This window comes from Colius striatus, chromosome 1 (genome assembly GCF_028858725.1).
Source record: "Colius striatus isolate bColStr4 chromosome 1, bColStr4.1.hap1, whole genome shotgun sequence".
Taxonomy (NCBI): domain Eukaryota; kingdom Metazoa; phylum Chordata; class Aves; order Coliiformes; family Coliidae; genus Colius; species Colius striatus.
The window spans coordinates 28,856,908-28,928,308 of record NC_084759.1 but is presented as its reverse complement, the minus strand read 5'-3'; the positions used below and the strand labels follow the sequence as shown (position 1 = coordinate 28,928,308).

The following is a 71,401-nucleotide window of genomic DNA, read 5'->3' as shown; positions in this document are numbered from 1 at the left end:
AACCTGTCTCATTTATAAGTGTGGCACTACAGTTGAGTCACATTTTTTGGCTGAAGAGGGTTATCAGTATTAAAAAAAGCACAGATGGCTGTAATTCTATATGGCTACTGAGATGTGATAAAATTTTTAATTTTCAGTTTGGTGTAACTAAATGCTTGAATTGGTAGGGAATGAAATCACAGTAGACCAAGATATATACACACCCAGTGCATTTCTATTTTTCTAGAATCTGTAAACAAATTGAGTCTTTTCCAGCTGTAATCATTAGGACATCAGCAATTAAATTTAGGATATAACTTTAAAGAAATCACTAATTAGCTCCTTTTCTCTTCAGTGTTCTTTAAAAACAGTTTTTGTCTGTTTCCTTTAGATACACCCTTTGTACAAAATATCCTGAGATCTTTCATTGAATAAAAACATAAGAACAATACTGAAAGATTAAAATTGTCTAAAATTATAAATTGACTTGTCAGTTCTTAAAGGAACTTAGATTGAAGGGTTTAAAGCTCTTTCTTACTCTACATATACGTTTTCTTAAATGGAGATGGCTGTGATTAGAAGCAGACAGTGATAGGAGGTGTAAGGATGCTACTGATGATCACAAGCCTCCCACTTAGAATTTAACTTACTAACTATGCACAGTTTCCCTTAGGACAGATATTCTTTCCCTGAAGTGAAGAAAGAAGACAATGTTATAAAAGCAGTTTTGAAATGGGAAATATCACTGAAAATTCCTTTACTACTGTATCCTTGTAGAAAGCAATTTTTTGATCAAAAGCAGATGTTTTCTTCCTGAAAGCAGCTTTCTGTACACTTTCTGTTCAGCTCTCAACAAAGAAGCTGTAGGATGAGTTGACAGATGTTTTGCTCTTCTGTCCCAAATAATAAAAATGTAAGATTAAAATGATTTAGTGCAATTTTGAATTTTAGAAAGCATCTAGCTCCTGATGGGAAAAGAGAGGTAAATGTAAAATGGTTTGTCATGCAATAAATACTTTGTTACTGTTAACAGTTTTATTAATTTTATCTGTTGCATATATCCAGGTAGTTCATGAAATAAAGACACAAACAGTACCTCCATTTATCAGGGATTCTGTAGCCTTTTTAAGTGGACTGATTACATGATTACAGTGCATTACTGCAATCAGCTGTCAGCAGTCCCTAACTTAAATATGAACTAATATGAAGTTACATTTGTTTTGTATGTATCACGCCCTTGTGCTTTCTTTTTCCCCCAGAAACTTTGGTTCTCAGCAGTTTTCAACAGCTGAGTCTCGGTCATTTCAACTAAGCATTGTTGAAACAGCTAACAACTAAACAGTTTAAGCTTCATGGATTGCTAAATTACTTGTAATAGACAGAATTCATCTAAAGTGGCATTATAGTTACCCACCATTGAGAAAAATATTCCTGAGCAGTATATAGTTTGGAGCACTGATGTAAAGAAACTGATGAGGATGCAGCTTATACCCAGAGTCTGATTTTCCGCTGAGCAAACAGTGGGCAGAGCTGTCTTACCTGCTTCTTAGATGTAACACGTTGGCCTCATTTTGTCCTTTACCAGACCAGCAAACAACGCAGAAAGCAAAGCAGCCATTGCTTCTGTTCACTCTTATTTATGTCTGGAAACAATCACCTCTCCCTGCAATATTTCAGTTAGTGAATCACAGGATGCAGCCGTGTAAGAGTTTTGGGTGAACTGTACGTTGCACTTTCTGTGACTACTACTTTGTATTTCATTCCGAGAAAACAATAGCCTTACAAATGAGAAGACAAAGAGTACTGAGCTGTGGCTGTGTCATAAAACATATTGATAGGGAGTGTTTAGGGAAGAAAATGGTAATTTCATAGTAGAAAGCATGAAGAAGCTTCATTTTTTCAGTATTGTTTATGATTCTGATAACACATGTTTAGTAAAAAAATTGTGGGCTAAAAAAGGGGTAGGCAAGGTTAACTAGGATGACATGGCAGGTGTACTGGGATTAACATGAATGAAAGAGGAAATACAGTTCTCTGCTATGATGTGGGAGGGTGAACACCAAAGAGGAAGAGATGATGCTGAATAAAGCTTAATACATATGTATAACTTCAGACTGCAAAATACAGGAGAAATTTTTGAGAACACTGAAAATACTCTCAAAAGGAACAGCTAAGACTAAACCAAATTCCCTGTTTCTCAAACAAAAAACCCCATGGCCCCATATTATGAAATTGAACCTGACCACGTCCTTTTCATTCTGCATCACGATGAGGTTTGTACATATGTTGGTCATATGTGGCAGCATTATTGACAGCAGTGTTTGAAAGAGTGTCTGAGCAAATGAGGAAGCACCCGATTTACCAGGGATCTACAAAATGGAGAACTGGAGAGAATTGTCATCTGTGCTTCAGGAAACCTCATTGCAGGGCAGAAAATTTTAACTACCATGAGCTACAGTTCACAATAGTTTTCTGATTTGATCAGAGGGTTACTTAAGAGAAAAGTAGCTGTCATAAAATGACTCCTTCAGCAAAACAGAACAAAGAAAGGGAAGCCACAGCAAGTGCCTTAAAGGAATGTTGTAGCTGAGGCAGGAAGTGCAACTGCTGAAGTAAATAAATTAGCAGGTTCAAAGAACACAAGAATTTACAGATCACAAGAATAAAAACCAAATCTCTAAGCACTTCAAGCTGAAAGGAGCTGAACCTGCAGCACACCCTAAAGCACGTCATATCCAGGGTCTCAGGATGTTTAACTGAAGTATTGGTGAAGCCCTGCCAATGGGTCTGCCCACCTGTTTGTGTACCTGATAAAGCTCAGCTGAAAAGAAAATATTTTCAGTTCCTAGCTCCTCAGCTTCTAATACTGACTTGGCATTTTGAACAGGGGAAAATGGAGTACAAGCTTCTCAAAATCAGAATTCAACCACTTAGTGAGATAAAATGTGCAGAGTATTGAAGATACAAAATAACTTACACGAGATTTAAGTTTGCAAAATGAAACAAACTTACATCAAAGCTGAATTTATTTATGACAAATCATTATATATTACAATAATTACAAAGTTTTTACAGCTTATTGCCCTACTTTTGTTCTTGGCACACAGATGATCAAGAACATGGATTTAGGCAGTAACAAAGAAGGTATTAAAATTACAAATTTCATGTCTCATTTCTGTGCCATAGAAAAGGCTATCACCAAAAGAGTAAAGTTACTAACAAACATACAAGGAGATTCTCCTTACAACTTTTTTCCCAGGAACTTTTGTCATCTATAGTAAATATATTTATACACAGACACAGACACACACACACACACACACACAGGGGCCTCTTGCAAACATACACATTCACACGTCTACATAACCACTGGAAATTCATCGTCTCTCCTCCAACAGAAAGCTCCCAGTCATTTTAACAAAAAATGGAAAAAAAAAATCTAAAATCCATGGTTTTAACTTAGTCACCCTATTTCTGAGCCAGCTGTTATCTTCTCCCTACACAGGGCCACCACTGTAACAGAGGTATTGCAGTTTGTGATGAACAGCATCCAACCTACCTTCACCACAGGAAAGGTCTACTAGGGATACTGTCCCTCTTGTACCTAGTCTGAGTCACTGCTGCTGCTTGAGGAGTCTGTTGACATAACTTCCACATCATCTTCATTCTCTTTATTGTGTCCTGGAGGCTCCAACATGAAGTCATTACTATGATTAGGAGGTAGCATGTTCATTGACATATCACTTGACTGCCAAGGGTACTGCGGAGCGAGCACATCTGGAAAGAAGGAGCATACTCACTGAACTATCAGGCTTTCTATATTGACAAATTCAACATGACAGCTCAACCAGAACTCCAATTTAAAATGAACACAAATCTTAAAATCCTTCCTGAATGTCAGACAGATGAAACCCTCTGCTAACAGCTAGGAAACATCTCACGGTGGAGCCACTCTATCACTGCAAAAGCCTACTCTGCCAGAGAGGCCCATTCATGTGGTTCTTGATCTCTCATCACTCCAACACAGAATATATTGATACAGAGCTTTTTCACTTTCAAAGCTGAAAGTGAACTGACTTGGCATTCACAACCACTGGCACTAATGAAAATGCTCACGCTCTGTCAGTCTGTAAAAGTAGATGAAAATAAGATTTAAAGAAAGGAAAAACATTAAGGCAGACCAGAGAAATTCAGAATGGAATGTTTTATCCAAATTGGGCTGAAGCACTTCAGTTATCATTTTTCTCATGGCAAATATGGTGCATGAAGTGCAAAGAAGAGTGTTCTACTACAAAACCAGCACCACAGAGATACTTGAGAGGTGGTATTGCCCCAGTGTGCCAGCCAGACTGGCCTCTGTTGCCTCTTGACTTCTCTCAGCTCTCACTGTTTCTTCTCTTTTACTTCCAAAGCCATCCCATACTGCGTTCCCTGCCAACCTACCCTCCCACCCACAACACCTCCTAATCCCTCCCTTCCTTGCCCCGAAAATGGCTCCCATTTCAAAGCTACAGTACGCATGTATATGCAATTTCTGCTCCCTTCCTCTTCATTTATACTCCTACTGTTGTGCGTCAGTTGTTCTCCACTTATTACCAGGCACTGTAGCTAAGTCTTTCCCACATGAAACCAGCTATCTCCCACATACAGTGAGCATTAAATACAATTAGTCAGAGTCAGAAGTGAACAAAGAGTGAGATTTTTGAGTACAGAAAGAGAGGGCACTGTCTAAGCAGGGGATAATATATGGTAGACTTTCACTCGGGCACTGCCTACCTCAGAAAGGCAGACTCCACACACGTAGTAGCTTCTGATGTTTAACTCTACAGACACCTGAGACCTCACATATGAGGTAAAGCCACAGTCCCCTAATAACAGATGCACTATCTAGCTGTACAAACCAAACCCACCAGCAGATGTGAGGACATAAGGCAACCTTTATGCTGATTTTGTGCCAACTTTAGGAAGATCAACAGTAGTATCAGGTGGTCACATCCCAGACGTGAAGTTAACCAACTTTATTTGAACCACCTAAGAATGTAACCCAGTGTTGTACTTACATCCTGTGCCATGCTTCAATGCTACAACTATTCCACTATTAAACCTGCATGAATGTGTGTGCTAAGCAGCCCAGTGGCTGGCTTGCAGACTCAGAAACTGGACGTCACACTGTATAAGTCTCTAAAAGGACTAGATTCCACAGTTAGAATTCCCGGGACATGCCTCCACACACCAACAGATTCAGGATCCCTACATAAATGCCAGGACAGACCTCTGCTTTCTTTTAATGAAGTTTTGATGTTTCCCTCTTACCTGGCTATCTAGCGATTAGAGGATTTCCCCTAACATAGGAGACTCAGATTCAATTAACAACTTTACTTAAGTTACAATCACATATTTTTCAGCTTCTCAAGAGTCCTAAGAGTGGGCTTTCAGTCCTTCAAAGACAGCACTCAGAAGAAGCAAGTCTGAGTCCCCTAAACAGAGGAGACAGCCAGAATGGGCTCTACCAAAACTCAGGCAAATAAATACTCAGACCCCATGAGGAAGATAACACCTTAACATCTCTCTCCTTCAACCATACTTCAAAGGAATAGAAAAGATCCTCATCATCCTCATAATTTCCCCAACCCATTTCATCCAAGGCCAGAGATTTAGAAAGCAAGATGATGCAGAATTTCAAGTCACTTTCTGAAAGGTGACAATAGGATTAGACAAATGATTAGACACAAAATCCAAGTTTACTATTTTGCCACTGGAGTCATGATACAGGGGTGGGTTTAATATATCCCGTATCTGAAAAAAGAGCTTTCCATAACACCTGCAAGTGGCTTATCAGACAGGTTACAGATCTCCTATGAATCCAAACTAAGAATTTTTCCACAGTTTAGTCTAGCCATGGTAGCTCAATGCTGCACTGGTACAGAACTACTGAATTCTTGATTCAGTCACTGAACTTCACTGCTAAATTCTATTTTAGCATGAATGAAGGAATCCCACTGAAGTCTATGGAAGCATCCATTTCACTTAGCAATTAAAGGATTAAAGCTCAATTCCTACACCTCACCAGCTGTCCTTTCCAATATTGCTTCAATCCAAAATTTCTAAGCAAACAGTCTTGCTATATAGAGCATAGGTTTAAAGTAGGGAATTACAATCAACTTCTTCTCTTTCAAATACAGCTTTCACAATTTCATACTTTATGTCATTACTGTTAAGAAAAGTTTGCTTTCAAAATGCTTCTATTTGATTCATTTAATTTACAGCAATTTCAATAAGTGAATTGAACGGTAACTAAGTGAGTTTTGCTTATATTGACTTAGTTGTTGTGTCTGCAGTATGATTTAGCAGGAAATAAAATTAAACTATGCAGTTTTGTTTACTTACTACATTTTCATTGCTAGGGACTGACATTTACCCATCATTTTCATTATTTTAACTCTGATTTGCCTTTGCTAAGTGAAATGATAATAGCTATGACTGTACAAGGAATAAAGAAAAGCAAAGCACAAAGTTTCTCTTACCTGGCAGCCTGCCTGCTGCAAGTGCATCACCTGGTAAGTGTCCATTAACTCCATTGGTGGACGGGTTATTCATCTGGCCCAAGAGACCACTCCTCATTTCCAGATCTGTAGGATATGGCCTACGTGGGTCCCCTGTAAGAAAAAACAGCAAAGGAATGTTTTAAATATTTAATCATTATCTTGCAAATATTAACCTTTTCTTTAGTGCCTAGTTTCTCAACAACAGCAACAATAAAATCGTACTCAATTGCTTGGATCTGCCATGAGCATCACACATGTTTTGTTAAAATCCATGTCCATATCTTTCACTTACTTTGTTCATTCAAACTTGTCAGAAAAAGCACATAAAACACCAAAACTAAACTCTCAACGTGTTTAGAAGATCTCTTTGCTCTCTCTGCTACTTCAGAGCTAAACAGTAAGGATAGGAATTGGGAAAAAAGCCAAACAAAACAGAACCCAAGACACATCCTCATTTTGGACAAGGAGGATAGTTCCCAAAATTGAAACCCAACATAACAAAAGTATTGCTTCTGACTCCACTAATTACTAACATCCTCTGAAAAAAATATTCTAAGGGCCAGGAGGGAACACAACCAAGTTCATGGAAAAGTCTTTAACATACTTAGTTCTAACATAATTAGAGTCAACATTGAGGGGGGAAAAAAGCAAATAAAGCAGAGCAGAGGAGGCCAGCAAGTTAATGGAAGCATACAGTTTCACAGCATTTTGAAAAGGGTTTTGGATATGCATTTTTGTTGAAAATATTAGCTATTAACAGTTGAATCTATTAAACCTCACTGTACTAAAAGCATTATACGACTAGATACTGAGCATGCTTTGTAATAATAATAAACACATCTATTGTCATAACCATGTTACCTGGTACCCACGTCAGAGGGGCACAAACAGCATTGCTAGCACTGATCCTATGGGCGTACTTAATAATTTCTTCAGAGGAAATGGCACCTAGAAGAATGGAAAAGAAATTACTCATAGTGTTTTCAAGAGACTGCATCCTCAATTATTTCACAATATTGGACACTAGTATCTCAAACGTTAGGAATGTAATTTTGTCAAACATTTAAGAGTATTAAGAGCATGCTACAAATGCAATGACCGCTTAGACTATGCAAGGCTAAGCTTTGCAATGAACTGATTTTATGGCCACAAGTTCAGTACACATTCAGTGTTAACAGTTCTTCAACTTTGTGAAAGAAAAACAAACTCCAACCTCTTTAAGCAGTGTACTTGACAAGCACAGTTTGCAAGAAAACTTCAGCACCTGCTTTATTATTTCTTTGTTTATTAATTGTAAGGCATACATGTAGCAGTCCTTCTAAGTACATGTCTGTACTACAGTAATAAAAACTTTATGGAATTCCTTGATGCTTTGGATGAGAGGTATGAGAGATATAAAATGATAAGACACTGTAAAAAAAAAAAACACTAAGAAAATGCCTCCCACAAAAAAAAGTACCTCAGTTTAGCCTGGTAAGTGCCACAGAGTGGCAGGAATTGCTACAACTCCATACCACTATAACCAGCTACTAATTCTTTTAAATACAATGCACATGAACACAAACATTCTCCCCTTCCTCAGTACAGCTACTAAGGCAATTAGCCAAGACATTTAGGTAATCAGTTATGTTACTATCTGTCCAAGCAGAGTGCTGACACACTTGAATTAAAGTTTAATATGATGGTGTGTTTATAACTAAAATAATTAATTCCTGCCTTTATTCTGAGGGAATGATTATAGGTTCATAATGAAATCAAAATTAGGTTTTGCACAAAGCATCCAAAATCTGTGATAGTAGAATTAAAATAAATACAATAACCCTAACCTGAGCTTACTAACAACTTTCTTTACAACTGCATTTACGTAGCATGTACAATTGTGGATACTCACCTTTTCTTGCCTTTTCAATTGATTTCAGCTTTTCCTTTGCTTGATAAACAGCTGTTGCCTAGATGTAAAAAAACAAACTGAATCAAACCTTCAATGCATCTTTAATTTATAAACTTCCACATGAAGTTGGCTCTGTGAATAAACCCTTGCATTTTACAGAATGATAGGGGTGTAAAGGGATCTCTAAAGATCATGCAAGTCCAACTCCCCTGCTAAAGCAGGTTCACCTAGATCAGGTCACTCCTGGACGTGTCCAGGCAGGTTTTGAAAACCTCCAGAGAAGAAGACTCCACACCCTCCCTGGGCAGACTGTGCCAGGGCTCCCTCACAGGAAAGAAGTTTTTCCTTAAGTTTAAGTGGAACTTTTTGTGCTCCAGCTTTTGTCCATTACCCTAGTTTAATTGCATTTTGAAAGATAAACAATTCAGTGAATATTTTCAAAATATACAGAAATAAAGTATGGAAGAAAGTTAACATTATAGACCAAAAATGAATATCATGGCAACTCAACAGTATTTGACTGCCAAAAAAACACCCAAACCTCTAAGCTCTTGCAAAGTTTTAAATATTTTAAATCTTCTCAAACTAACACAGCACTACTTATCTCCAGAACCACCTTTTTTCACAAGTAGATGCTCAAAGCAAACACACCATTATGAACTCACCAGTATGTGCTCTGCTTCTTTTAGTTGTTTCTGCAGCTGCTGAATATCATTATCTCTCTTTTCTACTACTTTTTCTAAAAGCTGCATTTCATGATGGATTTTCCCCTGATCAATTGCCAACTTCATTAGCTCTTGAAACTCTCCATCTCTCTGAATCAGCAGTTCCAGGATCTATTGAACAAGAGTTTTGTAAAACTTTTAATTTACCTAGAGTAACAATAAAACCTCTATCATGCTACAAAGAAGAGCACCTGACATCCACAGGAGTGTTCCTGCTTGTATGAAAAATAAACCAAAATTTCTTCCTCTGTTTGCAGAAACAGCCTATGAAGCATGCAACAAGTTAACAAACAAACAACCAACATTAGGGCCAAGAATGCCTTTGTAGTGAGGCCAAAACCTCTTCATCACCATTAGCCTCAGTGTAGGCAAGGACAAAAAAATTAGAAGTAAAGCACAGCACTTACCCAAAGAAATACAGCTTAGAATGTCAGCTTACCTGGCTCTCCTCTCCCGGTTGTGGAAGCTTCTGGTTTCTTGAAATTGCCAAAATTTCAATTAATTCCCTGAAAGGAAAAACTCTGTTTGCCCAATTTTCTAGGGCATTATTTGTAAATCACATCAAATCATCCCAAAATTGCCAGAGTACTGATACCTTTATAAAAATACGAATGGATTTGAGTATTTTTTAGTTCTATAGTACAGAGTTGGCAGCGATTTCTCAACTAAGAGTAATTCTGTGAACAGTCTCATGACTGGAGCAGGTTTCCCTCTTTTGTTCTTTAGGCTCATGAAGTGCTCATGTGTGTTTGTACTCATGAAATGTGCCATGTTCTTGCCAAAATGCATCAGACATAAGCAGAACATGAGAGAATAAACAGCATAATAAAACACACTCATACTCTATATGTCTACCACCTTTGCTTGCAAGAGGGCATGAAAGCTGTCTTCACTATTTTACTTGTCCTTTTTTTTTCCCCCAACAGAGCAAGTTTCACGCTTGGGTTTAGAACAATTAAGTCTACACTTTCAAACACTTGAGTTTGTTATGAAGGTACTTTTACAAGTATTTCCACAATGGTATAGTAGTGGCATATCAAACAGAAAAATACCAAAAAACTAACGACATTCAGGTGCTAAGTTAGAAGTGCTTTTCAAACAAACCTCTTGATCAGGCATCCAGGTACTCATTTATTTTGCCACCATTCTGAAAAGTCATAGTGAACCTTAGAAGGGACTCTCTAAGCAAAAAGACCATGATGCAAAAAAGCATTTTCTGTAAATTCAGTAAACATTTTTGGCTTCCAAGGCCATGGAGGGCAGTTCAATACTATGCATGAGTGTCTTCTATCTGAAGACACTCTCCTTGAAACAATGACAAGGATGTGGGCTTTTTTCCAAAAACACATGTTCTCCAGCAAGTCATACGTCACAATAAAATCCAAGACTGAAAATAAGAGCTTACCAGAAACTACAAGAGCAACTGTCCAATATATTTTCCTTGTCCTACCAGTGGTAATTTATTATAGGTTGAGACACCATCAAACATAATGTGGGCTATTGCTTTAAAAGAGTTTTCCTAAGCTCCTGCTGTCTTTGAGAGGAGAAAAATAATTAGAAAACAGTTTAAGTCCACTGACAGCTGTGCCTCTACAACACAGCAGACAGCTTGGACGAGGGTTATCAGTCCAGCCTCCAGAGCGCAGACTAGCTCTCTGAGCATTTATATCACTCCGAAAACAAGCTCTGTAGCTACTCCGAGTGAGTTTAACATTCCACAGGCAACAGCCATATAGCCACCTACAGATTTCCGACTTCAGCATAATTTTTAGTGACTATTAAAAAGCCTAAAATCGGTGTCTGTGTATTTCACAGGAAATGTAGATGTCCACCAAGAAAGGTAAGTGGATGAATAAAGAAGGTCTCCTGTTGTGAAAATTGGAAATAAAGCGCCGATAACGCTTTCCTAGGCGGGTGTGGGCTGAGGAGCAGCGGGCAGGGCCGTACCACGCCCCCAGGACAGCAGCAGCCCTTCTCCCGCAGGAGCCGGCCCGGGGACTGCAGGAGAGCGGGAGAACGCGTGTAGCCGGGCCGGGCCCTCCTCCCACGCCGCAGCCCAGCGAGGGGCAGGGTCGGGTCCGGCAGCCCAACACCCCGCGAACCGCTTCTCCCGCCTCCCCCGTCGACAGCTCCGTGTAGGGACAGCGCCGACCGCACTCGCTCCGCCTCCGGCGCGCCTCCGCCGCCCGAGGCCGAGGCCGTCCCGTCCGGGAAAGAGCACGCTACCTAGCCAAGAGCTCGAGATCCTCCAGCGCCGCCAGAAGCCGGTCCCGGGTGCTACTCCGCTCCCCACCTCCCCCGGCCGCGGTCGCCGTGGCCGCCGCCATCACGATCCCGAGAGCGGACCCGAGCGAGAACCGGCTCTCGGCGGCGGCGCCAGGCCCGCGCGGGCAGCCGACAGCGCCCCCGGCGGCGGAGGTGCGACGGACGGGCGCCGGTGGGTGGGCGCATGCGCAGGGCGGCCCGGCAGCCCGCTCCCCCCCGCCCCTCGAGCGCCGCCTGCGGCCGGCGGGAAGGGGCTGAGGGGTAACGGCCCCGAGCGCCGCGTGCGGCCGGCGGGAAGGGGCTGAGGGGTAACGGCCCCGAGCGCCGCGTGCGGCCGGCGGGAAGGGGCTGAGGAGTAACGGCCCCCGAGCGCCGCGTGCGGCCGGCGGGAAGGGGCTGAGGGGTAACGGCCCCGAGAGGCGCGTGCGGCCGGCGGGAAGGGGCTGAGGGGTAACGGCCCCGAGAGGCGCGTGCGGCCGGCGGGAAGGGGCTGAGGGGTAACGGCCCCCGAGCGCCGCGTGCGGCCGGCGGGAAGGGGCTGAGGGGTAACGGCCCCGAGCGCCGCGTGCGGCCGGCGGGAAGGGGCTGAGGGGTAACGGCCCCCGAGCGCCGCGTGCGGCCGGCGGGAAGGGGCTGAGGGGTAACGGCCCCGAGCGCCGCGTGCGGCCGGCGGGAAGGGGCTGAGGGGTAACGGCCCCCGAGCGCCGCGTGCGGCCGGCGGGAAGGGGCTGAGGGGTAACGGCCCCGAGCGCCGCGTGCGGCCGGCGGGAAGGGGCTGAGGGGTAACGGCCCCGAGCGCCGCGTGCGGCCGGCGGGAAGGGGATGAGGGGTAACGGCCCCGAGCGCCGCGTGCGGCCGGCGGGAAGGGGCTGAGGGGTAACGGCCCCGAGAGGCGCGGCCGGAAGGGAAGGGCTGAGCGGCCGCGGGGCGGCGGACGGTGCTCGTGAGGGGAAAGCAGGTCACATCTGCGGTGGCGAGGGCGGATGTCTGTGCCTGAAGAGCCCTCTGCCGGAGCTGGGTCGTTCTGCGCCTGTTGGCTCTTTTGGATGCGTTTCCAGTCCTTGGATTTCTACAGAAGAGGCTCAAAATGAGATGCAGATGTACGCTAAAGACACAGAAAACAAACTGCAGGAAAAGGGCTTGCGACTGAATGACGTCTTTATATTTTAACTCCACTTCTGCGGGTCCTGATGTAAAAAAATCCACTGAGGTCCTTTTTTTCAAGTGGAGAAAGAATAACAGCTCCACTAGAAGCTGATGCTGAAGACGTAACAAAACCCAGAGCTTTAAACAGGACAGAGCTGAGAGCGTTTTCCGAGGCAGGCTGTCCCGTCAGCGACAGGACCTCGCTGTGACCTGCCCGACAGGCTGATGCTGCCTGTGCTGACCTGTCAGGCTGTGGAGGCTGAAGGCGGCTTTGCATCCCTTACAGAGGTCTGTCTGCACAGGATGATCAGGGCAGGTAACAGATGCAAATCCTGCCCCTGATCTTGCCAGCAGTCGATCTGTAATTAAAAAATAGTCTCAGGAGTGGGTTTAAATGTTGCTATGTATGGGCTGGGGCTGTAAACAGGCCTGTGGGTGGGGTCACAAGCCAGTGGAATTTTTTATAGTCGTGAAACTTTCAGAGACTGAGAGAGAGGCCAGGGCAGAGGGGCGATGAGGGAGTGAGTGGGAGCAATAATCTGGGGCCAGGGTTTATAACCGAGGCAAGCACTGCCACAGAGCAGCAGGGAGTTCCTGGACCCCTCTTCCTTCTGCTGTCAGAAAGCAGCTGCAAAACCTGCTAGCAAACAGTGATTCTGTTTTGCTGATTTGAGAAAGCACAAGATGAATGGTAGCAGCACTGACTTGTATGATATTTACTCTGATTATCTTTTTATCTTCCACAATAAATATGTCCCTGAGAAATTTACACTAATTAAAAAAAAAGGCAAGATACCCATTAGTGAGTGACTCTTTGCATTGTGGTTTAAATAAACTATTCAGCTTTATGAGATTTGTGATAAAGCAATGAGATCTGGCAACCATGAGAAGATAACTCTGCCAACAGGAGTTATCTAAAATTCATTTACAATATGCAACAACACTCAATGTTCTGATTGTAGATAGTTTGGGGATTCTGTTTAAACTATGTAGCAGATAAAATCTCCTCAACTAGTTCTGCTCTTTAAATAACTTTTGCTTGCTTTTTTTTCTGTATATAATATTTTCCTGATTTTGTTCAAGGAACAAAATGTAATGTAGTGTACCTGAAGTACTTCTATATATTTCAGGGCCACATTTCAGGGTCTCACTACAGCTAAAAGCTTGTGGCATAAAGAGGATGACTGACAGGACAAGGAGTGAATATTGGTTACAGGAGGTTCCTATGGGCTGATCTTTCACAGAATTGTTTAGATTGGAAAAGACCTTTAAGATCATTGAGTCCAACCGTTAACCCAGCACTGCCAGATCTACCACTAAACCATGTCTCTTGGTGTCACATATATATGTCCTCTGAATATCTCCAGGGAGGGTGACCCCTTCATGCCTATTCCCTCCCTTCCTTTTGACAGCAGTGCTTCTCCCACCCAACCAGGCCAATACCACCCTTCTTTTACTGGAGCAGACCCCCTTCTCTCCCCACTTGTCAAACTGCTGTCCTGGCCAATGTGGACATCTGTCTGCTTTCTAATGCCCAGTCCTAATCCTCTCCTTGTCCTGGGGATGCAGCAGTGGCTGGAAAGTGCAGGTCCACAAGCAGAGACTTCTCTTCAATTGATTTGTCTGTTCCAAAATGGGTCTCTAAATGATGATCTGCAGAGCAAACTAATTCCTATAGACAGATCCACGAGCAGCTGAACTGATCACCAATGCTGGGAAGCTGAGCTGATGCTGACTCCTCACTTTCCCAGATTTTCACCCTCCCTTGTCTCCTTGTGCCATGTGCTTCCATGAACCACTTCAAATTGATAACAAGACTGAAAAATATTTAATTTGGTGACATGTGTTCATTTCCTTCTGGGTCAATGAGTGAAACCTAACCTCATCATATGGAACTATGCCTTCAGAGCACGGTTTTGTATTACAAGTGGTTTAGTATGACCGTGGGCTAATGCTGAGAAGTGCATTCTTCTCCATCTCTCTCCAGCCATGTGTTCGATCTCATTCCCTCTTACATGAGGTCCAGTAACTGTGAGACTGCAGAATGAACCAGGTGAGCAATGAGTTCAGTGGAAGACCATTGGTGGGGGTTTATTTTCAGGTGGATTTGTTTTCTATCAGATGAGCTTGTTGAAGCTGTTGACTTCAGGGCTAGCCATTACTAGGTCACTAGACAGAAGAGACTATGTAGCCAAGGGAGGGAAAGAGGGATGCTACTCTTGTTCCTACTTCAGTGAAATTCAGGTCTAGGATTCCTCTGGTGCAGAGCCTTTCCTCCGAGATACTATTACAATTGATGGTATCACAGAGTGGTAAGGATTGGAAGGGACCTCTAAAGATCATCCAGTCCAGCCTCCTGCTAGAGCAGGTTCACCTCGATCAGGTCACACAGGAACGTGTTCAGATGGGTTTTGAAAACCTCCAGAGGAGACACCACACCCTCCCTGGGCAGCCTGTGCCAGGGCTCCCTCACTCTCACAGGAAAGAAGTTTCTCCTCATGTTCAAGTGGAACTTCCCGTGTTCCAACTTCTGCCCATTACCTCTTGTCCTGTCAATGGGAACTACAAAAAAGAGACTCACCCCATCCTCTTGATATCCACCCTTTAGGTGTTTATAAACATTGATGAGGTCCCCTCCCAGTCTTCTCCAGGCTAAACAGCCTCAGGTCTTTCAGCCTTTCATTGTAAGAGAGATGTTCCAATCCTCTCATCATCTTGGTAGTCCTCTGCTGGACTCTCTCCAGAAGTTTCCTGTTTCCAGTTCCTTAACTCCTGCTGTTCCTATTTTACTTTTCGTGAACTAGAGGATTACTTTGGGACTTGGAAGTTGAGCTGGAGAGAACTTTCTCAGGCTACAGTGCTTGTTAGCTGTCTTCTTATTTATATGTTCCAAGCAGTAAACATCAAGTGTTCAGTTGGTCCGTGTTTGGTCTACCACACCTTAAAATAATATTTCAAAATACTGACTACAGAGGACACCTCACTCCTGAAGGCTCTCAGGTATCAGACCACCTGTAATAAGACATTGCTAACAGTACAAATAAAAAGCCAAGTGGATAAGCAAGGATAGCAAATAGGAAAAAGGACAGGACAAATATTCATTTCCACTTCCTGTAGATAATTAAAAAGAAAATCCTTTCTGTTAAATATCAACTGAAATAGAAATCAGACATTTTGAGCACTGTTTGGAAGGATGTCACAGCTGTACTTTGGCCTGTGGAGCTGAGAATAGTCATCCCTTATTTGTCAAGCTGCCTTTACACCATTAATATTTCTAAATGCCTCTAATAACTCATCCATTCCTTATTGCTATTTAAAAAGAAATCTTTTCTGTTTCCTTGCTCACATTGGATAGCAATTTTAGATGGATGAGATGAGAAAAAAAAAGGCAGTTTTGCTTAGCCGATGTGATTTTGGAATAGGTTAAAGATGAGGTAAAAATAGATAATACTATGAGCCAAAGCTCTCTCTTTTTTTTGTCAGGAGTGTGAAATGCTAGTACATATGGTGAAAACCAGAGTTTGGTACGCCATTCCAGACTGTTCTAGCACAAATTTAGCTCTGCATTGAGCTATATTAAACCATAGTTATCCTGATTTCTGACGGTGTAAATTTGGGCATAGAGCCCTCGAGACAGTAAGTCACCCATGCAGAAATCAGTTGTGGCTTTCAGTCTGCTGAAGGGCTTGTTGGGACCCACGCTGCCTAGGAAGTAGGAGGTGTTGAGTGGAAGAGGGAATCAAAATTGGCCCTGGATAGCGAGGGGAGATAAAAAAAAAGAAAAAGAAAAAATAAAGAAAAAGAATGTCCTTTGAAAAGGGAAAGCTTGTTTGACAGCTTAGCCACTAGAGATATTCACAATGCTGCCAAGTGTTCCCAGGAATAAAGGAAAATCTGGGGGCAATTAAAGATGAGATCTTTTGCCTTACCAAGCTAAAAAGTTAACATTGACTCCTTCATAAAATAAACCATCCAATTAGGGATAATGAGACTCCTGGGGTAATCCCACAACACATATTAATTTTGAGTCTTCATTAAGTTAAACTTGTTTATTTGGAAAAAAAAAAAATTATTTTCCATGCAGCTCCTGCTATAACCTGTTTACCAAACACTACTGGGACACCCACACAAGCCTCTGCAGAAGCCAGGCTGAAATCTAGAGTTGTTTACTTCCCCTCACAAAAAATTCCAAGGGCAGAGATGACAGCAGCAGTCCCTGCTCTCCCACACACTAAACTCCAGCTAGGCTGACAGGAGTTGTAATTTATTTAGGATGAATCTCTTCCCACACTTCCCTAATCCTTTTATTGTGCCCCATTACCTGCTAAAGATAAAGCTGTCCTGTCTTCCCGTTTAGACTAGGTCACCTGTCTTTTAACTGGCTGAGTTGATCTCTTTTCCAAGATGCTACATGGATTTTCACCCGCTTCACAGTAATGCAACTTCCAGACGGGTTTTCAAATACCTACAACTGACATCAACTTCTGCCCATGAGATTCAGAAAGAGCAGAATGGCAGCCAGAAAGAGAGGTAGCTGTCTTCAGTTAGCCATGAGGGCCAAGTTCTAAGGTGAACATAAAAACAAAGGTTTATTTAGAAATCTAGAAGAGCAGAAATGGAAAAAAATCTCAACCAAAAATGTGATTTCTTTCCCGGCAGTTGGAGATGGGTAGAGGTAAAACTCCTTGTGAAAGATGAGTCCTGGGAGAAGTGAGGCAAGCTTTTATTGGCAGCTGAGAAAACAGTATGAGAAACTCTTCCAGAAGCAATTAAAGAATGGCTTGTACTCAGCAGCCAAGTAGGATCCCATGGGAGATTCTGAAATCTAACAAACTACTAACAGTTCTGGTTACATGTGAAATGAGGGGAGAGTTCATAGCTGTTAAGCCTGGGAAAGAATATTAGGATCCATAGCAGTCTATCCAGTCTGAAGCAGGCAGTGTAACTATCCACATGAATCTCTGCTTCAGGACTGGGCCATTTATTTGGACATTAACGTATCCTGCAGAGAAGAACTCCCCCCCTCTTCATTTAAAACTGGCAGGTTTGTTACATCTGTAGCTGAGTTGTTCCAGGGCTAAAGGTAGGGCCAGGTGAGGAATTATTTCCATAGTTTTGATCATCCACGTGTATGGATACTGAAAGCACAATGAGCAGTCATTCTTCAGTGGTGACTTGTGCAGATGCTTGTAGGTCGCCAAGAGAGGCCTTTGGAGAGTCACCTCATCTGTTTCCAAAATGGATGAAGCCATTCAGCAGCAGCATCAGTGCAGAAGTAACGACCGCATCTCAAATTCACATAAATCCTCCCTCCAGTAGACAAATCCTAACTACAGTTCACATATATTCCTGTCATCTCTCCTTTTTAGCTGCAACTGCAACAGAGAACTGGCATGAGGTCATTAAAGCCGTGCAGTCTTATCATGTAACCTCCGCTACATAGGTGGCAGTCAATGAAAATGATCTGCCAAGAGCTGATACATCATGAAAATCAATGTAGTGTTGACATCCAGGGCATTTTTAAAGCATCGTGAGTTTTGACTGTTTAATCTTAGCTTCTTGTGCCAGGAATTGTCTCTTGTGCCTTGTAAGGACACAGAATCTTGCTCAAATCCAAGCTGCTTGTCAGAATTTCATATGCTACAGGTTTGGCAACACTCGCATTGGAAAATGCTTCGTTAAGAGCTGCTTTGTAGGCATGAACTTGGGCACAAAAAGCATAAATGCAAAGTTAACTGTGGAATGCAGAATATGAAAAGGAACCAGCACAATCTGTCACTTTTTTACAGACTCTGAAAAGTGTCATGACAGGAGAATAACTTACATGTTGGTTCTCTTCCCCTCACCAAATCCCTTTCATAATGCCTCACTTGCCTTGCCCCCACCCCAGGTAGTAATTAGAACGGGAGGAAAGGTAGCTAGGCTGGGACTGCATGTAATCCTCATCCCCAGGTGCTTCATAAATCACACATAGATTATCTGGTAATAAAGTTGGCAATGAAAAGGATGCCATAGCAGTGAGTTATATGCATTTGCAGATAGTGTGGCAAGGAGTTCACCCCAGGGAACCCTCTTAATCAGTCATCTACTTCTTCACCCACAGTATGTCTTGTGCTTCTAATTCTCCTTTCTCTGTGATTTTGTTCTGGTTACTCAATGCCTGAGTCATACACCTTGAAATAACAGTCACTCTTATTTCCATATTCAGGCCTCAGAGACACATGAACAGTCATGGTGCTTCAAGAAATTAAGGTTCAGTTTTGCCAAGGGGTGACCTTCTGAAGTTCTGAGCTTTCTTGCCCTTGGTTCAATGGCGTGCCTCTCCCTGTGTTTAGCTTTAAGCTTATGACTGGTTGCTTGCAATTAAGCACATATTTAAGCAGTTTGGTAGACTGTGGCCTGGCAGATTCCAGTATTGCAGGAAGGAGCACTCAGGGAGACATTTGTGCTAGGGCTGCACAAGTACATTTATTGCTGATAACTCTGCCAAGTGTTCCTTACATATCCATACCTTGTGCATCCTGACTTGTAAGCCATGACATTTTATCCTGTGAAATACAGCATAGTTCTGCTGTTCCTGGAGCATTTCCACAGCCATGGAGTGGCATCCAGCATGGATGCAGGCAGGTTGCTTATAGAATTTTAGGGAGTTGTATGGACTAATGGAGTTGCTTCTGATACGACCACTCTACTATCACAGAAGAGTAGTCTTCCCTATTCACCCAAGGGCTCAAACTCCCCACACAACCAGTACAGATTAGCTGTTAGCGTTGGAGATGACACTGTGCTGTGCTGTACCCTCCCTGCCAGCACTGACTGTACCTTTCTGTTACTCTGTTACATCTTATGTGCGTCTGCAAGCAAAATCAAAGAATCTCATGTCCAAAGTCCAGAACTCAGGAGTGTCTCCAAGGCCAGACACACGTCTCTGGTATGTGAGGGTGAGCCTTGGGTGTGCACCAACCTGTCCTCTTGCCTCACCCACTTCTTGATACTTTCATTTCATGGGAAATAAAGTTAGGTCAAAAGACAGCCATGACACATTCCCCCAGACCCGCAAGCAGGGTCTGTCAGGTATTCCAGACCTCCACTCTACATGTAGCCACGTGCCTTGTATTGCTTTGGGGACGTAAGGCCTTCTCCTTCTGTTAACTTACAATGCCTGTCTTGGAATGCATTCTTTTGATTTCTTGTTTTGTGAAACATAAGTATTTCATAAACAAGCTTGCTTTTGTCCCTGTGAAAAGGCTGTCCTGTCCCTGTGGGATTTCTGTTTCTTTTGGGCTGTCAGATGCCTTGCAAACACGTCCTTTGCTCGTTAGGGTCCCATGTAAAACTCCCGTCTTGTGAATCCACACGTGCCTTTGATTCTGTCATTTTTCCAGACTAACAGTTGCCTCTCTGACTAACACCCACATTCCAGGTACCAAGGTGCAGCCTCACAAGACAGAACCACACCACATTCTGCAGAGAGAAAATTCTAAGTCTGTAATACTCCTTCTCACCCAGCTCCTCTCCCTGGCCTTAACACAGGTGCCAAGAAAACAACAAATGCAGAATTTGAAGCAGGGAATAGTGCTTTTATAAATAGTAGTCTAATGCTACAGAGGAGGCCTCAATACAGGTTTTTTAGGATTTTTTATGTAAAGAAATGATACAGAAACTCTGTTCTGACATAAGCAGTTAGAGAAAGGTGTCGGACTTTGATCAGTTCTGCCCTTGAAACTTCAAAATCTTTAAACCTTAAAATTTTTGCAGAGCGATTTTACTTTTACACGTGACTTTAGTGTCTGTTGCAGTGCACTTGCAAGTATTTGCTGTTAATCTCACCTGCCCAATTACCTCAAGGCTTGTTTTTATCAAAACAAAATGGTGTGGTTTGTTTCAACATCCAAACATCAGATGCAGGTTAGCTGGACAACCTTTGCAACATCCCAAGTTTCAGACTGACCTCTGGCAATCCCACCTTCTGGTGGAATAACATCACATGTTCCCTTACAAAAACCTGGCATGCACTAATTTTCCAGAAGTAACAGGATATAGGAAGGGAATCTAACCCTTAGTCAAAGCCCATCACCTCTATCTCTTGGAGAGACGACAAACTTCTATTAATGGAAGGAGAATTGAAACAAGTCCTTTCCAATTTTAAGTTTCACACATTTACGGAAATATGCTAACCAATGTTTCCTGAAAATAAAATGAGAAGCCAAAGTAACTTCACGTTGCTGTACTGAAAGCCAGACTGTGAATGGATTTCTTGAAATACCAAATTTTATCTGTAAAAAAACCTGGCAGAATGCATCACGTATGAACACAGAAAGACATTACAGACTGCAGGGAGATGAATATCTGCAATGAGAAAAACAACCCATTTGGCACGTAGAGGAGTGCTTGAAGCCTCCTTTGTTATGACTACAGTAAAAATACACATCTATTTTCCTAGAATAACAAAGCGTTCATTCTCTCTCCTGCTTGGAGCTGTTGGGCATTTACAGCATGCTATTAGCAACTGTACAAATGTCTTGTGTTCTGAAAAATCAAATGAATTGGTGAGTAAGGAGAATTTATACCTTCCCTATAGCCTTGGCCCTGGATTTCCTTATGTGTTTTGCTTTAAGGAGTCACTGGATACAAAAATGTAATCTATGCTGGAATCAGGGACTGTTGCCAAAGACCTCTGTCTCTCAGGGGACCACTTCTATAATTAAGGTACAGAGTTGGGCTTCCTATTATTGCTTGTGCTTTTCCTGGCTTTGTGATTCTTCGGTGCTTTTTTGTTCAGTGGTCTCTGCTGCGGGAGGGAAGGCTCATGTGGCTTTGCCTCCTTACTCCAGTGTAAGAAGCTCTCCTTTCAGAGAAGGGAGCTGCAGGTCTGTACACCATCTCTCTGAGGAGGACCTGGATAGAACATATATCTCTTTTTCCCTTAGGAGGATATTAAACCATGAGGTATTTCTCCTTGGAGGCAATGTTTCAGCAAGACATGCATTTATTCCCCAGGGCAAGAACCAGTTTCCTAAATCTAGAAGTGAATGAAAGGAAAGAAGGCTTAAAATATATTCCAGTCTCATACATGCAGAAATCTAAATCTGGGAAGAGAAAGAATCTCAGGCCTTCTCTTTGTCTTCTCATCTCCCACTGGCAGGTTTCAACAGATGCTGCTCACCCCTATTCAGAGGTTTTGTTGCTAGGAAAAGGATGCACTGCTGCCTAACTCCTTCTGTTCCTGGAAGGAGACAGAGATGCCTAAATCACGTTCATGAATTACAGTCCTTGAGTACCTGCCCACAGATAAAACACTCAGCCCTAGTCCCTTGTGAATCTTCCCTTTTTGTTCCCAGTGCCTAAGCTTGAAAGCATGCCTACCATGCATATTGAAAAACCAAAAGGTTGTTAAAAAGGCAAAGTGTTTTTCTCTCTTTATGACATCAGTGAAATGTTCCTTTCCTTTGCATGAAGTGGACTTCTGCAGTGGTCCAATTCCAAAACTGAATTCCTAAGGAAACAAGCCACTTTCTGACGGGTTAGATTCTATCTATCTCAGCTCTGGTTCGTCTTCTGGGTCTGCTGGGACCAATGCCATGAAAGACACGAGGCCAAAACATGGTTTTGGAAAAGGAGGAAATTTGTGAGTGAGGAGAGAGAGGAATGAAGCAGCAGCAGCCCCAATTTAGAGCAGCTTATGCTGTGTTGGAATCATACTCCAAGGTACGTTTTGGGCTGTTATTTGCCCAGTGGGTTGGTAACATCCATACCTCCTGTACAATAAATCTGTGAACTGCACATGGAGTGCCAAAATAGATATCACCCACTGTAGGGTTTTGCGACTGAAAAGAAAAAAAAAGACTTGGCAGTGAGCAAGGCCCAATGGTGAGGTTTCATGTGATGCTGAGTGCAATTTAACAGCTTGCTGCTGCTGCTGCTGAAAGGGGGCTGCTCATCTCTTTTTTTCCTCCAGTGTTTCCTCCCCCACAGGCACATGCCATTAATGCTTGCCTTGCACCAACTCCAACATTCATCTTGCACTTAGTTTGCGAGTGGGTCAGTCTGTCTTACTAACTGCATCAGAAAACAAAGCCAGCCAAAGAGTGGTCCACTTGGCATACAAGCTGAGTCAGCTTCCTTGTTCACCTGGATTAGTCAGATAAACATGACACCTGCAATTCCAGGGAAGAGGCAGGAGGCTCATCTGGGAGCAGGAGGGTTCGATTCCAGGGAAGGGACAGGAGGTCCAGCTGGGAGCAGGAGGGTTCAAGGAGGAGGTGGCAGTGGGATCACAGCTTGTTGGCAGCACCAAGCTTCTAGGTTGGCTTAGTTTCTTGCCCAATTGCAGCCCAGCTCTTCTTGGACTTTGCTATCCAAAGCACACTCTGAAATGCGTGCAACTCCTGTGTCAGAGCCCTGCCAAACTTCTGCTGCTACACATTATGGGCTGAGTGAACTTGCAAATCCATGTAGATTCAAGAACCATCTTTGTTCTTTGCTCTTGCTGGCAGCTTAGGCAAGTTGTGGAACAGTGGTGCAATGTGCTTTCCCTCTGGGAAATTCTGTTTGCTAAGGGAGCAATCTAATTATGAGCTTGATGCTTTTGGAGAATCTGTATTGCCAGTGCCCTGGAGAGGGCTGCAGTAATCCAGATGCTAGGCAACAATAGCAGGAAGTGCTATGATGAAGCCTACATTCTGTAGGGAAGAATGTCACTTAAATAACAAAATACCTACTTGGGAAGGTCTTCTCCTTGAGAGGCAGTCTAGCGATTCCTTTGTTTAGAGGAGATGACATTTTTGTTTGCAGTCAGGTCACAGTTTTTAGCAGCAATTGTTATAATGGGCCCAGCCTCTCTCCGCTGCCATTTATAAGTGAAGAGATTCACAGATCTGTTTCATAGGTCATAGCTCTGGCCCTTCCCTGTTCCCCAGACAAAAGTGTTTTAAGTTTGACTAATAGTCAAGTAGAAAGGAGAGCTCTTTAGCCCATGAGGAGCATTGTGATCTACAAAGTCATCTGCATTCCTCAGAAAAGCAATTAAACTCTGTCCCAGAACCTCAGACACCCAGGCAACAAGATCTACCCAGAGCAGTTGAGACCCACTGTGATTTTGTAGAAGCTGTGGTGGACACCTTTCTTCTTCTCCCACACAGGAGTAACATGAGCTCTCCAACATCCTTCATTGTGAAATCAACTTGCCTCAGTGAAAATTCTTCTGTGTGGTATATAACCCCGAGTTCCCACCAACAGCATCTGATGCTGAGCTGCTGTTGCAGATGTAATAGAGCCATAGGAACCCCAGATTACTCCTCACAGAATCATTCTGTTTCTGTGTTGCCAAGATCTGGAAAGAGGATTTGTACACTTTATGACAGAATTTGGGAAGTCCATGTGTTTCAGTGGTGTGACCAGAGACTTCTGAAGAGGGGATGTCCTGAGTTTCTCGGCAGAGGTGAAAGAGGCAGGTCTGAGTCACAGTTGGTGCTGCAGAGCTTCCATTTTCATTCAGGATGGTGCTTGCATTTTCTGCTTTACACTTACAGCACAGTATGCATGGTCTTTGCACCTCGTTTCAAAATTCAGTTGTGCAAAGGAAGACAATTTATTGTGGCTGAGTTCAGTGCCTGGTGTGGAGCCTGTTTTCTGAGAGCACGCTTGCCTTAGGCCTGCAGCATGAGTCTTCAGATATGCTTAGCATTAAAATGTGGTTAGCTCGGTTTCTAGCCCAGATGAACTTTAACAATTAAGGAAGGCTTTGTGCAATGAAATCAGAATTTTGTGTTTATTTATTTTTAGCTTCCATGGAAATCATAATGATGCAGCCATGCGCTGAGCATGTGTGTTCTCTCATGTGTCTGTCTGTCTTCCCTTTGCAAATAACTTCTGGCTGTTTGCAGACCAGTTGCACTTAAAGCTAGTGGTTTCAGTCTACTGGATCCCTACACATTTCAGGAAAACAGACAGAGGGAAAGCCTACAGCCTTATATGGAAGAAAATGTATAACATCAATCCAAACCACGTTAGGCATAAAAGAATCCTCATGAGAGGATATTACATGTCCCAACATCATGAAAACTTTTAATCAGAGGTGGCACCACCAGTAGATCACACCACGAGATGAAAATGTGTTGGAAACCAGTTTTCATTTGCTGTGTAGCATATGGAAATACTTGATTACCCAGGAAAGTAAAAAATAAATACTAATTTTGCCTCCCACTCTTGCCTGCTCTCTTGCTTTGCCTCTTTTGCTGCGGGCCTCTAATACAGAACCAGATCCTGTGTGAACAGGAAGTGACGGTTGCTAACTATGGCTAGAGGACTTAATTTTAAGAGATTACTTGTGAAACTTATCCTTGGAGTTTGAACCAGGAATATTTCATTTCCCATGGTCTTGTATATCTTTTACTTAACCTCACATTGGTTAGGTCTTAACAGGGCACTGCATGTTTGGTTTGTCCATTATTGAAACTATAAAAGATACTGTCCCCATAGGTGAATTAAAAAGCTTTATTGCAGAAAAGCACAATAAAACTGTGCTAGCTTTAAAATTCTGGTGGGCTTCTAACTACATCTCCTATCTTGTGGTGAGATTACCTTCCAAAACGGAATGATTCATACTACCAATTATCTGAATCGGGCATAATGAAGTACTAACAGAAGTATAAATTTCAGTTGCCAGAAGAAATAAGCTCAGTGTTTTTATGTGCATCCCTGGTGGCTTTTACCATCTCTCTTTGTCTTGTCCACAGTATGTCAGACCTTGAAATATGCAAGCAATGCTACGCGTATAAATAGCCCTCAGATCTTCTCAAGCGTTTGGAGGTCTGTGGCTTCACAGAAGAAATACATGTGAGTAAGCAGAGACTGATGTTGTAATCATCATTAAACATATTGCAGCTTTACATATATAGTACAATGTACTAGCTCTACACTTTCATTATTATGAGTTTTTCTCTTGACTTCAACCCATTTATTCATGTTCATAGACAAAGGTACAGTCCTCCCTATACTGGTGAAGTAAACGGTGAATGTCCCCCGGAACTAGAATTTGAGCATCCAGACTATTAAATTGGAAGAAGAATGCCTGGGAACGGATCCTGTCAGAAGGATCTTCTGACATGTGACCTAAAGTGTGCAACCCTTCCCCACGCAGTTCCTAGATGTCGTGTGGTAATCAGCTAGGCACCATTTGCAATAAGCAATTTGGAAACAGCCACCCTGTCTTGAGAGATAAGGGGGCTTAACAAAATGGGTAGTCACAGTGAGTCTCAGTGGGATGATGAGCACATTTAATTTACTAGCACAGGCATAGCCTTAGTGTCTTGCAGTTGCTAACCTGCATACCGCTAATGTGAATTCCTAAGGCTTACAGTACAGAAAGAATTTCCTTTAAAGTTTGACTCATTATTTGCCACTCTTGCTTAGCCATTCTGTTCTTTTAAAGATGGTTTTAACATCAGTTCCTCCTTCACCTTTGAGACTCAGCTGTCGGCATTTCCCATTTCACAGCTCACCCTTAAACTAAGGTAGACTCCTTGCTCTCCTCTAAGTAGCAGTGATGTCAGCAAGTATTGCAGAAGCAATGCAGAACTAGAAAGAAAGGCCTGAACTCATCTTTGGTAGATTTAAAAGCCTGTCATCTCTCAATGCAAGAACAAGCCTGTATAAGAGAGGATTACCTCAGAATGCATTTTACATTAACATTCAAATGCTATCATAGGAGAAAGATGCTTTTCTTATTCTTTTTGTTTCCCCCCAAAGGAAAACATTCCAGTGCATATTTTGATCTTTGTTTATTCTGCTTTTGATAAAACTCTGTGGAGGAAGTAAAAATAATAAAATACTGTTTAAACAGGGCAAAACTTAAGCAATTGAGTAGTCAATATAGGCTTTTTATTAGTCATAGACCTACATAAGTCAAGAGTTTTAAATGCATTAAAACCTGCTGTTTAGCCCTCAATTGTTTTCATTGCCTTTCCTTATTACTGCTTTTTTAATATTGCCAAAGCTTCTAGAGGCCCAGTCCTGACAGAGGACTGGGATCCTCATTTTGCTCACACAAAGCACTAACAATTGATGCGTTTATGTGTGTTGAGATATTACTCCAATGATGCAATACTATAAATATATACTTACAGTTGCCATGGACAGATGGTCTTGAATCAGTTCACTGTGTTTTGTTGTTTTAATAAATTACATGTTTTAATTAACAGAAATCTCAGACAGAACCTTTACCTACCAGTTTTCCATAGGTTTCCTTTGCCCTTTTAATTGTAACAGCAGCCATTTCACGTTTAAGTGTGCAGATTATCTATATTAACACAACCTTTCATTGATAATTTTGAAGGCACCTGTGAATCAAGTGCTTACAAATAGTTTTTCTCTCAGTGCACTCATCTGATCATGAAAAGAGATGACATCAGCATTCCTTGCTTTGCTGTAAAATATTATTCTTGTTTTACAGAGGAGGGCAGTAAGAAACACAGTTTAACCCTTAATTTCTGAAAGCTGTTATCAGGCAACTTGTACCCTCTGGGTGTCTAAAATTGTGGGACCAGAGAATTTTCAGTTCCTAAAATGTATCTTGGCCCTACTGTAAATGCACATGGGGATAAGTTTCTGATGTACTGGGGTTTTTTTCCTCTTCTCGCATCCTGGTTTCCACTGGAAGGACATTCAGATATACAATAAAAGAAGGCTCTACAGTGAGCTCCAACTGATTTCCATCTGGACAGGCACAGGATCACAACAGGAGTGAGGACAGGGAAGGACAGAGGAAACTGAATACTCTGGAACTGATGTACCTCACACACTACTTGTTATCAACACTAACAGATATGTAGGGTGAAAGCACTGGGGTCCAAACGAACTTCTTGGCAAATATGGGACTAGGGCACATTTTTTTTAGATTTAGGGTCCTGAACTTGTTCCAAGATCATTCTTTCCTTTCTTACTGTTTGTTTGCCATTACAGAACCTCTCTGGAAACTATGATATTACATATTCATATTACAGTTACAAAATTATACTCTGTGTAATTTAAACTCTCCTTTTTCGAAAGCAACTTGTGATAGTAAACCTGAGAAACCAACAAACTCCCTTCCTATGATCAGTCATCTACAACCTCTATCTACAGCCACAGTTTCCTGTCCCTGATACTCACCTGTGGATCACAGTTTTTACAGTTTGTGTTTCCATTATTGCTCTTCATCTCTGAGAAGTATTTCAGTTTCCCTGCAGCAGACTGGCATGTTTTTCTGGAATATTTCAAGGGGAGATAATTTACATCAGGAAATTGCTTCAAGGTGATCCATCTGGGACAGTGAAAAAGTTTGCATACTCTGTATGTGCTATGTACACATATTTTGTTATTTATTTTGCACATCATCTCTGGGTCACAAGCATCTCCCTGCCATCACCAGTCTTAGTCTTTTTCATAAGAAGTAAGTGGGCAATAAACATGTGGTTGCCAATCATGTCATCCCAAGAAAACTGAGAGGGAAGAGTCCATCCAAGCTTAATCAACAGCTGGAGACTAAAGGGGGCTCCTATGGGTCAAAGCTGGCTCACAGCTCTGAGGGGAAAACTGCTAAGGGACAAAAATGAGTCTCTGGCTGGAAATTTTCTGGAAGGACTGCTCAGAATCTCCTTCCCTCCAGCATAAGGTTATTTTTCTTTCCGAATAGAAAACCTGTTTATTTTCTGCTATGTCCCAAGTTGGAAATGCAAAATGCTTCATTTACCACAGAGCCACTCAGCATCAAGTTAATGGGCACTGTGCAAGAACTTGAAGTGGACTGAAAAAAATCAGTTCCAGTGGGGAATTTACTGACCCATCCTACTTTGTTGAGTGACATTATTGAGACTGAAAGCTACACAGTCACAAGACAAGCAAAACATTGCACTTCTGCAAATGTCCATTTCCCACTCGCTGTCCAGCCTTGATCTTAGTCAGAGAGGAAAAAAACAGGATTACTTCAAAGCGGAGAGTAGCATGTACTGGAAATGTGCTGCTGTATTTCCAACAAGCCCATGGCATGGCTGTCATTACACAGCAAGTGTGACTTTTACTTTTTCCCTTTCCCCTCTCTCCTCTCCATCCAACCACTTTTTTGATCGGTCAGAGAGATTAGGTCAACAAAAATCTAGTTCAGATGCCCTTTAAAGAGGCTACACAGCCACTGAATCTCCTAATGCTATGGCTCAGACAGAGATCTCCATGCTCTCTGCCCTCTGTACCTTTCTCCCAGGAAGGCCTTCTTCAGAAATATCAGTGAGCTTGTCATCTTATACTGTCCCTCAAGTACTTCATTACACTCCTTAAAACTATCCTTTTTGAGAAGAGCTGACAACAGTGCAGGTCTGCCGGAGTTGTTGTCCCATTTGGTTTGTCTGTTCTGGTCTGTGGTCTCCAGTTTTAAGCCTAACTGGTCAGTCCTGAGAGGTAGAGACCTCCTGTCTCGTGTCAGCAGAGCACATAGCACTGTGGTGTCCTATGTCCATTGCCTCAGGTTTCTAAAAATGCATACAATCTGATTGATCCTAATTGCTCTTCTCCATTTCTAATGTTTAATCATATTTTGTGTAATCCTAACCCCCTCCCTAAATGAGTATAAAATTATAGTCAAAACAGCAAGGTCTGGAGGGATGGAGAACAAAACCAATTTTCTTGATGTCTCATTATTCTTAGAACTGTGGGGTGTGTCTTTGAGGGTTTCTACACAGGATTTTTGTGCTTTAGGTCTATGAAAGTGCTATAGACATGCTGTAACAGGTCATTCAAACCCACTACCTCTAAAGATTTCTACTGCTTCAACCCCAAAGAGGCAGCTTCTGCCTGTAGCACATATGGGTAGCCAGATCCGCCTTTCCTATATTTCTCCCCAGCACAGAACAGCCAGCTTGAGCCAGTACTGAGAGCATAGTCTTGCTCCTGTGCTGCTGCTTCCTAAGGCAGACATGAACCTGCTAGATGAAGTCAGTGGTTATAAAGACAGTGTCAAAAAAAAGATCCTGGTTTTTGCTCTCTTGTGGAGAGAAAGCTGTCTGAAGCTGTGCAGTTCGGGATGGGTTTTAGTAATCGTGCAAGTATATACACAAACTCCATGTGCTAGATTAGAAAAACACACAAACTGTTGTGTGACAGTAATGCAAAAGCAACTTGAAAAGACATTAATGACTCTACATTGTCAGAAAGAGAAAAATGGGGCATACTAGAGTATGGCTGGACAATGGGCAGGGTTACTGGTTTGGTGGGGTACTGAAAAATTGCTCCCTGTAAACTGTGTTAAATTTTAGCATCTGTTCTTTCTGTTGTTGAGTAAATGCACTCCTAAAGTGCTGGACAGACTGAACACAACTTGCCATCATTCATATGAAGCTGCTGTTTGGCCCAGGAGGATGTGCTGCCCTGGCAGTGCACATCTTCACTCAGCCTTCTCCAAAGTGGCTCCCTGGAGGAGGACAGTTAGGAGGGAAGTTCATGTAAGTGGTGGCTGTGGAAATGTTTAGAGCTAACCATCCTCTGTGAGGGTCTTCCTGAAAATTGTTCTCATCCCAGTGGCTGAAGAGCCCTCTGAGGGCAGGGGGTTCCTGTTACACTAAGTCACCTTAAGGCAATGTGGGGGAACTTATGACAAAGCAAAAGGGGCCTCAGAGGACCCACTTCCTGGGAATGCTCAGCTTGACTGGAAACTCCATTTGTCTTGCCTCACTCTATAAATCTGTAAGATTTGTTCTTTTTAAAGCCACCTTTCATACTGTACACAAAACCCCTCCCTATGTGACACCTGCCATTTCAGTTTTAGGCTCATGTTTCATTCCTAAGACAACACACAGTCATCTTTTCACTACCTTACTGGTGGCTCAGTGTCCCTCTGCACCTGCTCCCTACCTAAAAAGTACCACAATCACTCCCACCTCACGTCCTCCACAGAGACACACACACCAGCATACCCCAGTTTTTCTGCTGGCATTTTAGTTCTCTTCCCACACCAAAAGCTCTCTGTCTGTACCATTTTCCCATGCCATGTCCCGTCCTACCCAGTGCAAGGATTTTGTCATCCTCTCATATTTACTACTCTTGTCTCAGTTGACCCAAATTTCTTTATGTTAAGGACTTTATGCTCTTATTTTTTTTTTTCTATTCAGCCCTCCTCCTCTCTGGGCTTCATTCATACCCACTCCCCCACTATTATTATGAAGAGTTTTTTTCTTTCTGGGAGAGGAGTTATGCAGAGTACAGGTGTGTCCCAGCTGTATTCAAAGGACAAACAGAGAAGATGGTTGGGCACTCTTTTCTTGGGAGGTGTTAATAGATTTTTGGTTCACTTATACATTTAGAAAAGTGCCTGAGACTGTAGTTCTGGTAAGTATAGGGGAAAAGGCTCTGTACTCTCTTCATTTTTTTTTTTTTTGCCTCACTATTAAACATTTACTAAAATCGAGTGTTTCGACCACTCGTGACAAGAGCACTCCCTGAAACTCAAGAAATAAATGGAAACTCTGTTCAGAAGTTACTGCTTTACAGAAGACAGAGGTACTAGGAGGCTGAGTGTAGGGTTCACAAACTCAGCCCATAACTTGTACAAAATAGAGGAGAAAACAAGAGTCTACCACATATGATACTGTGATTTATTCCGAGATACATTCACACTGAAGAACATCTCTTTAGGCCTCCTAAACCAAAACAAGGTCATAGCTCCATGCATACTTGAGAAAAGCATGATATGCCAAAACGTGTTTACCCATTTTTAAAATACTTATCATTTTCTTCTTAATTTGGGTTTAAAACTAGCATTAAAATCATTTTGATCTCCACAGTCCTAATCTCATTAAACTGTCTATTTCTCTTGCTCTTTTCTCTCTGGTTTATTTATTCTGGGCTCCTTCTCCTTCACTCCTGGTTTGTATTTATTTGTGCTTGTTCTTGTTTTTCAAATATGGGACCTGCTTCTATTGTCTTTGCTCAGGCAATTCTTTATTGAAAGCAAATGGCAGTCTTACTGGAGAAAAGACAATGGAAATGATCCATGGTTTTCATATTAGGATCTTGCTTCTCTGGCAAGCTGCATGCTGGTAGAGATATTCACTAATATACAAGGAGCTTCAGATTTGATCACAGAAGATGACCAGTTAAATACTGTGTTTTCATTTACAATCTATGTGAGGAATTCATTGTTCATAAAGTTTCCCTTTTTAAACCCATTTTTAAATTGGTTTCCACTGAAAAGGGGCATTACTATTTAGGAATCTAATTCTTGTGCTATGAAATATTGAAGAATGAAGGAAAACTAACTTTGCTGGCAAGATACATACACAAAAACATTGACTCGTGATTTTGACTGATGGTGGCTTCTTGTCAATCATTTGAGTGATGCAAGTTGTGCAAAAACCTTTGTATTCTTCTCTATTGCTTCCAGAAATGGACAGGTGCTTCTTGGTACATCAATTTTATTACTCTTGAAAGGAGACTGCAAGCTTCTTTTTTAGCAGAGTGAAGAGGGATGATTTATCTCTAAGGCAGTCAAGACTCATAATTGCACATCTTCAGTCAATGGGAATATTGCTCTTGACTTCAATAACTACAGAACAAAGTCACAGGCAGGAAGATAGATTCTTTTTTTCTTTGTCTAACCCTCCCCAGAGGAGGTAGTTAAGTTTTTTTTTCTTAGATTGAGATTACAATTTTCTCTCCAAGTCTTGACATTTCAGTACAAATTACCATTACCTTTCTTTTTCTTGCATAATTTATCACCCTAGTGCAGAGTTTGAGCCAACTTAAACAAGTAGGTAATCACCTTGCCACAGCTTGTTTTACCCTGTGCTGGTGCAGTCAATGCAGTATTATGTTGAATACAGAGAATTTCATAACAACAGACCACAGGGATTTCCTGAGAAACTAGGAAATACTTCTTACATTTCTTTCAGTTTTTTCAGTGTTTCATCCTCACAATCATATCACTACCCCACTAACCAGCCTCAAAAATAGAAAGGAAACTCGATATGTTAGTTGAACAGAGAAAAATATTGAGCAGAGGTTGCATGTTATTGATTTTTTTTGTCTATAATCTGGCAACAGATGAGGCTTTCCAGAGAATAAACGTCTTTCCACAAATCCATTCAGGATTTGAGAAGGTAGCCTTTTCATAAATTTCCCTGAAGGAAATTTTAAACTGGCTTACATTACTGCCAGATACCTAACTTTCTTTACCAGACTTTACAACCAGTATGCTGCAGCCCACCCCAAATTCTGCTGTCATTATAACCCATAGTTTTAACTCCTCTCCTCTCCTCTCCTCTCCTCTCCTCTCCTCTCCTCTCCTCTCCTCTCCTCTCCTCCTATGTTTTCTTTTCTTGAAATTGTGAGCAATACTGGAAAGTTTGTGCTGTATGATGTGAACAACTCACCTTGTTCAAGGCTGGGGAAGCATGCTTATTACTCTGCTTTACTAGAATTACCATATCTCAAAGGAAATCTCCCTCACGCAGAGAGCATTCCTGGTGCCAACTTTCCTTGTTCTTCTTAAGCCAAGTGATCATTTGAACTTACAGATGTTTTAAAAAACATATAAAATGGGTGGGCTAATTTACAAGTCTGTAAATTGAGTGGAAAGGTAACTAAATGTCCAAGCATCTTAGAAACAAATTTTATCTCAAATGCAAAAGTAGGGATACCTCTAACTACTGCCATGGAACAACTGATGGATCCTATCCTCTGTTACCAGTATTCTCCTGTGGCACCTCTTAATTTATGTTGCTGCTTCTTGTGTGTCTCCCTGCCTGCCATGAAAAGAAGGCAGAAAAGCACTGATGAACACAGAGATCTCAGCATCTGGTCGTTTTACAACTCCCCTGCCAACATCTTCAGTTATCAAGGTGACAATGTCAATTGTTCCAACATTAGGCATCGGGTTTCATACTGCACCTACAGCAAAGTGACTGGGGGCTGCTGTCTGCAAGGAGCCCTTTCACTGCTCCTTCCCCCTTTTCCCCCCACCAGCCAGCTCTGCCCATTTCCCTGGAGGCTACTCTAGGGATTGTGCAGCTGAAAGGTGAGTGGCTCAGATCCAGTGCAAGCTCATCCACCAAAAAAGTACAGTAATAAAAAGAGGCATTTTACTCTTTGATCCAGTTTATCTGGGACCACACCAAGTCCTGACTCATAGGAAGCTATGGGGGTGCCACTGCGGCAGGTACATGCAGTTGTCCAAAATTCAATGTAGTATGAAGCTTCTCCTGAAGATACCAGGACATGTGTGTGCAGCCTCTGACTCCTGCTGTTTGGGAAGGTTTCTCTTAGGCAGATCAGATAGAGAGGAAATGAACTCTCCAACACAAGACATTAAGTTTGCTGTTCCCTGAGCAGCATTGTGAGCCAACCACATTGAAAACTGTTTAAAGAGGATAGAGCCTTTCTTGCTTTCCATTGTGTAACTCATACAGCTTTGCAGAATTTATCCTAAACCCCACTATTAGGTAGTACCATGCTTACAGCATCAGGCTGGAAAGGTCAGTTCCTTACCGGTTTTGCCAAATGCTACTAAGCATAGGAGAGATAGGATAATCAACAAATCCAATAAAAGCTTTAGAGAAAGGAAAAAAAGTCAACTAATAGAAATTTTAAAAAATTTGGAATAAACAGGATTTTTTTCCAATCCTACCACCAATATTCCACCCCACTTTGCTTCAAACCTCCAAACCGACAGTAAGGCTGGTATTGGAATGGTTTGTACCACAAAAAGAGCCCCAGGGGCACTAGGCTTTTCAGCTCCTATCAGAAAGCACCCAGTGCTTGCTCACACTTACACAAGATCTAGGAAAAGACAGTTGCAGGTCCAGAAGAGCCATGGGAATGCAGTGATGCATGGCCAATGGGCAGAAAAGGGGTGAAAACAAGGATGCAGAGCAACGGTAAGATGATTTGGACTAGTGAGGTGAGCAACTCGTCTCCTCTGTATAGACACCATGTGCCTTGAGGAAGAGCAATGGTGTAGCATTAAGTGCAAATGTGTGAGATCCTAATGATCCATCTGGGAAGTATCAGAAAAGGGCAACAGGTGGTGACCTGGCTGCCACAGATGTGACTCTGCTGTTGGGCTACAAACACACGTGACTTTAGCAATATTGTAGTTTTTGATGAATAGGACAACTCTTTCCACATGTGGGTGACCTAGGGCCACGGAAAAGAAAGTTTGTACCAGTAATGATCTGTAGGATTTGCCATGACATCTAATGACCAATATGGACAAGGCCACATGCCAGCCAGGGAAGTGAGGAAGTTTGTATTTGATATGTCAGAAACGGAGACAAAAGGACAGATCCAAAGCACTCCTGAGGCCTAAACAGAAATTTGGGACTGGAACACTGTGCTAGGATATATTGTAATGCAGCAAGCTGAATTCATCATTTAACCTCCTAAAGCAGGTGTCCTGGGGTAAATTAACCACCTGAACCCAATAGTTCTGGCAGTCTTGGGTGCTAATAGTCAAAGCAAAAAGGAGTGATAGTATCAGCTCAATGAAGTCTGAAAGACGAAAGATATTTGCAGCATGTATTTACTGTATAAAAAAGGGGGAAATGGCATTTTTTGGGCTGGTGAGAAGAAGGTAGCAGCTGCTAAGATGCTAGAAGACAAAAGCTTGCACATGTTTTTTTACTTCTGTGAAGGGAAATGAGAGAAGGAAAAGAGCTTAAGGGAAAGGAGAGTGAGCCTTCAAAGTTATTACGTGTCCTTAGCTTCCCTGAGGTTTTTTTTCTTTCTGTATCTGATTTTGATTATAAAATCCCTGGGGCAGCAATAGTCTTTAATGTGAGTCTTCTTCAGTACTGGCCAAATCATTGATGCTTAATGAGCAAATAGAATGTTGATAAATTAATATAAAAGTTCCCTTCCTGCAGTCTGGCTCTTAATAGATGACACTCCGTTAGAACTGAAGTAAAAACATTTGTATTGAACCTGAGCACAAGATCAGCTTTAAAAGAAGAGCATGAGAGTCCTTCCACGGGCTTTACAATGAAGGAGGATCTGGCTCCTGTGGCAAACAAGTCTTTGAAATTAAGAGCATGTAAGTGGATACTGTACAGGCAGGTACATTTCTGCATATTCCATATGGTAATTTCCCACCAGACAAACTACAGACCCGGGCAGGCATGATGCTGTGTCTTTGTGGACCCCAGGGTTCCACGTGGGTGCAGAAGTCAGCCATGCAAAGCAGCTTGCTGATTTATGGCATAATTCATTGTTGTGGTGACACTTAGGCACTGTAATGGGCTTTATCCACAGCAGGGATGGCTGAGGTGCCAGGAGGCATAAGCCAAGTCAAAATACATTTGTCAGCTTATTTCGTGCTTTGTGGTAGTGGCTACATTTTAGACAAATTGTGACAATATGTTATTTTAAAGAGTTAGATTATAATACTGCCCACAGACAAAAAAAAAGGGGGGTGGGGGATTCTGCTGTTGGGTCTCAAAATATGTGAGAACACCCAACCATGCAATCCCAACCATGTGAAGGCTAGAGAATGGCAAAGATTTATGTACCATTTGGTTTGCTGACTTCAACAGGCTCTGGGATATTATGAAAAATATAGTCTGATAAACAGACTCATACACCTTTGGATATGTTCTTTCATATCCTACCTACACTACTAAGGGCCATCTTTTCCCTTCTGCTTTAGCCATCAGGAATTCATGTTGTTCTTTTTGTTTTATTACAGGAAACATACATTTGGAGGTAGTAGCAGATTTAACTCAGGACAAAGCTTAAAAAAATGCTACCATGGCCATATTCCCCCATTTAACCAAAACAAACAATCTGGGAAAAAAATCCCAAATCAACACATGAAGCAAGGGCAAAAAAAACAGACTGCTTTTGCTGATAAAGTAGCTTTCCCAGTACAAGGTTTTGTCACTGGAATGATTCAAGTAAAACTAGTAGTCTTACCTGTGTGCTAACCTATGTAAGCCTACTTTTGGCACAAGTCTTGCGAATCAATTCAGGGATCATGCAAAAGGGACAGTGTGACAGCAAGTTTTTTGTGGGCCATATGGGTAGGAATCTGGTTGATAAGACTTCTTTCAGGTGGAGCTGAGGGGGCTGGTGGAGAAGAAGGGTGGAAAGCAGAACAGGGTGGAGAGGGAAAACCAGTCCTGGTGTGAAAAGCCTTGAAACACTGTAAATGGATTTCAACTTCTAACTAAGGAAGCAAGCTGAAGAAATCTCTGTCACAGAAACAATTTTGCGCCCCTCCCTCAGAAATGAGAATGTTATACACAGTTAGAGAGAGAAAACTGGGAAGAGTGGTTGAAGGAAAAGTATATCTATGATATATGACACCATATCAAAATGTCAGGCAGTTAAGGAGAATCAAGGAGTAGAAGAAATAATTGAAAAACACTGTGACACCATATGGTACTTTAAATGCTTTATAAAAGAAACTTTAAAAACAATTACCCTCTCCTTGCCTCAAAATAGTGTCCTTTGTTGGAAGACAACACAATTATTTAAAACCCCTGCAGTTTTATGTGTTTGAATCCACAGATTGTCTAGTACAGGCATCAGAAAACTATGATCCTAGTGTGAGAGACTGATTTTGAATTGTGTTTGGGCAAGCAGCGATATGGCTTGGAGCATCACTGTATTTCAAAAGAGGCACTGGAAAGACAGAGTGACTCCCAGTCCTGATGGATGTAATAGCCATTTTCTACTCAGGGTAACCAAGGAATCAATGAAATGCTTCCTTTTTAGTGTCAGCTGAAACAATGGGAAGCCTCTGCTCAAGAACACAAACACACAGATCTAAACAGCATAGGTCATCTATTGCTAGGGGTGTCCTGAGATATGATAAATGATGGGGCAGGGGACTGAAAGAACTGAAGACTTGTATGTGAGACAAAAGGGGCAGAAACATGAGAGAGTGAGATGTAAGCTGAGATGCACCTACATGCCTGAGGAAAACCGAAGCTGTCATTTTGAGAGATGTGATGGAATGATTTAACACTTGTATCTATGCAGAAGGAATGATGCCTTCCTCCCCTCTTCCCCCTTCCATCCCACTTCCCCCTTCCTCCTCGTTCTTGGCCTCGCTGTTTACACTGATGCTAGTCCTTCTATCTCTCAGAACCGACACAATTCACCAGCCCATGAGAAAACTAACCCAGAAAAGCTTAGGTATGCACAAGTTACATAGCACAGGCACTGGTGGGATTGCTGGTGGAAGGAGCGAAGCACCAAGAGTAAGGTAAGGGGGAAGATGAAGGACAAGATTTCCTTTCAAAGGTACAGAGCCATCTGATCAGCTCAGCTGCCTGCGTGAAACCGCAGCCTCAAAGCCAGCACAGAGAAGAAAAGCAGAATCTGAATGTAAGCCAAGAACTTCTCCCGGTGCTTCTTACTCTGTTCTCTAATAGAAAGAACCCCAAATAGTCTAAATTCTTGCTAATCACAAGGTCAGAAGTAGCAACACCATAAGGGTAATGCTCTAATCCAGCTGTGGTAGGCCACCTTGATTTGTAAACATGACTCAAGAAGCAGACAGTGTATTTGATCTGGAAAGATAAGAGTGTGTCCTGCCCAAGGAAAAAGGTATGATATACTTTGACATAGATAATAAAATGCTGTGCCTTACCCTTGACTGCCTTTTGCATACCTATCTTTCTGTGAGGAATATCTCATTAAGAGGAACAAAGCAAAGCAAACCTCTGAATTGCAGCCTTTGCGTGATAAATGTTGCCCATAATACACAGATTCCCATTGAAATGGGAGCAAAGGTGTCTCACCTGGTGCTTTTGTCAACCTGGGAGTGGGACAATAAAGTCACACTTAAAAAAAAAAGTTCACAGTAGTAGCCTGGGAAACTGTAGCTTATGATAGCCTTATAGAAGTACTTTAAAGGTTTCACATAGAATGCTCAAAATACTTTAAATGAAAGTTCCTCCTAAAGCAAAACGTCCAGGATCATACCAAATATGGTCAGAAAGCGCCTAGAGAAATCTCTGTATTCTGTCTTCCTTGGCACCCATGACTTTTTACATTTCAGAGAAATACCTGCAAATGATTCAGTTAACTTCTGTTGAATTTCAAGGTAGTTAGACTGAATTCTTGGCATACCTGGTGCAATTTGCAGTCTTGGGTGCAAGCTGTACTATCAGGTCTTTTATCTTAATATCGTGTAAAACCCTCATAGTGTGCTTTGTGGATTTTATATCCTTATCGGAGAAAAAGATCCAGTAATTATCCGTAGATCTTTAGTTGAAAATACTTCAGGATGATAGCATGAACTGGGTTAAGATGACTTTTCTGTCAGCAATTTTAAAGGCCAACAATTTTAAAGGCCCCAGAAGACCAGGCCCATAGCATAGAGGGCAGTTCAGTCGCAGTTCCATCTAACACCCTTAGGAGAAAGACCAGGGCATTAAATGCTGAGCTCAAGGACAGCCCTCTGCTTGTCAGGCATCTTACCGAGAGTGACAGAAATGTTACTCTGCCAAGCTTTTGCCAGGAAATCAACTCTACCCAGCTGAGTCACCAAAATTAAATCCTTCTTGGAGCAGACTGTAACTGTACCCACAACATGACTGTGTGCATTGCATAGTTTTACCAAGGAGGACCCTACTCAGGATGGTGTGTTGGGCACGCTTGAATTCTTACACCCAATGTGTCCCAAGAGGAATGAGAGCAGTCACACCTCAATTTTCCTGGTACTCTTTTTAACCTTCCCGAGGGGCTTAACAACTGATGGACTTCATGTTGCTCAAACAGCACTTTTGGCATGTTCTTACGGACTATAACACGAAGATAAGCATCCTTCTTTCTTATAATAATAAATTGGCAACCCAAGAAATTCGGCCCCAGCCCCGGGTGAACCAAGCCGCTTGTGCCACCCCCGCCTCCTCGGTAACGGTGTCACTCCCATACGAGGCTGTGGCCCCTCGCAAAGCCAGCAGCGCGCTCGGGCCCGCCGCCGAACCCGGGTCACGGCGCGGGCCTGCCCCAAAGGCCCTGCGCGAAAGCTGGGCCCGGGGCTGAGACGACGGCCCCGGTGGGGCAGCCCGCCGGGTGAGGGCGGGCGCAGCAGGCCGCTGCAGGCGACGCCCCCAGGGGCACAGGCGGGCACCAGCAGAGGGGCGGGCCCTGCAGCGCGGAGTGCGGACCCTGCGGGGCGGCAGGCGGCCACCAGCCCGACCCCCCGACCCCTCACCTTGCCGCGCCGGGCGGAGGGCGAGGCCCAGCCGCCCCCCCGCCTCCCGCTCACCCCGCCAGGCACCGCCTCCTCCTCTCCCCGCCCCTCCACAGGCCGCGGCCCGCCTCCCCTACTCCTCCGCCGCCTGACAAGGGGACGGGGGCGGTAGTCGCGGTGAGGTGGTAGTGGGGGTGTTGAGGTAGGAGGCAGCTCTCGAAGCTCCGCCGGTCCGGGTTTCTCGTCCTCCTTCTGCTGCGCGCAGCTCGTTGACTAGCGGCCATGGTGAAGGTGTCGTTCAACTCGGCGTTGGCGCAGAAAGAAGCGGTGAAGAAGGAGGAGGAGAACAGCCAGGTGCTGATCCTGCCGCCGGACGCCAAGGTGAGGGCGGCGGGGGACCGAGCCGCGGGGGCTGGCTCGGCTGCGCGGCGGCGGGTGCTGCGTCGGCTCGGTACGGCACGGCTCGGCTCCGCAGCGACGTGCAGCCGGCGGGAGGGAAACGCGCCGGGGACGATGTGATCCTTTATATGCTCGTCTTTCCCCCGGCGATCAACTGCGGGCCGGCCGGCAGGGAACGGCTGCGCAGCGGTGTGCTCCGCCGCCCCTCTCAGCACACGCTTCTAAAATGGCTGACAGCAGAACGGGCTTTAAAGCTCCGTTTCTCCCTACTTTGGGGATTTTTGTGGTGGTTTGTGTTTTCATTTTTTTTTTAATTTTAATTTTTACCCAGACAGCTCTTGGGCTGAGTCCAGTTGGGCTTTTGAAGCTCTTGGGTCCCCGTTGCGGCGTCCCGTTCGGCTCCGCGAGTGGCGGCGAGCCGAGGCTCGGGTCTGCCCCGGCTGCCTCCGCACGGGTCGGCGGGGACGGGCCGGCGGAGCCCAGTGCGGCTGCCGTCTGCTCTCGCCGCCCAGTCCCGGCGCCGGGCCCCGCTGCGGGGGTCGGGGCGTCCCTTCGGTGCGTTTGGGTCGGTCGCGGAAGTTGATTTGCTTGGAGAAGGCTGGATCGCAGCTGGTCCTCGCACCACGTTTAGTCGCCTCCGGCCGCGCGGCTGAAGTCCGGCAAAACCGCTGTCGAACGTGCAGATCTAAAAGGCCTCGAGGCAGGGAGCGCTTGACGAGGGTGAAGTTGGAGATTTGGCCGTGCTTGTGCCGCAGCGTGTTTGTAGAGCCTGGCGATTGTGTGTTACAGCGAACTTCGCCTTGGAACTTAGGCTGGTTTAAATAAAGGAACAAAGGGCTGCCTCCCCCCGCCCCAAAACAGCACCCGAACTCCAGACGCTGTCGCCATCCCTCCAAAGAGCAACAAAGAACAAAACACCGAGGGCTTTTAAAGTTTCTTAAGTGCGAAACTGCCCAGAAAATAAACGTTTTTGTTTGCAGTTTCTGTGGTGCCGTAATCAAGCCCAGTTTTTAATTAGGAGTAGCGTAATTTGCACTAAGCTCTTTGAAAAGAGAATGAAAACTTGAAAAAGGGCCAGCTGCGCGTGAACAGCGTGCCTTGCCGTTTTCATTTGCTTTCACAGCCTTTTGTGCATCAGGCCTCTGAATTACCAGATTGGATCTGCAAAAGAAGTAGTGGTCTTTAATTTCCTAAATCTTTGTGATTCAATTCTGCCTTAGAAGATAGTATCTGTGGAATTTTGGGCATGAACTTTTGCCCAAGTGTAGGTCTTGCTGTGATTTTAGTAGGGCCAAGTTCTTCACCTGCATAATCCGCTGTCATTTCAAAGCCAAAAGGGACCACACGATATTTTCTGGTGTCATCTTCGTAGTACAGCAAGTGATGACATTTCACGCTTCTGCTCAGCATACTGTATTTATAAAACTCAGGCCAAAGTATTTAAGTCCTTAGTACAGTGTGCCACAACAAGTAAGACAGTATCATTGCTAAAATTGCCTATAATTATGTGAAATCCGTTAGGTGATCTCTGTTGTTCCTAGTCGTTCCTATTGGGAGTGCTGTTCTCTGAAAGGTACCAGATTTCCCTAAGCCCTTCTTAAGCTCTGGAGTTCCTTCCTCACTCCAGGTTTGATGATGGGTTTGGCAATAAGCACGTGAAAGCAAAACACAAGCTACAAGTTCCTGGATGATGTTTGTTTCCAGATAGCCTACCAATTTGGACTTCTCATTCCTACTGCTAAACAAACAAAATACATCTGGCTGATTGTACACTGGGGAGCAAATCCTCCTAACCCTGTCCAAATACTGACAGAAGCATGTTGTTCAACTCTCACTTCCTTAAGGCAGAACTGTAAATTCTTGCAGCTGAGGTTGAGATCCAGGATCTGCCTTAGCTTTGCTCAGGTCTTGCTACTATTTTCCTTACCTGGAAATGAGACTTGTAATCATTTATTAACCAGGTCAAAAGGTGGTCTGGTCTCAGGGTAGCTGCTTGTAAGTTCTTGTACTGTTATCAGAGGATGAACATGCCTGAACAAAGCTTAAAACAGTCCTAAAATAGCGTGGTAGGAGCGGATGTTCTGTACAGATGAAAATTCCAAAAGTAGAGGAGCACTCTTGAGGGACATCAAGCCTTTGACATTCTCCTTGACACATTTCCATCTTTTCTCAGCAGAACTGCAGACCTGCATGTAACCAGTATGTAAAATTCTCTTCAATAAGCCTTTTTTTTTTTTGAGCTTGTGTGTTTGTTAAGAGCATAAATAAAAGCAAATCTGAGTACAGTAGCATCCTTCAGTTTTAGTAGAAAAGGCTATGCAGGATGAACAATATTGAAACAAATTATGTCATGTAGTTGTAGAGGTATTTGGATCTTTGAGGGAGTTTATCCTGTTTATTCTCAGTTCTAAAATGAAAAACAGCTGAGTGCTTTTGTAAAATTAGATAACTTTAAGGTAAGTGCAAGATACACTCTTTGAACTTTGTCCTCTCAGATTAGAAACAAACCTTTTTACCCCTTCCACAAAGAGCTTCTACTGCCTGTACAGTCCTTTGGAAGGCAGTGGAAAAATAAAGTGCATCTGGCAAATGCATTATTCATATCACTTAATTGGCAGGAAAACCCTTAGCTTCAAGTGAGATTTGAGGGCAATATGAGAATATATTTGGAAGAGTGTATTCTGGTAGATGGAAAAAAAAGGTCACAACTCCAAAACAGTATACATGGGACATTTGTTTTCCTTTCTCAGGTATCTTTACAGACATTGTTCTGTAGGACAGTAAGTAGATCTGTATCACAAGTATCAACATTAAAAAAATTATCTAGAAAGTCCTGGAGGGGGGACATTCTGGTCTCAGAGTAAAGGGAAGCACTTACAAATGGAAGAAGACCAGCAGAATTACACATTCAAAATTTTATTATTGAGAATTTCCAAAGCATTGAGCAAGACAGATTAGTAAAATGGTTTATATTAATGGATAAAGCCAAATACTCTTGAAATGTTGAGAAAATAAAGATTTGTGGAATAAGATTTTGGAGTAGTTTTTCTGCTGGTCTTGTTCTGCTGCTTTTCCCAACGTGGTATCCTGAAGACTGCCAGTCTGCCTGCCATTGCAGGATTACTCTCAAGTAGATAGTCTTTCCAGGGCATATTGAAGAGTGTTTGCAGCCAAACTGTGCTGCTGATGTGGTATAGGAATATTGTGATCTCACCCAAATTTGCCCAGTAACCTCTGATACAGATGCTAATAGTAAATTAATTGGGGAAAGGAGGAGAGGAAGATTCAAGAAGACTAAGGGGATTTATCATGGGAACAACAGCTCAAAAAAAGCATTTGCAGAAGACAGTGGTCATAGGCATTGAGGTATGCTTCTTAAAAAGGAGTTGAAATATCAAGAGTGCTAATCCTGCCTCTGCATAAATCACCCGTCAGTATTATTGCATATTGCGAAAGTGGCTCCGTACTTAGCATAGGTGACTGTTACAACCCTGCTGCTGGTGTTGAGATGGTACTTTTATGCCATAATTTTTTGACGAAATAAGAATACTCTTAGGGAAGGTTCTCAGGCGACATCTCAGGCAGAACAGACTGCCCAGAGGGGTTGTGGAGTCTCCTTCCTTGGAGGTCTTCAAGACCCACCTAGACATGTTCTATGTGACCTGATCTGGGTGACCCTGCTTCTGCAGGGGGGTTGGACTAGATGATCTCTAAAGGTCCCTTTCAACCCCTACCATTCTATGATCTAATTTTCCGCTTTGCTCGCTGTCAGTACAATAGAGTATTTTATGACCCAGTTTCCAAACAAACAAACAATGTATAACATTTTAACATTTCTCCCTGCAATAGGTCTCTGGAGAGCTAGAGGTAGTTCTGAGCATAGCTGAAGTCTTCAGACAGTTTGCAGAGTCAGTTTGATAGATGTCATTAGATTAAGTCCTCCCCAAAACTCTTTGGGTCCTTGGTAACTTAGGCAGTTACTCCTTTCTGCTGGGGTAGGTGGCAACCTGTTATTTTTCTTTTTTCCTTTTTTTAATCTTGAGACACTCAACTCAGCATATCTTTATAAAATATGGCTTTGTGCACAGAAACTCTGTATTCACACGTGTATCGTAGATGACCTTTGGATAGCTGTTTCTGCAGAGATTCCAGTGTGGAAGTATAAATGTTAAGAATTTGAAAAGCAGCAGCTTTTTGCATTTATTCCTTATGAGCATATTATTATTACTCTCATTATTACACTGTAACATTAATACTTTTTGTTGTTTCTTTCCAGTTCAAATCAGTTTTCTAAAACAAACTAAACCCGGCACTTTTAACATGGAGTAAGAGGATCCACTGGGGATGTACTGTTGAACAACTAATGAGCACTATTATTCCATATAGAAAACCCCTTGGTTTTTCTGTAATTGATGTTAGTTGTTTCCGAACTAAGGTGATAGCTTTACAGTTGCTATAGCCCATGTGTTCTATAGTATTTATGGTACATGTATATGTTAGTATACACAGTAATAGTCATTTGCTTATTGTTTCACTGTAAGGAAAGCAGATTTTCCTACTTTGTGGGACATGTCTGTAGGTGGATGTTTTGGGAATGTTTTGTTTGGTTTTGGTGTCTTGTTTCTTGGAGTAGCTTCCTTATTTCCTTCATAGAATTATAGGATGGTAGGATTGGAAGGGACCTTTGGAGATCATCTAGTCCAACCCCCCTGCAGAAGCAGGTTCACTGAGATCAGGTCACATAGGAACATGTCCAGGCAGGTCTTGAACACCTCCAAGGAAGGAGACTCCACAACCCCTCTGGGCAGCCTGTGCCAGGGCTCCCTCACCTGAACAGTGAAATAGTTTTTTCTTCTATTTAAGTGGAACTTTTTGTGTTCCAGCTTCATCCCATTCCCCCTTGTCCTGTTGCTAGCTACTATAGAAAAAAGGGATGCCCCAGCCTCCTGCCACCCACCCTTTAGATATTTATAAATATTAATAAGATCCCCCCTCAGTCTCCTCCAGACTAAACAGCCCCAGTTCCTGCAGCCTTTCCTCATATGAAAGATGTTCCAGTCCGCTGATCATCTTGGTGGCCCTGTGCTGGAGTCTCTCCAGAAGTTCTCTGTCCCTCTTGAGCTGAGGAGCCCAGAACTGGACATAGTAGCCATCCTTTTTTTTTTTTTTATATGAGTCTTTCACCAGTTACCATTGGAGAAAGAGCAATCGTTGTATTTTTCTGTATTTTCTATGATTCAGCTAGGCTATTAAATCAACCAGCTTCTGCTGTCTGCCAGAGCATTCTGGATTAAGACAGGATTATTTAAAAAAGGACCACAAGTTAAAAAAAAAAAGCTTGCAAACTGAGTTCTTTCTCCTTTCTTCTTCCCGACTTTACTAAGATTTTAATGAGAAGCCACCAAACCTCAAATGAAAACCCTCCAGTTTTAGGCACCAAAGGTGTTCAGGATTTGGTTACTTATGTGGCTTCATGGGTACCTGCAAGCATAAATTTAAGGAAATTGGCTTTCAGTGAACAAAATTTGCGGCAGGGGTTGTTCATGCGGAATACTTGCTAAGAAAAGAAGCCTTGTGACTGATTTGATCCTCTGCATCGTCTTACATGTTGAATGTGTGCTACTGGTGAAGTAGTGCAGCTTCCCGAAAATAAGGTTGCTGTGGTCTTGATGTTTTGGCTCCTAAAGCTATTCCATGGAAGCTGCCAGCAATTGAGAGAACAATAGTAAAAAACTAAGAACTTAACAAATTTGTAGTGCTTCTCTGAAAATATTTTGCTGTTTTGAAATAAGTTTAAGAATTTGGAACTAGAAGGTAGAAAGTTCAAAAAAGTGATCTAGAAGAACTTGGATCATCCCCATCATTCCAGTGATGGAAATGAATCTGTGGGACAGAGATGTTCCTTCAGTGGTCTGTATCTCACTTCCTCTTCTGTTTCTCATCACTTCCCGACCTGAATAACAAATACAAAGCTTTGGTTTGGAAATAGAACCGTTTCCCAGAAGAATGATATTTGATATTTCAAACAGGATGAGTTCTAACCAGACCTTTGTGATAACTGCTTCGTCAGTTGTTTGTATCATTTACGTTTTTGGCTGTCTGAGCAAGAGCTGATGTCCGTACATGTCATTGCAGCTTCTGTGAATTCGGTGCGGGGATGAGCATAGAGACAATGCAAATACTTTACACAGTTTTGAATACTTTCTCTTTTCAAATTAACAAAGTTATACTTGGCTGATGAGGCCCCTTGCCCTAAAAAGATATTTAGAGAAATATTTTCCTTAACATTGTAATATGACAAAGTCCATAATTAGATGAGGCTTTATTTACTGTAACATCTAGAAAAACTTATCCTTTGTTATGATGTATTGTTGTAGTTAATGACATATATACTTCTCTTACATTCACTCCTCTCTTTCTGTGCTGCAACACTCTTTTCTTTGTCATAAACTTCAAGAAACTAGTTTGGATATTAAAATTGCATAGTAGAATAAAAAATGTCACTGAAACAGAGGTTCTTGGAACCACAAGTTCTATTAAGTGAGAAAAACTGAAGTTAAATCATTTATGAACATGTAGATCAAGATGAAATGCTGGATTTTTCTGTAAAGCTAAACATGTTCTTGGAATCAACAATGTTTTCAAGGGAAACGGTCTAGACCCCTTCCTTTATAATGACTATTTAATCCAACATATGAATGTCTATTTCATAGAAGTCTAATTTAAAAATATAATGTGTATATATGGGATTTTTCCTCTTAAGTATTCTAATGAAATGTTTACAGTTGCAAATGTAACAGTTGTCTTTTTATAGATTTAAGTAAATAATTTTTCTTTTGTTATTTGGCATTTTCCTTTTTTTTCTTTCTTATCATCTATTAAATTTTGGTGCTAATGTTTTTTGGGGGAGCTTATAAGAATAGTAAGCATACTTACCTCCAGTAATATTTTCAGCTAACTCTTCTACAGTTGCAATTTTGTAATATTTGTCAGCATTATACATATTTTTCTATCCAGTAGCAGCTAGCTGCAAGCATCAAAAAGCTTACATACAAAGAAAATAGTTCTCTCTGTGGCTATCAAGAAATATCTCTGAAAGCAAATACTGCATTTTTAAGTGCTAGTCATTTTAAGTGTTCTTTATTCTGTGCTTCCAAACATATTATGATATATTTCAAACATAAGAACTGCAGCTGGGATAAGTAATGGTGTGTTTTGTTAGCTATTGCAGAGATACCTTTTTTCCCCCCTCCCTCTGTTTTTCACTCTCCCCCTTGCCGTTTATGCTATTATTGACAAAGGTTAGCATTATCTGTTTTTAGTCTCCTGTTCCTTATAAATAATACAACATTAATTTTCTTACTATTTATGTGCTACTTTGTATCCTCAGTGGAAATTACTTTGAGTCCAGGGATAAAAAGCATGCTAATTTATAAAACTCTGATATCTGGCCTAATTTTACAGATGCGGTAAACCAAAGGAATGAGATAATTAATAAGATTGAGCTCGGCAATGAAGTCAGAAATTCTTTTGCAGCAGACAACGTGGCCTAGGGTTTGTACCAAAATGGGCACATAACAAGACTCCAGCTCCTATTGGAGTGGTCCATGCAGTCAGCTACAAGCAAAGGTCCTTCGTGTGACAGCCATACCAAATTTACTGTGGGAAAAAAAAGCATTTCACTCTTGGGCAAATATTATTTTTATAGAGGTTATAGAAAAAAGTTTATCTTGTTTATCCTTTCAATATGTTGTCAGCATGTGTGTGTATAAAAATATTTTAATGAATTTTATATATTACTAAGTATATAATAATTTATACACACAAACCCCACAGGCATTTTGAGTTGAGTTCCTCGAATGCAAAGCCTGAGGTAATTTGTGGTTGCCTTCCTCCTAGAGCTGGACATAACGCCTGGTTTTGATGGCAGCTTTCTGCTTTGAGGGTAGAGTGAGACAGTAGAAAGATTATGGAAAAAAGAGTGTGCTGGGTAGATTGTTAACTGGGAGGAGACTGTGATCTCTGGAGTGTATCTTACATAGTTCTTGAGTCACAAAGGTCTAGTTAGTTATTGGAAAATATACAGTCTATGTAAGAAAGTCCTTGCCTGTACACATTGAATATGCAGTACCCTTTGCAGAGTGGGAGTCTGAACTTGACTTTTTGACAGTGCTGCTGAGTGTGGTGAGTTGTCTTGCTAAAGGTTTGCAGTCTTGGGGAAGTTCTCTTGGTGAGATGTTTGAAGAGGAGCCAAGGGTCTATGTCTCTGCAGGATGTGATGCAGCCAACTGCTAGATACTGGAGTGTGACCTCCACTTAAGGCATTGAGTAGCCTAATTGCAGTGTAGCCCTTTAGATTGTTACAACAGTTCCTTCTAGAAAGAAGACATAATTAAGTGTAAGCCTTTCAAAGTCAGCTCTCTGTGCTGACACTCTCTAAGTGCTAAAATTAAATACTGTTTGGTATTTGCATGTAGAATGGTTTGCACTCAGAGAACTCTGCTTGCTATAAAGGTACTATGCATCTTACTCCACTAATACAGGTATTAGCAAGGAATGTTTGTTTGAAGATTGGGCTGCCATTCAGAGGAAACCCCAACAGGCTGTAGTGATGAGCTGAAGGAGATCTCGTAAGTTTCAGAGTAACCAGTGCAAACGCCTGGAGCAGACTCACCCCCAGCATCAGGCAAGGGACCACCTGGCTGGGAAGCTGCTCTGCCTGGGAAAGACCCAGGCCTCTTGGTGAACAGTCAGCTGGACACAAGTCAGTGGCATTACTGGAGGCTGAGACCTTCCTGATCCAAAACAAAGACGTTGACCAACTGGTGTGAGTCCACCAGGGGCTAGTGTGATGGTCAGGGGCAGGAGCACACGCTCTGTGAGGAGTGACCAGGGGAGCAGGGATTGTTCAGCCTAGACATGAGATGGCTCCCCCCACTTCACAGCAGCCTACTGACAGCTGGGGAGGTGACTGAAAAGACAGTGGCCCTAAATTGAAAAAATTAGAGCCCTGAGGTGCCTGGACAGGTTTCAGAGTCCACTCTCCTTTTGGGCAAGAAACAGGACTAGAGACTTCCCAAATGGTTTCTGTGATGTTAGATTCTACTTTTGAGAGAAACTGAGACACTGTTTGTAGCTTGCTTGAGATGACATACGATCTGTGGCTGAACTGGGAATAGAGTTATTAAATTCTGAGGCTCAGTGGTGCATATGTGCATGCTAATGAGATCTCTTGGGTGAAAGAGCCAACACCGCTTGGGAAAATAGCCTTGAGAGAAATCTAGGTTAAATCCACACAGTGTTCCATCATACCGATGGCTGAGATTCAGGCAGTCATCAGAAAAAAGCAGAGAAATTTCAGACATAAGAAGTGAGCAGGATAAGGAAGAGACAGGAACTGGAACAACCAAGGTCAAAAAGATAATTTAGTATTGATCCATTTTAAGCGCAATAGGAACCTTCTAAGTTCCTGTTTTCAAACATTGATCTAATTTAGGATAAAGTCAAGAGAAATACTGCATTTGAAGTTGTAGATTTATTGAGTGTAGTTTTTATAAGTAGGATAGAACACAAGTCAATTAAAAGTCAAAGAATGCAAGCAGGGAAAAGGGTTTATTTTGGCAATGTGTAAAAATAAAGCATTTTCCAAAACTGGACAGTTCAATGAAATGCCGTGTTTGACATGCTGCAATCATAAAGGATGTAGTAATTTTGTTTTCTGAAAGTAAAATGAAAAATGTCTCATATAACCTTTTAGGTTTGGGGTTTCCTGTTTTAAAAAAATAAACATCCCTCAGGTACTCCTGGCCAGATATCTGTGCAGCCTTTCATTTGCACATTTTGGTCTATGACTTGCAAACTATTGCACCAAAACCTTTTTCTTTTCTTGAGAAAAGTAGGTGTGGAATGCAGAATGAATTTACATCATTGTAATTTATGAAGAGATAGCTTAATTCATCAGTGTTGATGTATCATATAGACCCCCCCCGGCTTCCACCACCTCTTCCCTAGCCAAGCTTACGACAGAAGCTTTACTTCTGTATTGAGTACTGTAGCATGGCGGATCGTTGTGGCTGACAGCGGCACAAGGACTTCTGATTTCAGCATCCAGACGTTTAATGACAACACATTTTCCAAGTGTTGTAGGTTTTGTTGAAGTGTCATGTTGGGGCACAGGCAGGGGGGAGAAGGCAAAAGACTGACAAAGCCCGAAAGCAAAGAAAATGAAGGATGCATGGAGCTTTATTGCTTGTCTAGCACACACTTGATTCTCATGGACTATTTGTTTTTTATTTAAATGAAGCAAATGGTTAGGGTTATTTATTAATCTTCTTCCTATATAGTATTAGTGTTACTTTTGGAAGGGACCTCTGGAGGTCACCTGGGCCACCCTTCTGCTTAGAGAGAGCTGGCTGACCAGGACTCTGTCCAGTCGGCTTTTGAGTATCTCTGAGAATGCAGACTTCATAACCACCCTGGACAAACTGCCAGTGCTTGGTCAAGCTCACAGTTAAAAAATCCATTTTTTTTGTGTTCAGAAGAAATACAAGGTGGTATTAAGATCCTGTTGTGCTAATTACTGTACGGAAAAAGGAGGACAGTCCTGGGCCCTGAGCGTTGGCAGTGAAGATATAGCATATGAGGCACAGGAGTACAGGCTGGTCAGGCAGGCCAAATATGTAGTACGTCTGTGACCATAGCCCAGCTCCTCTTCCCAAGAGTGTAGCACACTGATGCAGTGAATGGTTTGTCCTGTAGCAGGCATGAAGGGAGAAAATGGAAATAAGGTGTGCTGGGTACTCTATATGGCAGAGACCAGAGAGCTGTCCTTTGGGATAGGGAAAGATGAGGGGCATAGACACAGGATAAGAAGGAAATTAGAGGAAGACTTGCAACTGCTGGATTTAGTGCCAAGAGAAGGGAGTTGGTGGATCTCAAGACACAGAAAGAGGAACAATTTGGGGGAAACAGTTTGAAGAACACAGTGAAATACTATGTGTGATCAGCTCTGCAGTTGTTGTAGACAGCCTGGTAAGAGAATATAGCCAAAAGCTGTGAATATGAATCACCTGAAGAATGTCCTTGCCTGGTCTAGAAAGACAGAACTTTCAAACTATTTGAATAAGGATATTTGATTTCCTCATTTTCTAGTCCATGGAAGACCAAAGCTAACAATAAAAATAACTCTTTAACAATACTGCTCCCAAATTGAACCAAAGCAGCAGACTAAATAGTTACAGGCTACTTCCTTCTTTACCCATCCTCTTTAATTGTTGACTGCTATCAAGTTTTGTAATCCCTCGTCTCAGAAGTTGAAGGCAATGTTTAGGTAAATCGGGATTACTCATATCAGTAAGAGTTGCAGGATTACTCTTTCAAGACTGTTTCATGTATTGTCTCTTTATGCACGTAGCTGTGGGCAAACTGCTGATTCACATCCTTTACATTCACTTTACAGCTGTCACTTTCCTTTCTGCAGCGAAATTGAACTCTTCATGTTCCACCATGTTTCTCTCTAGTCTTATTTCCTGCTCCCGTTGCCCATTTTAAGAGTCATATCTGTACTCCCTTCACCTCCATCTTTCCCAATACGTGCAGCTACCTTCCTACCTACCTTTGAAAAGCTCTTGGAATGTGTTTTATTCCTGCTACTCTTTTTCCTAATGCTGTACAAAAGATTTTGTATTTACAATATTATTTTATAGAGCATATTTAGATACTAGAAATACAGGAAGAGGTTAATAGTATCAACTGCCTAATAGATAATTCTAATTAATTAATCTCTTTTGTTATCCAGGCTACGTGACTAAGGGATGCAACACCAGAACAAAGTCTAGTTTTTGTGCTATTCTTTAGGCAGAGAGCCTTTGGCCAGATGGACAAGTCCCCATCCATCTTGACAGAAGAGGAACTGGCAGTGCTGCCACAGAAGGGTTGCAGTGTTCAGATACCAACTGCACATAAAACAACCATAGCTTATTCTCAGGCTTCATCATTTGAGTCACGCCTTGTGCTAAGCAAGGCATCTCTGAAGCATCTATTGTGTATTCAGTCTGTTTTTCCAACTAGCAACTTAAAAGATTGTTGTATTTGAAAATTAAATTTAATTTTATTAGGAAGCATAAAATTTCTGTGTGAGAGGCAGAGCAGTATGATAGTCTTCCAGATTCGCAGCATCTGCCAAGTGAGGAGTCTTGCAAAAGACTGCCTTAATTTCCCATCTGCAACAAGTAATAAATAGAATACCAGGCTTGGAGCAGTCTTCAGGCAGGAATACTATGGGAGAAATGCAGAACTTGTTGTAAATTAAGTTCATTTTAAATTTACTGTCTTTTGGGAGGATTTTCTACAGATGTCGGATTTACAAGTCAGAGCCGATGAGCCTGACCAGCAGAATTCAGTTTGTATGGCTGTCGGTATATTATGTCAAGATTTTTTTAGCCTCCCTCCCTCATTAAAAAACACTTCTAGAGTGTCATCATTAAGTTCTCCCCATTCCACTAATTAAAGCTGCAGTTGGTCAATATTTGCCTTTAGGAAGCTGAGTCTGCCCTGCTGCATTCTGTCCATCCATGTGAGCTAACCCAGCATGCAAAGGACCTTGGAAGAAAACTGTTCTGAACAGCTTCTGGACAGTTATATCCACACATTTGTGTGTGTGTGTGTGTGTATATATATATATATATATATAGATATAGATATATATATGTAGATATGTATATATACACACATCAGATGTTTTTCTCAGATGCATAGTTATGGATGGTTTGTGTGTTGTGCTGCAGACATTTATAGTAATATTTGTAATACACTGCATCTAGTTTCTCTGTGGATGAAAGACTGCATGTTATTTCTGAAAGGAGTTTCCCCATCCCCAAATTATTTTTATTACTATCGTACCTATTTTTAAATGTGGGCCATTGTCTTTTGCATAGGTGCACGACAGCCATATCCTATTCCGGAGTCGCCATGGCATAGCCATCATAGCTGGTTTAGGTAGATTCTTACCTAATTAATTCATATGAAATGCTTTGCCCTTGTGGCCAAGAAGGCCAATGGCATACTGGGATGCATCCCTCTACTCTGCCCTGGTGAGGCCTCATCTGGAGTCCTGTGTCCAGTTCTGGGCTCCTCAGCTCAAGAGGGACAGGGAAGTGCTTGAGAGAGTCCAGCACAGGGCCACCAAGATGATCAGGGGACTGGAACATCTTTCATACGAGGAAAGGCTGCAGGAACTGGACTGTTCAGCCTAGAAAAGAGGAGACTGAGGGGAGATCTTCTTAATATTTACAAATATCTAAAGGGTGGGTGTCAGGAGGTTGGGACATCCCTTTTTTCTATAGTAGCTAGCAACAGGACAAGAGGTAATGGGATGAAGCTGAAACATGTAAGTTCCACTTAAGTACAAGAAAAAACTATTTCACTGTGAGAGTGACGGAGCAGTGGAACAGGCTGCCCAGAGGGGTTGTGGAGTCTCCTTCCTTGGAGGTCTTCAAGACCCGCCTGGACGTGTTCCTGTATGACCTGCCTAGGTGGATCTGTTTCTGCAGGGGGGTTGGACTAGATGATCTCTAAAGGTCCCTTCCAACCCCTACCATTCTATGACTCTGTGATAATTGATATGTCCATCTGCAAAGAACAAGGTCTGATAACCTTCTCACCCACTTTAATATGAAATAGACATATGCCTTATAAATGTTTAGATTGCTTTATTATAATGTTAAAGCAATTATGTTCCACCATGTACAAAAAGCCACAAGGGGAGACAATTAATTACCAAGTCTAATTATACATGTTTGTGGCTCAGTATCAGAGCTTCTTTAAAGAATTTGGTGATGTTATCCCAAACATGAATTTGGTCCTTCTGAAATTTGGCATTTATTTAAAAAAAAAAAGGAATCATTAAAATTGAACTTGAAAGAGCAAGAGAATATATGTCCAGTAGCCATTAATAACTGATAATATTTGCACCTTTAGGGGATATTGATTTTTTTTTTTGTCTTTTAACTCACTCCAGAACAGTTCATGATAATTATCATAAATGTGATCTTTTGAAGACTTCTCTGTAGTTGAAGAGTACTTTGGTAAATAGTTTGTGGTGTTATTTGTCCTTCTCATAGTTCCATTAACAAGTCAGAGTGTAGCTTTACCGTAGCTGCTGTGGTCACTGGTGAAGGGGTCTTTACCAAAAATTGCAGTCATCTCATAACTTATTTGTGAGAAGGCAGCAGATTCAAATCTTCCCAATCTCAAATATTAGAGAATGTAATGCTTCCCGTTTTCTATCCACAGCAAAATTGTACCTGCAGAGCTTAAAGCTATTCAGGTTGGGAAGTTCTGAACCATTTAACACGGTAGGATTTAGTGTACAAGTGGCAGAGAGATGCTTCTGTTTCATGTCTTGTCCATGGGAAATAGGCTAATCAAATGTTTTCCAATTAGAACAACAGCTCATCAAGGGAAACATGCCAGTATTGGGCTTGCATCCAGTTTTTCCTAAAGCATTTTGCATCAGTGAAGATTAGTTCTGTAGTATCATCTTAAGTTTGAGGATTCACCAGGGAGTTAGGAGTACACGCGGCTGGGATGAAGCAGAAGAGAGGAAAGAAAAGGACTGGAGCAGCAATGATTATTTATTACTGCTCACAGATGTAGACAGACGCATTTTTGGAGGTCAATCTTTACCTCAAGTACATGATGCTTTCTTTTGTCAGATAACTCTGGCAGTAGAAAGCTGACCTATAGAAAAATGAGTCACTGAGGCTGCAATCTCATGTTGTGTGTTGGCCTCAGAAGTTGGCGCTGCAATCTGGGAACAAACTGCAGTTGTAATTACGTGGGGAGAGCACTGTCCCTCTTAGTGGGGATCCGCTTTCACTTCATGCTTTTTCTTTCAGAAGAGGAGTCACCTGGAAGGAGGGTGAGCATCTGTAGCACTTCCTTCTCTTGCAGTGTAGAGGGTCAGATTTATATGCTGAGGGATGAATTACTCTTTTGAGTCAGTTCAGACCAAACTAAGCTGTCATGGCAACAATGTAAAAGCTTAGCCACAGGACAGCTGCTAATAGGAGTATAGTTTAGCCTCAGTAGTCTATTCGTTATATTTTAATTTAAGGTGGTCTTGAACTGCTTGTTAATGTACTTAGTTTTCAAATTCAGAAGAGGAAATCAATTGTTTTCTCTTTCGACAGCATAAAATGTTTTCAGTGTTACCTAATGCTTGTGACTCCTGCATTGAGAGTGCAATACTTTCATGCACTCCTAAGCAAGAGGCTAAACTAAGCTTGAACTCTTGCTCTAAATTTGGTATGCTGATTTGAATAGGCTGTGCACAAATCAATGCAATAGGCAACTACAAAAACAAGATAGCTTAATGTGCTGCCATTAGGGATGCCTTCAGAAGTAATACTGATAAAATTTAGCTGCTGTAGAAGATGAGAGTTGAATTAAACCTGTTGTTTACATCTGTCATATGTCAGAGCAAAGTTATTTAGGGTGGAGTATGAGTAAGCTTGTCCCTTTAAGTTTCTTCTAGCATGGTGAAAGTTACTTTCCTCTTTCTAATTGTTTTTGTGGCCTATGCAAAATGAAATTGACATTAATCCCCATTTCCAGGGAGATGTTCATACTGTGTATGCCTTCTGCACTGCTTCCCAGATGCATATTTTGTTAGTCTTTCTGAACTTAGAAAAATACATAAAAATGGAAGAGGCAGTTATTCCACTAATGGGTAATTCTGCATAATGGAATTTTAAAAAATGGGGAGATAAAAGCAGGACTGGGGAAGAATAAAAATACCCTTCATATTCTTCACTAGGGAATATTTTGGCATCGTACCTAGAGCCAGTTTGATATCTATTTTTCTGACGTTAACTTAAAACAGTTTAAATGACAGCTATTTTAAAGAGTTTCAATCAGGTGTCCTTTATACTTTGAAATACCTAGGGAAATAGTTACCTAATGATACGGGGCAACATAAAAATAAAAATCCTTGTTTTACCTAGTTTAGATATATAATTGAGATGATTTATGGAAGAATCCACAGAAGAATCTTCAGCTGACCTGAAAGTTAATTAGATTACCATAGGTATTATGTCCTTTACTCAGTCTTTGCAGACAGACAGGTTAAAAAACACACAGCTAGTAATCCTGTAATTCTTTATACTGAATTCCTTAAATAATTAGAATAATAGAATGGTAGGGGTTGGAAGGGACCTTTAGAGATCATCTAGTCCAACCCCTCTGCAGAAGCAGGGTCACCTAGATCAGGTCACATAGGAACATGTCCAGGCGGGTCTTGAAGACCTCCAAGGAAGGAGACTCCACATCCCCTCTGGGCAGCCTGTGCCAGGGCTCCCTCACCTGAACAGTTAAATAGTTTTTTCTTCTATTTAAGTTGAACTTTTTGTGTTCCAGCTTCATCCTATTCCGCCTTGTCCTGTTGCTAGATACTATAGAAAAAAGGGATGTCCCAACCTCCTGACATCCACCCTTTAGATATTTATAAACGTTAATAAGATCTCCCCTCAATCTCCTCCAGACTATAAAAATCGCTAAAAATTAGCTAAAATAAAAATAAATCGCTAAAAATTAGCGATGTAAAAGCTTTTAAAAGTTGTTACTTGTCTTTTTATTCTGCTTCATTTTGCATTTTCAGTCCACAGCAGCTGTTTCACTCTCTCTCTGCCTTGTAATGTATCCCAGAACTGTTGGTTGGAAGGGACCTCTGGAAGTCCAGCCTCCCTTAAGAAACAGAATGGTTGCCAAAGCAAGATCAGCCATGGCTTTGTCTAGTTGAGACTTGAAAACCTCCAAAGATGGAGATTTCACAATCTGATTTACTGTGGTAGTTTGCAAGGTAACATCAAACAAAACCTGTGAATTCTCTTCAGTTTAAATATTTCTGAATCAGATTTTCATAGCTGTTGCCTGGCAAAGAGGCTGCATTGCCACTTCTGTATGAAAGATAATTGCAGTGTACCATAAAGATGGGTTTCACATCACTTAATTTTAGCTACATATGAATTAGATACCTAGTTTGTTAACCAAGGAATTTCCCTCTATAATCAGTGAAAAGAATTAAGTTCCTCCAAAAGACTACCTGCTCCTTTCAGGGATGGTTGGGATGAGTCATTTTCAGGAAGTTCCTCTTCCTCCCACCATTTACAGGTGGGAGAATCTTTCCATTTGATATCAGATTTGTTTAGATGGCTTTGGCCAGATGAGGAGAATTCTTTCCCAACTGGGCCAAGGCAGTGTAGGGACTACACCCATAACTTTGTTCAAGTGGGAAATAATCTTAATTGGCAAATGCTGCAGAGAAACCCACGTGGGGCGGAACTCAGGTGCTTTTCTCATGCTCTCCATTTTCTATTTGGGTTTTTTTTTGTTTGTTTGTTTATTTGGCCTTGGTAATCAGTTAAACCCTGTTGGGTTTTTTTGGTTGCAAAGGGGTAATGAATTGTTTGTATTGTTTGAATTCTGATATTTTCCCAGGATTGTCATGGCTTGGAAGAGGGTGACTCAAAGATGAGGTTGGGGGTTTTTTCTTTGTTTCTTTTTTTTGATGGGAGTTATGCAAAACACTCGGAAAAGGAAAAAGCATTGTAATGGGGCTGATAGAGGAAAGATTTTGCAAGCAGCAGTTTATTGCTTAGTTTGCCTGTGGGGACTGCATGGTTATGCAAACTAGTCCCCTGAAGGGGAAACATCCTGTCATTCCTTTAGCATAACACAACAGCAGATAGAGACATGGCCAATGCTGTCTTAGAGCAGAAAGCTTCCTTAACAACTTACAAAGCATCTGTTTTTCATTCCCACTCATACTATTTTACCAGCAAAGAGGTGGTAAAGTCTCCTTTGTCCTGATAAAACAACATAGGAAAGGATTCTTTTGGTGGTCTTACTACCTTTGATCTTCTGTTGGTTCTTCAGGTTCACTTAAATTGCTTGTACCAAGATAAAAAAAGTATCTGACCTGTCTGAATTTGCTTCCTTACTCTGCTGTTGTTGGACAGAGGCAGCTGGAGAATGGATATTTTTCTGTCTGCAATCTGTAAAGTGGCTCACTGGGTGTTAATAGGTATCTCAGGAATTTTTTGTAACAATTTTCTCTTCCTTAAGACTGAAGTCTGCTGGTTAGTCAGTGACACTGCCAGTAAGAGTGACTGTTACTACACGTTTTTGTAATACTCAACTTAAATAGATCTGTTTTAAATTGTACCAATTAAAATACGTTTCCAAGCAATTGTGATGAAGTGTGCACAGCCTTTTCTGATGGATGCAATCAATGTTTGTACTCACTGTGTCTGAAGTATCTGCTGTCATATGGGTCTTGGGAGCAGCGTGTTGAAGGTCTGTGTCTGTTACTTGCAGGACCCTGAGGATGCTGTGCCTGTTGGGCAGAGGAGGGCCTGGTGCTGGTGCATGTGCTTCGGGTTGGCCTTTATGCTGGCTGGTGTGATTCTGGGTGGTGCTTATCTGTACAAATACTTTGCATTCCAGGTAAGTCAAATAAATTTGGTTCTGGGAGGGTTGTGTTGTTTGCTTACGCCTTACATTTAGAAGAGGTAAGAGGAGCAACAGAATAAATCAAACAGCCTCTATATTTGTTTTCTTTTCCAGAACTTCATCTTTTCTAAAAGTGTATGGCCTGCTCTGAAATTACAGATCGGCAGAGGAGAGCTGGGGTAAAAGTGGCAAACAAAAGGGAGCTACACTTTTGAAAACCTTACTTTGTAGAGAAAGGGTTACATCTGAATAAGGCTTGGATTCAGGAACCTCAGTGGTGTCCCAGATATTCACCAGCTCTCCCTCCAGTGCCAAATACTAGAGGTGTATTAACCCCTTGAAAGCCTCTCTAGACACATGCAATACTGCTAATGCAGAGGAAAGGAACTGCTTGTCAAAACACTGCAATGACTCCTTCTTCTTGGCACCCACGGGGATAAGAAATACAGGCCCTGCAGGGACTTGGGAGAAGCACAGTCAATGTGGTTAAACATGCTCTGTCAAGTCAAATCCATGTAGACAAGATTAGACCTCTGACAAAATGCATTTTCAGTCTCTAACAAATAGCAGCACTGCAAGAGGAGCCCAGTGAAGGCAGTGATGCCAGGGAAGTGGAGCATTTGTGTGAAGCATGGGAGATCTGAGTTAAATATTGTCTTCCTTGGAGGGGAGTTGTCACTGTGTGCTGGGCTGTTACCCAAGCAGTGCAAGCACACCCTCCTTCCTTCAGAAACTGCCAAGGTTTCAGGATTCACAGGGTCAGAAAGGGAGGACACAAGTAAAACATGAATCCCTCTAGCCTACTGGTTAGTGCACATAAGGTAGAAGTTCTATGTTCTTACTCCTGCCGCCAGGATTGTTGTTTTGCCTCCGTTTTAGTAGCTGCTAATGCAGAAGGTATAGTGAGTAAACGTGAGAAATTCTATCTGGACTTGGACTGGATTTGGCTATCATGTTAACCTAATTTATAGGGAGCAGTGGTGTTGCAAACGATGCTTTTAAAGTGTAGCATATCTGGGATGAACAAACTAAGAGGAGTTGAAGGCCTGCTGTGTTACTAATGCATGTGCCATTCATGCTTTGCACTGCAACACTCTACCTTCCACCTGCCAGCAACCTGAGAGGGAAAGTGCCTTTTCGGTAAAACCTGTGGCAACCACTCAGATCTGGGTTGAAGGAAACGTTCGGGAATTGAGCTAACATTGCACCCAAGACAAGTTTTCAGTGTAAAACTTTAAATTGATGACATGCACATATGTGGAATTTCTGTTTCTAAAACTACGTGTGCTATAAATTTGTATGTCACAGAGTAGTTGGGGTGTAAAGGGACCTCTGGAGATTGTCTAGTCCAACCCCCTGCTAAAGCATGTTCACCTAGATCAGGTCACACAGGAATGCACACAGGTTAGTTTTGAAAACCTCCAGAGAAGGAGACTCCACACCCTCCCTGGGCATCCTGTGCCAGGGCTCCCTCAGCTGCACAGGAAAGAAGTTTTTCCTTATGTTGAAGTGGAACTTCCTGTGTTCTAGTTTATGTCCATTACCCCTTGTCCTGCCACTGGGCACTACAGAAGAAAAAAGTGCTGCCCTATCCTCTTGACATCTGCCCTTTAGGTACTTAAAAGTGTTGATGAGGTCCTCCCTTAGTCATCTCTTTTCTAGGCTAAACAGCCCTGGATCTCCCAGCCTTTGCTCGTAAGAGACGCTCCAGTCCCTTGATTATCTTGGTAGCTCTCTGCTGGACTCTGTTCAAAAGTTTGCTGTCCCTCGTGAGCTGAGGAGCCCAGAACTGAACACAGTACTCCAGATGAGGCCTCACCAGGACAGGGTAGGGGGGAGACTTCCTCTGGCTCAGGACTTTATTTTACACTTCATTTTGGTAACCTGTCATGTGTACAGTGACAGAAATGTATTGATTTAAATCCTTTTTTGTCCTTTAAAACTGTTCAAAACAAAAATTAGTTTAATTTAGAAAATGACTTTCAAAACTTTTGAAGCCTTGAAAAACTAAGCAACTTCACAGAATAATTGAGATTGGAAGGAAAATCTTGAAGCCATCTGGTCCAACCCCCTGGTGCAAGCAGGACCAAATTCAGAGTTAGATTTGCTTTCTAAAAGGTAATTTGGATGATCAATTTCAATGTCTTAAATTGTAATTATTGACTGCAGTTTAATATGATGATGACGATGATGATGATGTGCAGGCATATGGATGTAGGAGTTTCATTGCCTTTCTAAAAATAAGATGCAGTGTCCCACAGAAAATGGATGCACAGTAAAAAAACTGTTTTAAGAAGCTGCTTTTGGGAACCTGTTTTCCTTGAATTTAAGGGAAGGATGCTCTCTGCGTTCATCACAATCAAGGTTTTACCCATATTGCTGTTGGAGACAGAGACTGGCTCCTACTTTATTGTGTGCATCAAATTAAGGGAAAACATTTAGTGTAGCCTGACAAGTTTTTCTTCTCCATAGTGCTTTGAGAGTATTAGTTTTAAACTTATAAGAAGTCTACTGATATTTTTGTTGCTGTGTTGTTTACTATTTTTAGCAGGGTGGTGTGTATTTCTGTGGAATCAAGTACATTGAAGATGGCTTAAGTTTACCTGAGTCTGGGGCGGAGGCTCAGAGTGCTCGCTACCACACAATTGAGCAAAATATTCAGATCCTGGAGGAGGAAGATGTTGAGTTTATCAGTGTGCCAGTCCCTGAGTTTGCTGACAGCGACCCTGCTGATATCGTCCATGACTTCCACCGGGTAAGAAATATTTTTGAAGAAGCTGAAAGCAGTTAAGACTTGAAAAACCTTCCCCTTCAGTCATCCTGATAAATGTACTCCCTAATTATTGTGGTGGGTGAAAGCAGAGGCTGGAGGAGGCAGCAGAGACGTTTTGATCAGCAGCAGGCTGCAAGCAAGGTACAGTGTTACACAACCCTCGTGCGGTAGTTTGTAAACCACCATTTGCAAATATGGTTCAGTTTATAGAAAAGAAAAAAAATCTTAGAGCTATTTCCTTTCCTTAGTATGAGGAAGTAAAGAGAATGTAGTTCTTGCTATGCTCAGTCCACTGAGCCAGAATGTGACCAAATGCTGTGGTGCAGAGGGAAGTTCAGAAGGGGCTGTGATAGTTTTCTTAGATTCATAGAATCACAGAATGGTAGGGGTTGGAAGGGACATTTAGAGATCATCTAGTGCAACCCTCCTGCAGAAGCAGCTCTACCTAGATCAGGTCACACAGGAACATGTGCAGGCAGGTCTTGAAGACCTCCAAGGAAGGAGACTCCACAACCCCTCTGGGCAGCCTGTGCCAGGGCTCCCTCACCTGAACAGTAAAATAGGTTTTTCTTATATTTAAATGGAACTTTTTGTGTTCCAGCTTCATCCCATTACCCCTTGTCCTGTTGCTAGCTACTATAGAAAAAAGGGATGTCCCAACTTCCTGACACCCACCATTTAGGTATTTGTAAATATTAATAAGATCTCCCATCAATCTCCTCCAGACGAAACAGCCCCAGTTCCTGCAGCCTTTCCTCATATGAAAGATGTTCCAGTCCCACGATCATCTTGGTGGCCCTGTGCTGGACTCTCTCCAGAAGTTCTCTGTCCCTCTTGAGCTGAGGAGCCCAGAACTGAACACAGTACTCCAGATGAGGCCTCACCAGGGCAGAGTAGAGGGGGAGAAGAACCTCCCTTGACCTGCTGGCCACACTCTTCTTGATGCATCCCAGGATGCCTTTGACCTTCTTGGCCACAAGGGCACATTACTGGCTCATGTTCAGTTTATTATCAATCAGGACTCCCAGGTCTCTTTCTGCAGAGCTGCTTTCCAGCAGGTCACCCCCAGCCTGTACTGGTGCATGGGATTTTTCCTCCCCAGATGCAGGACTCTGCACTTGTCCTTTTTGAACCTCATGAGGTTCTTCTCTGCCCAACTCTTAAGCTGGTTGAGATCCTGCTGAATGGCAGCACAGCCTTCTGGGGAATCAGTCAGTCAAATCACCTACCTCATCTTGCAGGCATTGACTGCATCTGACATCACTAGGTATGTTCAAGCACCCACAGAGATTGGTCTTATAGCATAGCTTAAAAACCCTCAAAGCAGCAGCAGACAGGGAAGGAACTGACCAGCTGACTGACCATGGAAGTGTGCTCATTTTCCAGATGCTGTAGGAAGCAGAAGCTAAATTTTCCTTGTGCGCCACAGGCTACCGTGGTTCCAAAAGGCACTGAACCAGAGTATCAAGGCACTTGCAGATGTTTGTTACTTTTTTGTGGAAAAAATTTTGATAGGAATGGTAATGATAAATTTTTGGTCAGGCAGTTGAAAGGTCTGCAGCTCTCATTACTAATGACAGGTCTGTAAAATGGTTAGAATCCTTTCTTCTCTGTATCAGCCTGATGGAAGCTGTCTGATAGCGATGGAACAGATCCCGAGGGAACTGGCAGATGAAGCTGCTAAGCCAGTATCTATCACATTTGAGAAGTCGTGGCAGTCTCATGAAGTTTCCACCCACTGGAAAAGGAGAAACATAACCTCTCTTTTTAAAAAGCAAAAAACCAGAAGACACAGGGAATTACAGGCCAGTCAGTCTTACCTCTGTGTCCAGCAAGATCATGGAGCAGATCTTTCTGAAAGCTTTGCTAAGGCACAAGGAAAATAAGGAGGTGATGGGTGACAGCCCATATGGCTTCACTAAAGGTAAATTGTGCCTGACAAATTTGGTGGCCTTCTACAGTGGGTTTACAGCATTGATGGATATGGGAAAAGCAACTGACATCTTCTACCTGGACTTGTGCAAGGTGTTTGACACCATCCCGTGTGACATTCTTGGCTCTGAATTGGAGGGACACGGGTTTGATGGATGGGCTTCTTGCTGGCTAAGGAATGAGCTGGATGGTTGCACTCGAAGAGTTGTGGTCAGCAGCTCAAGATCCAAGTGGAGTGCAGTGACCAGTGGTGCTCCTCAAGGATTAGTATTGGGGCTGGAGCTGTTGGACATTTTTGTCAGTGACATGGACAGTGGGTCTGAACGCACCCTCAGCAAGTTTGTCAGTGACGCCAAGCTGTGTGGTGTGGTCAACATGCTGAAGGGAACGGACAGCATCCAGAGGGACGTGGACAGGCTTGAGATGTGGGCCCATGCAAACTTCAGGAAGTTCAACAGGGCCAAGTGCAAGGTCCTGCACATGAGTTGAAGCAATGCCAAGGACAAGTACAGGCAGGGCAATGAGTGGATTGAGAGCAGCCCTGAGGATTAGGACTTAGGGGTCTTGGTTGATGAGAAGCTCACATGACGCAGCAGCATACATTCACAGCCCAGCAAACCAGCTGTGTCCTCAGTTGCATCCAAACTAGTGCAAGCAGCAGGTCAAGGGAGGTGATTCTGTCCCTCTACTCCTCTCTGGTGAGAGCCCCACCTTCAGTGCTCCATCCAGCTCTGGGGCCTCCATCAGAAAGACATGGAGCTATTGTAGTGGGCCCAGAGGAGGGACATGGAAATGATCAGAGGACTGGAGCACCTCTCCTATGAAGACAAGCTGAGAGAGTTGAGGTTGTTCAGCCTGGAGAAGAGAAGGCTCCAGGGAGACCTTATAGCAGCCTTCCATTAACTAAAAAGGCCTACAAAAGGCTGAAGAGGGACTTTTTTTACAAAGGCATGTAGTGATAGGACAAGGCATAATGTCTCCAAGCTGAAAGAATAAATTTAGATTAGATGTAAGGAAGAAATTCTTCCCTGTGAGGGTGGTGAGGTACTGGAACAGGTTGCCCAGAGAGATTGTGGATACCTCATCCCTAGTGTTCAAGGCCAGGTTGAATGTGGCTTGGAGCAACCTGGATTAGAGGAAGGTGCCCCTTCCCGTGGCAGGGGGATTAGAACTTGATGGTCTTCAAGGTCCCTTCCACCCAAACCATTGTTTGGTTCTATGAAATGTTCTGCAGCTGTTTTTCAGGAAGCTAAATTTTTGTGAACATGTGAAGACTTTGCTGAACAGCTTTTTTAAGAAGGACTGAAAAAGAAGAGTAGGGAAGTGTCCTATTTTTTTTATACAAACTTCAGAGTTTGAAGTTTCCAGGCAAAATGAGTGCTATCTATCAAATATTCATAACCAGATTTGGAGGAGAATGTTGCTTGAGCTGTGTCATTTAAAAATGTTGCTGAATATATTCAGGGAGCTTCTGTTAAGAGTTAGAGCAAAGCCTGTAAGAGAGGAAACCAGAAAAAAACAAAGCAGTATGTAAGAAGTGAATAGGAACAATATCATATTAGAAATGTACTTTTTTATTTAATGGGTTAAAGGCTTTGCTCGAAAGGTCAGTGCAGGGATCATTTGCTATAGGCACAGAACTTACTCCCACATAATGAGATTAGGTGCACTGATGATTGCAGGCCTGGTACTATTTTGTCTGTTGAGCTCTTGGTGCTTGGTATTTTATATGTGTCCACAGCCTTAGAGCTTTCAGCAGCTTGAGATAATGTCTGCTTTAGCAAGAACAGATGCTGTAAAGCACAGTTCAGTGAACAGAGCCGTAGGATTCATCGTGTTAATTCCCTGGGTTTTATGTCTCTGTTTTTATAAAATAATGGCAAATATTGCAATTCAGGTACTATAAAGATAACAACTCAGTTATGAATAATCATTAGCAATTTGAGTCAGTGGTATTTTTTTAAAATAAAAGGGGCTTTGTTGCATTATCTGTAACAGTATTTTTTTCCTTCTAGATTTTGTTCTTACCAGCAGCATTTCCCCTTTATAACAAAACATAAAAGCGTGGAGATTAGAGTAGGGTTTTTGCCCTGTTGTTTCAAAATGAAGGCACTAGGAATAAATGAACACTGTACTTGATTCTATAACAGCTCAAACACACCTTTGTAATTTCCTCACGGCCGTGCATTTGAACTACTTACTGTCTGCTGCCTTGCACAAATCTCTGTCATGGATTTAAACTCTCATCAAGATTGGCTTTTATTTCTGCATTTACATTCCCTCAAATTGGAGTTTGGGGTACAGACTGTATAGTAAACAAAACAATTTGAAGAAAAACATGAGGCAATAGCAGTTTAGCAAGGTCCCTGTGTGAATTTTCTGATGTTATTTCGATTGAAATAAACATTTCCTCAACAGAGACTCACTGCCTATCTTGACCTTAGCCTGGATAAGTGCTACGTGATTCCTCTGAACACTTCAGTCGTTATGCCGCCAAAAAATTTCCTGGAGCTCCTCATCAACATCAAGGTATGGTTAAATCCTAAGTAATTTGTTCTTGAGACAGGATAAAAGGAGACTTTCTTCTTTCTTTTTTACCCCCAGAACACTTAACATTCACCCAGGGCACGTGTTAGGAAGTTAACTGATAACTGGAGATTTTTGCAAAGAGAGAATAAAGTCTATAAACTTCTTAGTTAATTACCTACCATCATGAAGGAATTATTAATTCAGAGGAAGGCAAACAAACCTGATTTTATTCTTTGATGCTGCAAATTTGGCTGACAAAATTGTGTTGATGTGGTGTACTTAGACTCTTTGGTAGCATTGTGTGTTTTTTACTTTACAATCCATTGTGATAAAAGTGTAAAGCCACGTATGTGCTGGAGTAAGACTTATTAACTGAGAGGCTGGAAGTAGATACACTGGGAAATCCGTGGAACGTGGGTGCTGTTTAAAGCACAGGTCCCTAAGGTTGGCCCCTACTTTGAACTGATGAAGTGACTTGAGGTTAATGTACATGAAGTGCTGGATCCACTGTGCATGCTCAGGGAAATTCTATATGGCAGTATGTGTGACGGACTAGCACTGTGTGCAACTTCACAAGGCTTCCAGCAGCCTTGAGATGGATCTTCCCCTTCACACAGAGGTTTTGTAGGAGTGGTCAGGACTTGACCTGTATTATTAGCAAAGCCCATTTAAGCAAGAAGGTTTTAGTATAGCCAAGATTCCTGGTTCTGTGAGTGTCAGGACTTCAGAACAAGATCTGATGTTGTTAGAAAGGACTGAGAAATCACCAAACATGAGTTTGCAGTGTAATATTGTGGCAACTCTTAACAGCTTCTCAGCAGGGCCTGATGATAGAGTGCTATTGCTTGGCTGGCTCCTCGCCACCACAGGGACATGCTGCTCTCTTAGTAGTACTAACTGGATGAACGTAATGACCTGTGAAATTGAGGAGGCCAAAGATTAGATGCCAAGCTAATGGCATCTAATTTCAGATGAATTATCTTTTTTTTAAAAAAAATAAAGTTCTTACTGCTTTTAAAGCAGATTTAAATAGTATTTACCTGCTTTTTCAGCCTTCCAGTGTCTTTGCAGAACAGTAAAAGACTCCAGGTGGGGAAGAGAGCTGATAAGCTAACTTGTGTCTTAAGATTTGGGGAGAGTATTTAAAATTTTATTTTACCGGGCTGTTGTAATGTTAGAGTTGTTAATGTCATTTTTGGGTTTTGGATCTTTCAAACAAGGCTTTGGAATTAGGACTCCAGGAACCATTTTAGCCATTTCTAAGTAGTTCATGTATCTAAATAAATTTGAAGTGAAAAATTACTTCCCAAGTAAGTCCTCAGCTGCTTTTTTGCTGCCTACTTTGAGACTGGCTATTTAACCACACTTTCATTTCCTGTACAGAGGGATGTGGTGGTGTCTGTAAAGCTTAGTGACCCCAAATTTTTTTACTCTGTGTGAGCTCTTTTGTTTCCATTTTTAGTTCACACAAATTCCTCTATTAAAATCTGCTCCTTTTCTAGTTTGTCATTAATACTAAATCAAATACCCGTAGCTTACAAGTAAGAGGATAACCAGGCATCACGCATTTAATTGAAAAGCTGTGCAAAAGCAAACTGTTTTGATCATTGTCCCCAACAATGAGTGCCCTAATTTTATGAGACATCTGCTTAATTCTCATTGTATTAACAAAATGCTGTGGGCCTTTGATGTCTCAGAAAACTGGGCTAAATGTTTTGCAACTGAAATCTATTAAACTGTTCCATAGATGCACAAAGTGAGTGAATTTCTGTTCAGTGTTCTGCAGTCACTCTGGTTGCACAAGAAAAAAAAGTGTTTGAAACTGAAGTGCTTGTCTCATTAAAATGAGCTCTTGAGTACATGCAGAGCACATGCTATTGTTTTCCTCATAGTACGTGCAGAAGAAAATTTTCATGATTTAGAGTGAACTTTACACAGTCCTTTCTTACTGAAAAGAATAGTGTTTAATCAGCTGCTTCTCAATGTGTCGCTTGGACTGAAAAGACAATCTTGTTTTGCAATGGAAATTTGAAGTTGTTTATTGTCAATAAAAAATACAGAGATCTTTTGCCACAGAAGCTGAATTCGTTTCCATAATAAGTGGTCATTTTATTTTTAGAAAGCCAGCAACAACTTCTCTACTGCCATAAATTAGAAGCACACTAACAGAGTGTAATACAATGGAGGAATAGAAAAAGCTGATGACCATTTACCAGTGGTGGTATTAGGAAATCATATGGAAGTTAAGTATGTTCATCTTCAGCTGTGCACAGTGAGGTGTGCACAGAGATGGATTCCCCAGTCATTTCAGCTGGGGAAAAATAACACCAAAAGGGACTTTGCAAGGGCTTGGGAAGCCTTTGCCTGTCATCATGGCTCTTCTTTTTATTCTGTGTGTCTCCTTGGGACACCTGATACACCACCATGGTTTTCTAATACCTTTCTATATAAACAGTTCTGGGAATCACCGTAATAACTTAAAGGGCTAAATGTTCTCGTCTTGCCTTTGACTTGAGAGTTGTGTCCTACGCTTTGAATACGTTCAAGGCTTCTCAGACCCTGTGGACTGCGGCTGGCGTGCTTCATCAGCAAGAGTATCTGCATGTAGAGCATGCTTCTGCCAGCTCCTGCTTGGGAGTAGTTCCCACTGACATTTGTTGGGCTGTTGTTAAGGAAGACTTTGGATGATAAGCGCAGGACTGGTCCGTGGCAGATGGGTGATCCTGAAAATAAAGGCTTCTCCTCTTCTGAAGACTGATGTTACTGCAGCAGGACAGTGGACGTATACATCAGGAGAAGTTTTGTGAATTTCTTGAATGTAATTGATATCTATTTTGATAGTGCAGTGCAGTCTTGTTGGCACATTTAGAATAAAACTCTTTGGGTAATACATGTTCTGAAAGAATTCAAAGCAGATAGGTCATAGCTGTGTTAAAGAAAACACATTGCAAAGCCTTGTGTATTTAGGCCACAAAGAGGTGGCTTTTGACAGAGCTGTTGTATTTTTGTTTGACAGGCTGGAACATACTTGCCTCAGTCCTATTTGATTCATGAACAGATGATTGTTACTGATCGTATTGAAAACGTGGATCAGCTGGGATTCTTTATTTACCGCCTCTGCCGTGGCAAGGAGACCTATAAACTGCAGCGCAAAGAAGCCGTCAAAGGTAAATGTTCCTCCTGCAATATTTTGTGTTCTCAGAAAGTTCAGTGCTATTCAATAAATAGGCTTGATTGTGTTGAAAGGAGTGACTCTTATTAAAGCAAGAGGTTGCTTATTGCAGTTAATAGGCTCTGCAGGCTTAAGTATGTCTGGTGTCTTCTGTGTAGGTATGGAAAAAAGACATTTTATTGTGCAAAAGTGCTCAAGGCCCCAGCGAACTAGGAGTTGCTAAAACATTTTCTGAGGTTCAGGTGTTCATTGATACTTTTCTTTTAATCTTGTTTCTTGGCCTACACCACAAAACCCAAAAAAACCCGTTTTTAATGTATGAGAAGCCATAGCCTTGTAGTGCAAATACAGAATTGTAGGTGGTTCTTGTCATTAGAGCCATCTATAAATTAGTCCACATCTTCATATTTGCATCAGTGAAATAAGAGTAAAAGTTGTCTTCACAGGAGAATTGTAGTGCACGGTACTCCTTCATGGAAGAGTCTTTACAAGCTATTAACTGCCTTCAATTTTTCTCTCAGATTTTACTCGTATGTGAGGTGCAAGTGCACACTGAAGCAGTTTAATTGCTTCAGTAAACCTGACTGGGAAAGCAAGGAAAAGAAATACACTGAATAAAAAGAATGTAATGTTTAGAAATTAAAAGGTCCTAGTAGCAAAATCCATTTAAAAATTCAGTATGTTGATCCCGTGATAATCAATGATGAGCACAGGTTGGCACTGAGCATTAGTTTGGCTAAAATTTGGTTATAATTCTGCCTTCCTCTGATTCTGAGGTGATGGTGTTTAAATGCTACTAGTCCACTCTTTTTTGCCTATAGCAGTTGATTCCTTTGCTGTTCCCTCTCTCAGGCGCCAGGGGTGTTTTTACATAAGCACAGAGAGAGGGAGACTAGGAACTGATCTGGGTTAAAACTAGCCAGTGGAGGCATTCTGGCAGGTTGGTTTTACCTAAACTGGGACTGCAATTGGATTCACCACACCTTCAGAGTTGTTGGCTGCTTACGGATTCTCTAAGTGTGTGTGCTGTGAGAGGGAGATTGAAGAGGGGCACTTCTGATTCCTGGTGACATCTTATTATGGGAAATGTAAGACTATTACAACTCAGATGTACCTCATCCCCTCTTCTCTTTACTCCCTGTTGTTCTTTATTAATACACACAGGAATTCAGAAGCGTGAAGCCGTCAATTGCCGAAAGATCCGACACTTTGAGAACAGGTTTGCTATGGAAACGCTCATCTGTGAAGAGTAACGAGGAATATTGCTGTTACAGGAGACTTCAACACTACAGTATGACCCCACCCTTTGTATTGTGTGCAGTGATTATTTTCTAAAATCTTCTTTTACGTAAGTAGTGGACAGGGCTTTACTGCTGAACACCTTCCGTAGTTTTCATCTCATGATACATGTAAAATCAGTACGGTTTAGGTTTTTTTCCTTATTTTCAGGTGTGGTGTTCTTCTTATATTTGAATAGCAATTGTATAAAGCCTTAGTTGCTAGCGCGTTTCATGTGATGAATACTAGGAAGAAGAGAACGTCTCTGAAATATCCACCGGTTTTTAATTAAGTAAAATGGAAACAAATGATTAATGTACAAATGGACTGCAAGAGCTACTTCTAACTGTAATATTACCTGCTATATAGTTTGTTACAGCATATAGACAAACCTGTATTGGACTCTCCCTAACAAAGTGCAATTTGTTTTGTTTTTAAAATATTGTCATATTTACCTTTTTAGATTGATTTCTGACTTGATGTTTTAAAATGGCAAGTGTTTGCTGTAACAATCTTTTAGAAAATTAAGAAGTAACTTATGTTACTAACTTGTATATAATCCATGTATGTGCAATGGAAAATAAACCTTATAAACCTGTTTGTCTAAAAGTCTTGTGTTTTCTTTTGCTGTTACTGGGTTGGCTTTTTTTAGAGGAGGGAACGACAGTTAAAATTAATGTTTTTTACTTGCAGTGTGAGAAGATAAGATGGAATAGGTAATGGCTGAGAAATTGAATATGAACAGAGAAGCACATTTTCCTGTTCTCTTTTCATTTAAAGACAATATTGTGCAGCTTGCTTAAATTCCGCGTTGATATTTCCACAGTCAGAGTAGAGATCCAAAGCTGACAGCTTCATGTTGTTAATGTCTGAAATCCCCATCCTGGTACCATTGATGCCTTCTTCTGTTGTGCTATTTATGCCTCAAACTGCTATTCTAAGGTAAGTTTCCATTTTTTTTATATGGTTGGGATCTTTGTAATGGCAACTTTTGTAGGGAAGAGTGCAGCGTAAGATGTATTTTAGTACCCGCTGGTTTCAAGGTGGTTGCAAGAAAAATCACAGGAGAGGGAAAAGGAATATCACTCAAA

General features: G+C 42.0%; 3 protein-coding genes across 3 annotated transcripts in view; 2 read left to right on the top strand and 1 right to left on the bottom strand.

Moving 5' to 3' along the window:
* NUDT15 (nudix hydrolase 15) overlaps positions 1-444 on the top strand; it is a 2,499-nt gene extending 2,055 nt beyond the window's left edge. The window contains exon 3 of the mRNA XM_061994737.1: positions 1-444. This exon is cut by the window's left edge and continues 648 nt beyond it. The gene's annotated coding sequence lies outside the window, so the exon portion shown is untranslated.
* Positions 445-2,987: 2,543 nt separating this feature from the next.
* On the bottom strand, positions 2,988-11,541 carry MED4 (mediator complex subunit 4). Its single transcript, XM_061994718.1, has 7 exons — positions 11,367-11,541; positions 9,580-9,646; positions 9,081-9,251; positions 8,416-8,473; positions 7,386-7,472; positions 6,504-6,635; positions 2,988-3,756 (listed from the first exon to the last, which is right to left on the bottom strand). Exons 1-7 carry the CDS (start codon positions 11,465-11,467, stop codon positions 3,584-3,586), a joined length of 789 nt encoding a protein of 262 aa, XP_061850702.1. The 5' UTR covers positions 11,468-11,541; the 3' UTR covers positions 2,988-3,583.
* A 28,176-nt stretch (positions 11,542-39,717) lies between these two features.
* On the top strand, positions 39,718-70,919 carry ITM2B (integral membrane protein 2B). The gene is made up of 6 exons (XM_061994705.1): positions 39,718-40,098; positions 58,492-58,620; positions 61,175-61,381; positions 65,750-65,860; positions 68,877-69,027; positions 70,197-70,919. The coding sequence occupies exons 1-6, from the start codon at positions 40,000-40,002 to the stop codon at positions 70,283-70,285; spliced, it is 786 nt and encodes a 261-aa protein (XP_061850689.1). The 5' UTR covers positions 39,718-39,999; the 3' UTR covers positions 70,286-70,919.
* Positions 70,920-71,401: the final 482 nt, after the last annotated feature.

What these genes read in the sequence shown, in the direction of transcription:
- MED4 (XM_061994718.1), bottom strand. Translation starts at nt 11,467, where the DNA reads ATGGCGGCGGCCACGGCGACCGCGGCCGGGGGAGGTGGGGAGCGGAGT. An exon ending in AAGAAGCAGAGCACATACTG is followed by an intron (nt 8,474 to 9,080) that starts GTGAGTTCATAA and finishes TTTTACATCTAG; the next exon opens with GCAACAGCTGTTTATCAAGC. An exon ending in CCCTCTGACGTGGGTACCAG is followed by an intron (nt 6,636 to 7,385) that starts GTAACATGGTTA and finishes TTTTTCTTACAG; the next exon opens with GGGACCCACGTAGGCCATAT.
- ITM2B (XM_061994705.1), top strand. Translation starts at nt 40,000, where the DNA reads ATGGTGAAGGTGTCGTTCAACTCGGCGTTGGCGCAGAAAGAAGCGGTG. An exon ending in ACAAATACTTTGCATTCCAG is followed by an intron (nt 58,621 to 61,174) that starts GTAAGTCAAATA and finishes TACTATTTTTAG; the next exon opens with CAGGGTGGTGTGTATTTCTG. An exon ending in AGCTCCTCATCAACATCAAG is followed by an intron (nt 65,861 to 68,876) that starts GTATGGTTAAAT and finishes TTTGTTTGACAG; the next exon opens with GCTGGAACATACTTGCCTCA.